At 46.1% G+C, this 72089-nt stretch overlaps 1 protein-coding gene across 1 annotated transcript; it reads left to right on the top strand.

Moving 5' to 3' along the window:
• Positions 1-11983: 11983 nt before the first annotated feature.
• Positions 11984-65204, top strand: LOC144769899 (uncharacterized). Its single transcript, XM_078654092.1, has 5 exons — positions 11984-12848; positions 33832-33915; positions 40748-40929; positions 54203-54306; positions 64894-65204. Exons 1-5 carry the CDS (start codon positions 11984-11986, stop codon positions 65003-65005), a joined length of 1347 nt encoding a protein of 448 aa, XP_078510218.1. The 3' UTR covers positions 65006-65204.
• Positions 65205-72089: the final 6885 nt, after the last annotated feature.

The following is a 72089-nucleotide window of genomic DNA, read 5'->3' as shown; positions in this document are numbered from 1 at the left end:
CCGGCGGTAGCGTGAATATCGCTGAGAATACAGCGATATTCACGCATTAGTGACTAAATGCTCTTAGCCATGTTATCCACCTCCCATTGGATAACATGGCTAAGAACTGGTCTGAGCAGGTGTTAGTTTTTAGCGATATTCGCGCTTAGCGCAAATATTGCCATCGCTAAGCCTGACTTGCTAATAGGCGTTAGCGACTGCTTTCAGTCGCTAACGGGTTGGGAACGCCCACTTTGCATGTCATTAGCGATAATTATCGCTAACATGCAAAGCGTTCCCCAAACCGCTCGCTATCGCCTCAAAGCTGTCGCTAACATTAGTTAGCGACAGCTTGCTAATTGGGCAATAGTATTATCGCCGCTTAGCGGCCGAAAACGGCCGCTAAAGCGGCGAAAATATTATATCGCCAGCATTGATAATATGCCCCCCAGTTTCTTGGAAGTTGGCGCGGTTGCAAGGTGATTTTGATACGCCACGTTGCACAATTATGTTTTAATGTCCTGTTTAAGCGGCTCAGCTCTCACGTTCCGACCCAAGAGTCAGGCCACCAAGTGAAACCTCACTCCCTTATAGCCAGCCGAGACCTGACAACACTGGAACAATTTCTACGGTTTTGATTTTACAGGGAACAAGTGGAAGGTGCCATGGTGGATATGGGTCATTACTGGAGGGTGTGGGGGCTGGGCCGCTGACACTCACTGCCAGGTCACACCTACCCTATTACCCCAGCCCTCGCAACTCATTGTAAATATCGGGCCTTATTTAGCAGCTTCCCTTTCTTCTGAAGCCTAAACGGATTCATGCTCATATAGCGCAAACTCAACCCGCTTTACAAGAGCACTAGTTGCTTTACCGACGAACACATTCATTTTTTAGGCACGGGGAAGTTAAGTGATTTGCCCAGAATCACAGAATGCTTGCACCTCCCGCCAGACCCCAGCCTGGTTCCTCTGCTTCAAAGTCGGCCGCTCTAGCCGTTAAGCCACATCCTCTTGCAATGCACAGCTGGAACCCACAAGCAGGAAACCTTCTCACGCAACAATTTGTGGATGAGAGGCAACATAAAGAAGACAAATCAAATGTACATATTTAAGTCGACGAGATAGTTCTTGTGTTGATAGTTTTCTTTTATTTGCCAGATGTGTTCAGTATGCACAGGATCAACAAAAGCCAACGCGTTTCGGCCATAGAACAGGCTTCTTCAGGGCTGTAATAGCATACAATTGCAAATATACTTCAGTATGTATCACAATAAGGAAATATTAAAAAGATATTAAAAGAAGATAGCAGTAGATGGGAGACGGCAGTGAGAGAAGAAAGTGTGCAAAATTAATGAAGGAGCGGGGGTGCATGATCACACGTGACGGCCCTAAGATGTTGTGGACGGGCACGTGGGTGGACAGGGAAGTCAGAGAGTGATACGGAGCATGAGTGGGGTCCCAAAGAAAAAAATGAGAAAAGTTAGAGACAACTGTGCTCTGTCTTGTTTAGGTGAACAATACCTAAACTGAGTCATGCGAGTAGACTACACACAATTTGAAAGATTGTGCTCGTGGATGCCATAAAAGGAAATAGCGACACAAAAGTGTCAGTGTCTTAGAGTGCTGCGTAACCCATGCCGTTTGGTAAGCATCCCATCTGGCGAGTGCTAACGTAGCTTACCAGTAATGGTAGATGAGAAGGCATTTATAGGAAAAATGTCAAGGATGCGCGTTGAAAATGCAATCTGAAAAATATATTAATAAGGAAAGCTGTCAAGCAAACTGGTATTTCAGAAAGATGTCTCATATGACCCAAATAAAATGTAACATACCTGGTCCCGAGTTGAGAGTGTCCTGTGTAAGGGAAACATCTCTTAGAGGAAAACACAAGGATCTAGAATAGAGTAGAAGAAGTGATGTGTGATTACCTATTACCAAGTCAATAACATCTAAAGTAAAAGAGGATGCAAATTAACTAGATTCTTGACATGTGGCTGAAAATGGAGCAAGAGAGAAGTGACTGGCGCAACTCAAAATGTGATATCTCAGCGTGATGACAAGTAGAAGATTCGGCTGAGGACTTTCAATGCAGTAAGACGGACCACCCTAAGAGCGGTCCTCTGTTCAACGTGTAATAGTTAAAGTGACCGGCCGCGGTCCCTGTAGATGAAGTTGAAACCGCATTTAAGTGTGCGTCTATAGTCGAAACAATTTGTGAAGTTAGAATACATGAGCGAGTACTCATTATGAGGCATCAACACTTACTCATGGCTCGCAGCAGTACTCATAAAGGTTGGGCTTAAAAGTAAAAGCAAGCTTAGACAGGACGATTACTCATCGTAAGGTGTTGATACTATCCCGTGGCTCACAGCAGTACTCACGAAGGTTAGGTTCAAACGTAAAAGGTAAGCGTGCTATAAATTTAAAACTGACGCGGTGCTCATAGAGGTTGGACTAAAATGTAAAGTGAATGACCTGCGACTTTAAAGAAGGACGCGCAAAGGTTAATCAAACCGCCTCAAAGAGTCGCGAGTATGGTGACATCACAAAGCGGCGTCTAATAAAGCACGCCAGTTTCAAGAACGACATCCAAGTGAGGCCGTTTGAAAGGCACACCAGTAAATACCTGCACATTGCTCGGTCCGAGTCGGAGCGTGGTAGCCGTGTCCGGTGTACGCCAAGTTGCCAGAGTTGCTGGTACGAAGTACGGCCGGGTGCTTGGAAACATGGTTGAAATACCGGCTGAGACCCGGAAGTCAAGCGTTTAGCTTCAGGTTGGCCAGCAAAACACACTGAGTATGGTCACACTCACTTCCGGGTAAAGTATAGAAAAAACAGCTAGCACGCATCTCCACTACTTGAGACCGAAGCGTAGGGAATACGCTCAATGCAGCAAGGTCTTATATTGCCAGACCTGCTAAGAGGCGCATCAGATGAATGGCTAGATGCCCCGGCTTATGCGAAAGTCGTGAATTAGACATCTCTTGTTAGAGATATATGACATGACTAACAAAAATGTTTTTGTCTCCCCATTCTATGCAATGTTATCTCTGTGTTGCAAAATGTATCAAAATGTATTTAACATACAACTGGCTCTGTAAACTTGTGTCTTTCATGTACACCTATATTTTGAATAATGCTTGACACAACAGCTAATCAACAGTGTGGTCTTAGACTGCCCTACATTTGTACATATGTCTGTTGAAAATACTGCGCTATATATTTTTACTAAACACAAAAAAGGTCCCAGGGGTATGTTTTCAGACCCTAACTGCTAAACCCCCTGATTAGAATTGACACCAACCTTAATTAACAGTGAGTCCACACAAATAATGTACCCGAATATAGAACAAAACAACAGGGAAAGGTTTAACAAAAACGAGTTCCCATCAGTCCACCATCGAGACCGCCCTTCATCATCTGGGATCTCTTGTATATATGTATATCTCACAATCAGGGGTAAAAAACCTGTCTTGGCAGATGATATGCCATGCGCAGGAGTAATCCACAACAATTGTACAGATGTGAAGAAGTGGCGTGCCTAGTGGGGAATTGAATAGCAGTGCATGGAAAGATGTGTATTGTGAAAAAAGAAAAGAGAAGAAGGCTCTATAATTAGGTCGTGATCGGGAAAAAACCAATTTTAATATACACCCTCACACTCCTAAATCAGTAAAAACAGTGCAAATTAGTAGTATAACAAATGACCACTAAAAAAAGATGTAAGGTCGACATGTTTCTGCAGTCAGGTGGAGTCTCGAGATCTCCTGCTGCTTCTTCAGGACCATTAATGCTACTGCTCAATTAAAAATAAATATAAACCATATCACCTGAGTAGTGTATGTGTAATCGTCTTCCCGTCCTGAACACAAGAAGAAAATGATATATATAAGGGTACATTATATAAAGTAAAATATCAATAACATGCACGTTGTGCCTCCATTATAATGTTATTTCGTTTGTATTGGTCATAAACAGATATTGACCAACATTAAGACCATCATAGTCTATCACAAATCACCAATTCGTGAATTAGCAAATTTTTGAATTCACTCACCCACTTGATGGGAAGGAAAAGCCCCACCTCACCTGGCACGAGCTCAGGTAGTGGATGCACCGCACTACAAAGGAAAAGATGTATGTATACACATAAATATATTCCTAATCCAACTAGTCTCAACATGCGCCAATACCGGCGCCACATATGCCTGTCAATGTCAAAAGACACCGCCTGATTACATTCACTACTTATGTGAATGTGTTGTTACAAAATGTTATTGGTCCTGTGATTCAAAAACCAATAAACTAGCTGCACCAAAAGATCGAGACCGGAGGTACACACATGGTCTAAACTCCTTAGTAGTTGTAAGTAAAACTTACCTCTCCGTCGGTACACCGGTCGTCCCTCTAAGCTCTATCATGGGGAGGAACCGACTCGGTGCACCGGAGGGAGATAAATGCTTGTCCCACTTCCGCATTGCGCGATGGGCGTGTACCAACGTGCCCGGCGTATGATTACGTCTCATCGCGCTATTGCTGTCGGGAGGTGTAGTTCTGAAGGACATTACGTCCAAATTGGCGGTTCGAATCCCCACTCAGAAGCCTAAATACTCGAAGGGGATAAATTATCTCCTATTTTTCGTAATTGACATTATTCGAAACCCGCAATATTAATGCTTCAAAATTATATCTCTCAGACTCCTGTCTAATCTTTAAAAAGACATTATTCACATAAGCAGTGAATGTAATCAGGCGGTGTCTTTTGACATTGACAGGCATATGTGGCGCCGGTATTGGCGCATGTTGAGACTAGTTGGATTAGGAATATATTTATGTGTATACATACATCTTTTCCTGTCGTTTTCTTTGTAGTGCGGTGCATCCACTACCTGAGCTCGTGCCAGGTGAGGTGGGGCTTTTCCTTCCCATCAAGTGGGTGAGTGAATTCAAAAATTTGCTAATTCACGAATTGGTGATTTGTGATAGACTATGATGGTCTTAATGTTGGTCAATATCTGTTTATGACCAATACAAACGAAATAACATTATAATGGAGGCACAACGTGCATGTTATTGATATTTTACTTTATATAATGTACCCTTATATATATCATTTTCTTCTTGTGTTCAGGACGGGAAGACGATTACACATACACTACTCAGGTGATATGGTTTATATTTATTTTTAATTGAGCAGTAGCATTAATGGTCCTGAAGAAGCAGCAGGAGATCTCGAGACTCCACCTGACTGCAGAAACATGTCGACCTTACATCTTTTTTTAGTGGTCATTTGTTATACTACTAATTTGCACTGTTTTTACTGATTTAGGAGTGTGAGGGTGTATATTAAAAAAAAAATTTTCCCGATCACGACCTAATTTTAGAGCCTTCTTCTCTTTTCTTTTTTCACAATACACATCTTTCCATGCACTGCTATTCAGTTCCCCACTAGGCACGCCACTTCTTCACATCTGTACAATTGTTGTGGATTACTCCTGCGCATGGCATATCATCTGCCAGGACAGGTTTTTTACCCCTGATTGTGAGATATACATATATACAAGAGATCCCAGATGATGAAGGGTGGTCTCGATGGTGGACTGATGGGAACTCGTTTTTGTTAAACCTTTCCCTGTTGTTTTGTTCTATATTCGGGTACATTATTTGTGTGGACTCACTATATATTTTTACACCAATTTTTTTGAGAATATGTCTCCGCCTTTGTTATACATAGTCTGAATTCTTGCCCCAAAAAATGTATATTGCAAAGCAAAACATCAAAAGGTCTGATATCCTAATGTAATATGTTAGGGCACTCGTATGGCAACCCCTTTTCGAATATGTGTTCAATTGAAAATGAACAGATTTCAATTTCAACTCAACCATCCCACGTAAGGTCAGTTGTCGGCATGTAAATCAACAAGTGCTGTCAAAGTACCACAAGACACGCCCCTCCCTTTGCCATTGGATGGTAGTGGGGCGAGCCCCCAGGAACCATCGAACGGCTGCACCTCGCGGTGCATGCACACCGTAGTTTTTGCTTATTTTTACTTATTTTTATTTATTTTAAAAGTTTTATATAGCGCTGGCTGGACCCAGAGGTATCAGAGCACTTTACATGATCAGGATAGAATAAGGCAATTATGGTAAAAAAAACATAATAACAAAGTAAAAAACAACATAATTACAAAATCAAGGAGGGATGAAACAGGAGTTGAATCAATATAATACAGGTAATATAGGTAGAGTGGATTACAGGAAGAGGGCCATATATTACAGAGACAAATATGGTATAATGAAAAGAGATCAGGAGTCAGGCACAGATTATGATCCCCAGTAGTAGATAAGGAGGTGGGTTTTGAGGTCTTTTTTGAAGCTGGCGTACAAGGGGTTACAGCACAGGTTTTTCGGGAGGGTATTCCAGATAGTAGGGGCATTGCTAGAGAAGGAGCGAGATTTTGTGGTTTTCTTTTTATGCAGAGGTGGGATTAGGAGAAGGGCATTGGTGCTTCTCAGAGGACGAGTGATACCTGTAATAAAGAGTTTCTTGGATAGGTACTGCGGAGTGTTTTGGTGGAGTGCTTTATGAGTAATGCAGGCCGTTTTGTAAGTTGATCTCCCTTCGATAGAGAGCCATTTAAGCGATTTGAGAGCTGGAGAGATATGATCGAAGCGTTTGCAGTCTGTGATGAGCCTGGCTGCAAGGTTGAGCACAGCTTTAATAGCAGCAAGGTGGACCTTGGGGATTCCGTTGAGGATGGCATTGCCATAGTCAATACGTGAAAGAACCAGTGATTGAACTGCAAGTTTAAAATCATTGATGGGTCAGAATGGTTTGAATTTCTTGAGGTGACGTAGAGTGAAGAGGGCTCCTTTGGCAGATTTTTTTGATGTGAACGTTTAGGGTGAGGGCGTTGTCGATAGTAATGCCAAGCGATTTGACGGAGTTGGACAGTGTGAGTGGGCAGTTGAGTGCATTAAGGTCTGAGATCCACGATTGAATGGGGAGACGGTTCTTTTTAGGGGCGACGAGGATGATTTCAGTTTTATTTGGGTTTAGTTTGAGATGATTTGACTGGAACCAGGATTGAATCTTGTGAAGGGAGTTGTTAAGGTGTAAGATGTCAGCGTGAGTTTTAATCTTGTAATAGATTTGGGTGTCATCAGCGTATAGGTGGTAGTTGATGCCTGCTTGTTTAAGAATGAGAGTGCGGCGTTCCATAAAGAGGTTAAAGAGGGAAGGGGAGAGGATAGAACCATGGGGGACTCCAAGGGAGACAGGAGCGGGGTTAGAGAGACAATTTTGAATTTTTATTTGCTGAGTTCGGTGTTGAAGGTATGAGGTGAACCATTTCAGGGCGGTGTTGTTAAGGCCCAAACGGGTCATAAGAACATTGAGTAAGACTGAATGGTTGACTGTATCGAACGCTGCGGAGAGATCAAGGAGGATAAGAAGGCAGGACTCGCCATTATCAAGTGATTGATGGATGTCATCATTGACATTGAGAATTGCCGTTTCGGTGCTGCAGCCTTTCCTGAAGCCAGACTGAAGGAGGGCGAGTAGGTTAAAGTTTTCGATGTTTTTGTCAAGTTGTATTAGGACACATTTTTCAAGGACCTTTGAGAGAAGGGGGAGGTTGGTGATAGGGCTGAGATTGTTTAGGTCATTTGGGTCAGTATTTGGATTTTTAATTATGGGCGAGATTTGACCAAGTTGACGGGAGGTGGGGACACAGCCTGTGGAGAGAGAGGTGTTGATAATTTTTGTCCAGAATGGGGCGATGATGTGTTTAAGGGTGGGGACAAGATTGGAGGGTACAGGGTCTTTTGTGTGGGAGGACGGTTTAAGATTGCCAATTATTTTGAGGACTTCGAGCTCTGTGATGGGGAGGAAGTTGAGCAAGGATGCATTGTTCTTTAGTTGTGAGTTAGGGGAATTGGTAGCCGGGGATGTGGTAGGAGGGAGGCCAGTGGAGTGGTTAGGGGGGTGTAGAGAAGAGGGAGGGTGAGAGGGGTCGTAAGGGAGCAGGCAGGAGGGTGGTTTTGTGGGGGGGAAGGATTGATCAATTTTGGCAATTTTTTCCTAAAAGAAATGGGCAATTTCGTCGCATCTGGCTGAGAAAGGTGTCATATTAGGAGGTGCTGGAGAAGTTTGATTACAAATTATATTGAAGAGTTCCCTGGGTCTGTTTTTGGCATGATCTAATTGAGTGCGGAGGAAGGATGCCTTTTGCTTGAAGATGTGTTTTTTGTACGTGGATCTAGCACGTCTAAGTTGAGCCAGATGGGAGGGAGAGGGCTGGTGTCTCCAGGTTCTTTCCGCTAGTCTGAGTGCCCGTCTTTCATTATTTAATTCAGTATTTAACCAAGAGTTTGATGGGGTGTTTCTTTGGTTTTTGAGTTTAGGCGGGGCCAGTTTGTCAAGAATACCAGTGACAGTATTATTGAAGAGCTCAGTGAGCTCATTTGCATTTTGTGAGTCAGGAATGAGAAGGAGTTGAGCTTGGAGTTTAGATTGGAGAGCGTCTAGGGGATACCTTTTAGGTTCCTTGTTAATTTCTTAGGTCTGTTAACTTTAGAGGCGGGGAGGCTTGCCAAGGTATCTATGGTGAACAGTATAAGGTGGTGGTCAGACCCGTCAATGGGGATGATATTTGTCATGGATGTCAGATCGTCATTAGACAGAATGACGTCAAGTATGGAACCTTTGGAGTGTGTTGGGGATAAGCAAAGCTGTTTGAGTTCACTCATCGCAAGGAGAGTAGTGAGGAGGGAGATAGTGGGGTCATTGGTATCGTTTCAATGGAGGTTAAGATCCCCAAAAAAGATATTTTTTCGGTTGGATAATGCAGATTTCGTCAGGAGCTCAGATAAGTCCTCAATGAAGGGCAGTTGTGGACCCGGGGGCGATAGATGTTGTGTAGGCGAATTGGGAGGGAGTTTTGAGTTAATAGTTCCAGTTATTCGCTGGAGGGGTAGCCTGGGTTAGTAACAAGGGACAACTGGAAATCATTTTTTAAGATAATGGCAAGACCACCCCCCACTCTGATTGGTCTGTCTTTTTTAAGAATAGAGTAACCAGGAGGGGAGTGTCGGTCGAGAATGCTCACCGAGTGGTCATTTAGCCAGTTTTCTGTGAGGAAGGCGATATCAATTAATTCACTCAGGATTGTTTCCGAAATTTCCGAGGCGTGTAAAACAGCGGATCGGCAGTTGACGAGCATGCACTTCAGTGGTGTGGGTTTGTATATGGAGGGTGGGCACGAGGGGATCAACGTGAAGTTGGGGTTGGGGGTCTGGAGGATGAGGGGGAGGAAGGGTTTCTATTAGTACCTATAATAACAGGGATGGGGGCGTGGGGGAGTGGAGGGTTTGTGGTTGGTACATTAGGAAGGTAGGAGTTGTATAGGTCGGCAATGTCAGACGGGGAGAGATGGTTAGAGGTGCAGCGAGGTCTGTGTGTATTGCGGTGGAGAGGGAGTGATCTCCAACTGTTGTGTGTGCTGTGAGGGATTTTTGAGGGAGGGTGGGAGGGGGTTTTATGGTGGGGGAGGGTTTTGGTGCTGAGGAGGATGAAATCCTTCCTGAGTCGGGTCAGTTCAATAGTTACGTTAAAAAGGTCGCGTTCAATGTTTTGTAGGCTATGGGCAATTAAGGAGAGGTGAGATGTCGAGAAGGCGCGGACTGAGTTATTTGCGGAGGGTAGATTAGTGTGTGAGGGGGGAGATGGGGTAGAAGACGTGTGGTGGAAGGTGATGGGGCTGGGAGTTTTGAGGGGTTCGATAGTCAAATTAAATCGGTCAAGTTTGGTGTTATGTATGTTCGGAGGCCTGTGGTTCCGGGGAGGGATAGAGGGGGCGTAGGAGAAAAAAGGAATATGGCCTGGGGAAAGGATGTGGTCTTGAATAGTTGCAGAAGGTGGCATGTTGAGTGGGTGGTGAGATTGGGTGATAGATGAGGGGGGAGGGGTGACGGAGCTGTTAAGTGTCATTGGAGGGGTTGGGTTGTTTGGGGGGCATAGAGGTTCCGGTGAAGCGGGTGATTGAGGAGAGAGGGGGGTGGAGTACGTGAGTGGTTGGGCCATGGGGAGGGCATTTGGCGGGTCGAGGGGAGGTGGGGTCTTGGGAGGGGAGTGGTAAGTGGGTGCTTGGGAGTGGGTAGGTGAGGAGTGAGGGGTGACAGAGCTGTTAAGTGTCAGTGGAGGGGTTAGGTTGTTTGGGGGGCATAGAGTTTCCGGTGAAGCGTGTGATTGAGGGAAGGGGCGGAGGAGTACATGAGTGGTTGGGCCAGGGGAAGGGCATTTGGTGGGTCAAGGGGAGGTGGGGTCGTGGGAGGGGAGTGGTAGGAGGGTGATTGGAAGTGGGGGCTATCATTACTCAATGAGGAGTCCGAAGAGAGGGAGTTCATGGGGGTAGGGGAGAGAGGGAGATAAGTGGGGGATGTGGGGTATATGATTGGGTATGGGGGATGTTATTATCAGTAGAGAGGTCCCAGGAGGGAGATAGTGAAGTCCATTGTTGGGTGACGGTGTTTTCACCACTAACTGCCTAGCGCTCTATTGACAACACCCGGAATCGGTGCACATTAGAGCAGGAGACTTCTAATACAGCTGAGACTTGTGTAATACCACTCTGACTCTCCATGTAAAGAAATTCTTTATGATTTTCACCACTAACTGCCCGGCGTTTTTCTGACTATTCTTCGCTATGTTTTCACCCTGACAAAGCCCATTTCCCTCCTTCCTTCAGACCCTGATTTGGATTAATTCCATCAGGAGATTGATTACCCCATTTGCAATAATAAGTAAGTGTACTACCCCTCCGCCTTTCCCTTTGATTGGGAAACCTTATGCCCCGACATGCATACTAAACCAGCATGTCTCTTTTCTAGACTATCGGGAGCCCTCTGAGAGCCCATTAAGGATTGCACATTGCCTGTCCTTCCTTACCAAAGTAGGTACAAATTGCCTTACCTACCTGACATGTTCACCACTTCTTATTTATCTTTGCACTGAACCTATATTAATTACTCTTAGGTGCTCACCCCATGAATTTGTCCTGATGAAGACCCCGTCGTGAGGACATCACTCACCCTCCACCCTGCTGGGGTCGAAACGTAGACCGTCCTATCGGAATACCCACGTGCACATAGAATAAAATTAATCAATTGCAAATATACCTATGGGCAATGTGTATGTAGGAACTAACTGACCTGACCTTTAACCCCTCCCTTGCTGGTGATGAAACCGCTCCGTCACCAGCCTCGGTCGCGCTGTGCTGGTGACGGAGCGTTTCCGTCACGGCCCGCTCCTGCGCGGCGCAGATTCCGCCCCTGCGCTGGACGTTCCATTGAGCGGGCGGGGCCGTGACGGAACTGCTCCGTCACAAGCACAGCGCGCCCAGAGGCTCGGAGCGGTTCCGTCACGAGCATGGGAGCGCCGCGTGGCCCCCCCTCTTCCCTAGCACTGCGGCGGAATTGCCGCCGCAGCGAAGGGGTTAATAGGCTGGAAAGGTCAATCTGTATGTATTGTGTATTGTATTTTGTCACAAACTCCTTTACCCTGTCCCTCACTCGTCAATCCGCTACCACTGCCCCATTCTCTTTTTTTTCCTACACAAAGAGCACTGTGAATAGTCTAAATACTACCAATGTTTTGGAACGAATGCATTGCAACCCATTAATGCTTTGACTGACAATCGCATTTAATGCTGGTGTTACATATGGAAATTACATTTGTTTCTGGACTTGCCTTTTTATCTATAGTGGTAAATTGTTTTGTTTGGTTGTGGATTTGTTAGAGAAAAAAGATAACTACCTCGACCAATCATTTAAGGCGGCCTTTTACTCTCACTGACCTTGTTACTACCTCATTTCACTCGATAGTTCATAGCCACGCCCCTTCTAGCACCGCCCTCCCCCAGGTGCCTTGCGCTGGAAAATTATTTCTCCTGTAAACTGTAGTTGCTGGCTGCACTGGGAGCTGGCGGACCCCTAGAAATATAATGGGACCCCTAAGCACTGCGAGGGAAGGGGCGAGGGGAGTCCGTTTTTCCAAAGTGCAAGAGACGGGAGATGGAGTGGACAGAGAGCGCTTCCGCGAGCTGAAGCGTGAGCTGGACAGACAGCAATGGTTCGTGTCCTTTAACATGCTGGCGCTGGCGCTGCTGGACGTGAAGAATGCTTTCCGGGACAGCGCCCACCTGCCTAACAAGAAGGCGCTATGGAGCGAGGTGTTTCAGTGCGTGCGGAAGAAGCTGCCCTTCAGGGCCCCCGCGGCGGAGGAGGAGAGCGAGATACTGGCGAGGCTCGGGGGGCAGACGGGGCCCCTGAAGGGCGAGCTCCGCGCACTGTCCGCGGCCCTGAGAGAGCAGCGCGCCAGGGACCCCCCTCGTTCTGCCGTCCGGCGTCCGTTGTTCCGAAGGCTTCGTCGGTGGTTCAAGCTGCCCCCCGAGCCAGAAGGCGAGCCGCCCCTGCGGGCCGGGGCCGCCCAGAAGGAGCTGCAGCAGTGCCTCGAGCTGAGCGAGGCGCTATCTCGCCTGCAGAGGAAAGTGTCAAAGAGGCTGCGGGACGCGGACCCCAGAGACCTCCGCGACCTGGAGGAAGAGCTGGGGGTGCTGAGACAGCGCTGCGAAAACCAGACCAACGAGGTGCTGAGCTGGATCGACGGAGCGTTGAAGAACAGCGCCCAGGAGCAGGGGGTCAGGGAGACAAGGGGTGCCACCACTGAAGCACCCGAGCAGACCCCAAAAACCGGCGACGAGCCCACCGGACACATCTCAGTGACGATTGATCCCGAGTCCGCCGCTGAGGCCAGGTGTGAGCTGCTGCTGCCTCTGGACCCGCACGGGGCTCCTTCTTGCTTCCAAGGTCGGTAACCCGAGGACCATTGTATTCTTGATGAATAACACATATTGCTTACAGCGCATAGAAGCGGCAGAGGCATTTAAAGAAGCGCTATATGAAAACATTATTAAAATAATACGCATGAAATTATCAGAATGTCTCTAAGGGACGCCTATTAACCTGGGATGCATGATATCGTGAGTGGGGTTGGAGAGCACGAGGCCTAGATTCATCAATAAAACCGAGATAGAGATTTGCTAAGCCAGGCTTGGCCACCCTGCGAGGCTCTGAATGGCTTGATAAATCTAGAGTAGCGCAGCGCAAGGGGAAGGTATTCGGAATCCACGGGTGTAGCGCTGCGTGGGTACGGATCAGAGTTGGTGCTTGGAGGCGCTATGATCAGTGCCAGAATGTGTGAACGAAAGTTCGCACCACAAACATTTGTATAGTGTAACTTTGACTCTGTATAGGTACTTTCCATCAACATGGCGCTTATCTCACCGTTCATGTTTTTGAGTCTCTCGCAGAGATTGCTCAATGCGACCCCATCTCCGCCCATTGCTATGCCCACCTGGCCACCTTCCCCTCTCCAATCGGAGGGCAGTGACGGGGTGGTGTGATTGTGGAGAGGGGATCGGTGCCGCCCACTCCACAGTTTTGGCCGCCGTCCCAGGCAGTGAAAGAAACACGTTTACTCCGCCCCTCCCGCACGACTGAGGCGAGCCGGTCCTTACCCTGGGTGTCATGTGCGAGGGAGGGGATGGCGGGGGGAGGCGGAAGGCCGTGCACCCACTCTAGTCAAGTTATAAATCACTTATATTAAAATTCAGTCTGTTGGTGACAAGTTAAGGACAATAGAATGGTTCCACTATCGCAGTTTCTTTATGGGCAATTAATTAATGCATACAAACTGGCAAACTTTCTCTAACTTTGCTTCTCACGACTTCTCTCTCTTTCTGGAGGGCACCATGAAACAAAGGCCCTGTATTCATCTGTATTATATAAGTATTTAAGAAAAATGTGTCTGGTGAGACAGTTAAAGCTGTCTCAAAGGCCAGACTTAAAGTGATAGCGGGGGTCTAATTAGCACACGCAAAACTCTATGCAGTCAGGTGGAGCGAGTGACATCACAGGAAGGGAAGTCACATTCCTAGCAAACGCCTCTATTCAAAGGGAATGGCCATATTTTACTGTCAAAGGTGAAAAATGTTCATTATGAAAAGTGGATGTCAAAGGTTTACAGTATATTAATTTCTGATCACCCACTTGTCTAGTGGACAGCAGGGAATGCATTCATGAACGTCCGCGGCTGGACGGATGGCTCAATGAGCCAAATGCTGGCTAATGACAAAAGGTGGTGTTTGGGAATCCATACATTTGAATCCCGGCAAGGCAGACTCAGCCTTCCATTCTTCCCAGGTCGGTAAATCGAGTATTATGCACTGAATAACAGTAACATCTACAGTCAGTGCGTAGAAGTAGAAGAGCTGTGTTATGCACCACACTGTAATAAATTCATTATTTAAACAACAATATATGCATTCATAAACATTTATGCACCTAGAAACGTACAATCTACACAGCTCCAATCAACCCCAATCAACTCCACTCCAGTCTAATGCACTCCACTCTGCCCCAATATATCCCACTTCTTTCTACCCTGAACTACTCCAATCCAACCTACCCACACCAGTCTACTCAACTTCACCCTAATCTACTGCAATTTAATCTACCCTACTCCCCCACTCCAATCTACTCCACTCCCATCTACTCCACCCCAATCTACCCCACTCTATCTCAATTTACACCACTGCACTCCAATCTACTCCAATATATTGCATTCCACTCAACCCCAGTCTACCCGGATCTATCCTCTCTACCCCACTCCACTCTACCCTGCTCCAATCTACCTCCAATCCACACCACTCCCTTCTATCACACTTTACCCCCACTCCACTCTACACCAAAATACCCCACTCATCTCAATCTACACCAATCCACTGTACCCCAATCTACTACACTCCAATCCACCCCACTCCAATCTACCCAATCCACCACAATACATTCTAGCCCAGTCTAACTCCACTCTACTCTACACCAATCTACCCCACTCCACTCTATTCCAGTCTACACCAATCCACTCTACCCCAATCTACCCTTCTCTAATCTACGCCAATCCACTTCACCCCAACCTAGCCCACTCCACCCCACTGAATTCTATCCCACTGTACTGCCCACTGCACGCTATTTCCATCCACCCCAATTCACTGTACCCCAATCTACCCCACTCTCATCTACCCCACTCCACACCACTAACTTTTTAGCCATGCTGAACAGCAGGCACACCGATGTATAACTTGGCTAAAACACTTTCCCCAAGCCAATACCTCTCGCATAGGCAAGACCTATTGTCTTTGTCAATGCTTGTTACCATGCAAGGTAATTTGTGGAATTGAAATGGTCATGTTACCTCCTGCGACAGGAGTTCCAGAGACCTCTCCCTGCGGAGGGTTTAACTCAGACATGCTTGTTATCTGATGATTGTGATTTGGCGAACTTGGTGAGTGTTGAGGTCTGGACAAGTGGTGGAGCAGTAGTTTCTGTATACCACGGAGGAGTGCTAGCTCCATCTGGTGCCGGTATTCTAAGGAGTTTGTCTATGAAGGCTTCCTCCACTTCACTCTTTTTCCGCCTCATTCTTCAGCTTCTTTTTCTCTATGGGCTTTTCCTTCTCTGCCTTTATTCTCTATCAACGGGTGAGCTCCTATCATCTCAATAATTTCCTCTCTCTCAACTTCTTCTGCCTCTCATCACCCTGTGTGCTTATCTGCTAATAAGCCTTCTAATGGACCTTTAATGCAAACATCTTTCTTTTCGTTTGAAACCCGCCCTCAACGATTTAGGGCCTCAAATTGTGTTGCTCTTGGCAGGGGTCTCAAATGGTACAATCTACTTCTTAAATTTTCTTTTCACATTATGGAAAGTATCACTTAGTGGGAATCACAATTCCCGATCTTTGGCTATATTTGTGCCATTGGCTAAGACACATGCATGTGTGTAACTCCTCTTCACTGCCATTTCACTAGCTGGTGTGCTTTAATGAGAGAATTTCTCTGCCTTATGTACATCTTTCTGCTTTTTAGGTCTCGCCTACGCAGGCCGCAAGCGCTGCTTTGGAGACCTCTTGGAATCGCTCCGGTCTTTATTGTAAACTCATGCATGTTCTGCACTGTTTCCAATGGGCTCTCGAACATGTGAGGCGTTTGCCTTGCGGGAGTGAGCAGCGGGGCCATCTGTTAGCAATTATCGCACCTTTCTGCTCGTTCCCGCAAGGTAAAGGCTGTCCATGGACTTTTTCTGACCCGCCGCGCTCCACTCAAATTCCTTTCAGGCCGCAATTAATAAACAGTGAAGCTCGCACGCTGCTGTCTCGGCAGGACCAGTGACTTTCATGATCTGCGCGATATATGTGCAATTGTTGTATTCCTTTATGATTTTTATTAAGAATCTGTATATTACAGTGTTTAAAGTTACAATATTGAATTTTAAACAATGCTAATTTTTTTCTGTGCACTCGACCCATGAACTTGTGCGTTTTTTTTAAACATCCTCAAACATATGATCCCAAAAAACTGCGGGACACCATAATATTATGAAACGTCAAAAGTGAACTTGTCACTGAAGTGCTTCCTTTCTACTGCTCTGGTATTCATTTCTAGGTGTGCTGTAAAATGAGAGGCAACGAGATTCCCACCCAGTGGCTGAAATGCGCAGCTGAAACCAGCAAACCTGGGATCAGTCTCAGCTTTCCTCGTTGACCACACTGCATGATCCAAGCCAATTACTTAATTTCACAGTGCTTGTTTTTCCTTTATCGTCACACTAGAGAGCACCTTGAAATGCATAATTTCAGGATATTGGCTCTACAAAAACCTTAGTTGTGCACATACTTTCATAGACTGCATTATAACTTACTTGTTTCTCAGTTCACTAGTGGCATTGTTGGCAGGGAGGCAGACGACACCACCAAGATCATGAACACCGTCCACTCCGGTTCCCCAGAAGACCCCTGCCCACACCACATCTACAACAAAGCCAGCAGCACCATCGCACACAACCTCTGGAAAACGATCAACATCTCCTTCGAGACAGTGACCTTCCCGGAGAGCTGGAAGCACACAGAGATCAACGCCTTACTAAAGAAACCCAAGGCGACCCCAAGGACCTCAAGAACTTCTGACCCATCTCCCTGCTCCCGTTCCCGGCGAAGGTCATGGAAAAGGCCGTCAACAAACAACTGACCAGCTTCCTTGAAGAGAACAACATCCTGGACCAATCCCAGTCAGGGTTCCGCAGCAACCACAGCACCGAAACTGCCCTCATCGCCGCCACCGACGACATCAGGAACATGCTTGACAACGGAGAAACCGCGACCCTCATCCTCCTGGACCTGTCAGCCGCTTTCGACACAGTCTGCCACTGCACACCAAGACCACACCTCCATGACACAGGAATCCAAGAGAAGGCCCTGGACTGGACCACCTTCTTCATCTCCAGGAGAACTCAGAGCATCCGCCTCCCCCCCCCCTTCTGCTCCGAAGCCACCGAGATCATCTGCAGCGTACCCCAAGGCTCATCTCTCAGCCCAATGTTGTTCAATGTCTACATGGCACCACTCACCCACATCGCCCGACAGCACGATCTAAACATCATCTTCTATGCCGATGACACCCAGCTGATCCTCTCGCTCACCAAGGACCCCCACACCGCCAAAACCAACCTCCACGAAGGAATGAAGGCCATTGCCGACTGGATGAGGAACAGCCGACTGAAGCTGAATTCGGACAAGACAGAGGTCCTCATCCTCGGCTCCACCCCCTCGGCCTGGGAGGACTCCTGGTGGCCGACGGTACTATGAGCACCCCCTACACCCACCAACCACGTACGAAACCTAGGGGTCATCCTCGACTCAACACTCCTGCTTCAACACCCTCCGCATGCTTCGCAGGATCTTCAAGTGGATCCCCACCAAAACTAGAAGGAGGGTCACCCAGGCCCTTGTCAGCAGCAGACTGGACTACGGCAACGCACTCTACGCAGGAGACCCAGCCAAACTCCTGAAACGACTCCAACACATCCAGAACGCCTCCGCACGCCTGATCCTTGACATTCCCCACCACAGCCACATCACACCCCACCTGAAAGACCTGCACCGGCTCCCCATCAACAAGAGGATAACCTTCAAGCTGCTCACCCACGCACACGAAGCACTCCACGACACTGGATCAGCGTGCCTCAACAGATGACTCTGCCTCTACACCCCCACCCGCCAGCTCCGCTCTGCAGACCACGCCCTCACCACCGTCACCCACATCCGAAGAGTGACCGCTGGTGGCAGATCATTCTCCCACCTCGCCGCCAAAACGTGGAGCACCCTCCCCATCCGTCTGTGGCAGACCAAAGACCTTCTAACCTTCAGGAGACTCCTCAAGACCACCTGGTTCTTTTGAACAGTAGCAGCACCTCCCCAGCACCTTGAGACCCTCACGGGTATGTAGTGCCCTTTACAAATGCTATGATGGATGGATTGATTGATTGAGTGTGGCCTGAATGTACCTAAGTTAATGTTTTAAAACTATCACTTGTAACAAGTGCCACAAAATGTAGGGATGCAATCTCATGCCCACCCTTGGCTCGGCTGTCCTCAGTGTGGTACCACTTGGCTGGGGCTGCTGCCCTCTGAGCAGCCTTGTGGTGGGCTTTGGTTCGGAGAGGAGGAGGCCGGCGGTTATCTTCTTGGCAGATGATTATCTGGTGACTGGTCCAGTGTTTGTGTGAGTGGACGGACTAAAGCAGTGCAGGTGTTAACGCTTTTTGTGAGTCCTTACTAAGACCAAAAAGGGTGGCTTTATTTTTCAGTCCTTTCCTATTGGGTGCTGGGTAACAATGATAGTAATAAAAAAAGGTCGTCCTGGTAGGTCATGAATCTATTTATCGCTATGTGTTGTGGTACTTCAGAGAGATTATGTAGTCCAGTGGCCAAACAGTCGAATCCCACATTCATTGTGTGACTGAAACTGGTGACCATTAAGGTACCGACAAGCATCACTCTCCATGTAGGTTTGCGTCATACAAATACATACTACGGCAGTGATGGTTCCAAGTCTGATCTACAGTCGTACCAGTGTTTTGAGAATTGATGCATTGCGATGTTTGGTACAAAAGTATATTGAATTGAATTTGCTGGTAATAAAGCATGTGTGACTTTGGATTCCAAAAAGCAGTGCACAAGTGACATTTCATTCAAACAAATATTCAAATTTCATAAGTGGAGCCGGCAAAAAAATGAGACTTGTACACTGCTTATACCGTTACAATCCTTCCTGTATTTCAACTGCTGCTTTTTGCGTTTACTTCTTTCGGCCATATCATTCCAGAACTGAGAGCCCCCTACAATGTAATCCACAGAGGCGAGGATGTATTTTCAGCACATTGTTCTTGAATCCCTGAACTTATGCAGTAGATATGATCTCTGGATGGGAAACTAAATTTAGTGCAAAATTTCCTTATAGATGTTCAGTGCTAGGTAGGAAAATCATTGAAAAAAGGAGAACTTATATTTTAAAATGCATATATCATCACCTTTTTTGACAGGGTCTTGCCTCAATACTTTTAAAGACATTTACCATATATTATTTGCTGTTTTGTATGTTGCTAATTAGAAAGACCATCGCATGGTACGAAAATGTATCACATTGTAAAAATAAGTAGGAAAAATCAGCAATGGAAACCATTCTTTTGCCTCCACTCTCTCTCTCCCATCTCTATAATATAGCCCGCCGTAGCGGGCTATACGCCTATTGAAGGCCAGCTGCAGCGTTAAAGGCCAGAGCCAAAGGCGAGGGACTTTAACAAAGCAGCGGGGCTTTACTATAGCCTTATAGCCCGTCGTATGTTTATGTTTATGTTTTGGCAATTTGTATAGCGCGCAAATACCCTGGGGTGTCTCGGCGCTTTGGATTTGAACCCAGACAGAGAAAAGACACGACAGCAGGTGGTTATTGGTTGAAAAGCCAGGTTTTTAATTGTTTCCTGAAGGTGATGAGTGTGGGACTGGTTTTGATGAGGAGAGGGAGGGAATTCCAAAGTCTGGCTGTGGAGACTAGGAAGCGCCGGTCTCCCAAAGAAGCTTTCTTGGTCCGTTGGACAGGTAGTAGATGAGCTGTGGAGGAGCGTAGTGGTCTGTTGGGTGTGTATAGAGAAAAGGGCTGTTTTAGAAACTGTGGTCCGGAATTAGTTATCGATTTGTACGCGATACATAGAGCTTTGAATTTGATCCGGCTTCTGATAGGCAGCCAATGGCGAATGGCGGGTGAAATGTGTCTGAATTTGGGGATGCTGAGTAGAATTCTGGCTGCTGAATTTTGAACCAACTGAAGCTTGCTGAGGACTTTTTCTTTGGCATTGAGCAGGAGTGCATTGCAGTAGTCAGTTTTGGAAAAGATTAGTGTGGTAATAAGTGTTTTTCCGGCTGGGAGGGGAAGATAAGGTGGTAGTTTCTTAATTTTCCTGAGGATATAGAAGGAGGAAGAGACAATAGCATTTGCATGGTGGGTGAAGGAGAGCTTGTCGTCGAACAGGACCCCCAGATTCTGAACTTGGTGACGGGTTTTGGAGGTGGACCCAGCTCATGGGGCCACCAGATGGGCGACCTTCCTGGGGTGAGGTTGCCAAAGGTAATTACCTCTGTCTTATCAGAGTTTAGTTTTAAGCAGTTGCTCGTCATCCAGGAGCTGATGGCTAGCATTCCCTCCTGGAATCTGGCCGCAACTGCTTCCCCATCATTATGGACTGCTAGCACCAGCTGAGTGTCGTCAGCATAGGAAGTTAGACTCATCCTGTGTGTTTTGATTACCCTCGCTAAGTCTGAAACATAGATGTTAAATAAGGTTGGACTTAGCGAGGATCCTTGGGGCACACCGCAGGGGAGGGTAAAGACTGGTGAAAACTGGTGAATAGAATGAGCCTAGCTTAACTGATTGGGTGCGGTTGGTAAGGATTGAGGCTAGCAGGGCTCTGGCTGAGTGGTTGATGCCTAGGGAGGAGACACGGTCGATGAGGGTGGCGTGATCAACCGTGTCAAAGGCGGCGGACAAGTCCAAAAGTATCAGGACTGCCGGACGCTTTGATCTAAAATCACCTTAATCTCGTCGGATGCCTTTATAAGGGGCGTTTCAGTTTCATGGCCCTTTCTGAATCCGAATTGAGTCTCATCCAGGAGGTGATTCAGATCAATAAACTCGGATAATCGTCTGTTCATGAGTTTTTCAAAGATTTTAAATGGGAATGGAAGACAAGCAATGGGTCGGAAGTTCGAAGAGGCTGAGGGGTCAAGGGTGGGTTTTTTCAAGAGAAGTTTGATAACTGCCTCTTTCCAAATAGAAGGGTAGGAACCTGTGAGGAACATCAAATTACAGATGTTGGTGAGGGAGTGAGTTATGACATCAAGAATAAGTTTGAGGATGGAAGGTGGGCAGGGGTCAAGAGGGGACCCTGATCTTTTGGAGGAGATTAAGTCTCTGATCTGTTCTGGTGAGACCTGCTGGAAGTTGGAAAGGGTGGAGGAGCTCGTGCTGATGGGGGCGATCGGGTTAGTGGAGTTAAGGATAGTATGAGCAGTGAAAGCAGAGTATATGGTAGTAACCTTGTTTGAAAAAAAGTTGGCAAGGGAGTTACAGAGGTCTTGAGAGGTGTCTGTGTTTGGACAAGTGGGAGGATTAGAGAGTATGTTTACAACCTGGAACAGTTGTTTGGAGGAGTTTTGGGCAGATTCGATTTGTATTTGATAGAAGTTGCTTTTCTCAGTGATAATAAGGCGTTTGTATATTGAAAGTGCGTCTTTATATGATTGTTTATCGTGGGAGTTGTAATGTTTGCGCCAGTGTCTTTCTAAGGTTCTGCAATGTTGTCTTTGGAGTCTGAGCTCCTCAGTAAACCTAGGGGCGGAGGGTGTGGTTCGATTGGGGAGGAATGTCTTGGATGGTGCCAGAGTACTAAAGGTGCCATCGTAGAGGGCTATACCAGATTTCAAAGGCCCGCTGCAGCGTTAAAGGCCCGAGCCTATGATAATTTTATTTAATTTTTAATGATTTTTATTTTTGTTTTAACTGTTTGAGTGTGAATAGTAATTGTTGTCTCTTCGCTATCCAACACTTTCCCTATTGTTGCAGTCACTGGAGTGGGAATAGTAATTTTTAACTCTCTGCTATCCAGCATTTTCCCTACCGTTGCACTCACTGGAGAGGGACTAGTAATTTTTACCCCTCCGCTATCCACCACTTTCCCTACTGTTGCACTCACTGGAGTAGGAATAGTAAATTTAATTCCTCCGCTATCCAACACTTACCTTACTTTTGCATTCTCTGGAGTGGGAATAGTTATTTTTACCCCTGTGCTATCCAGCACTTTCCCTATTGTTGCACTGATTGTATTGTAAAATTTAAGTTTAAATATTTTTGAATTCATTATAGACTTTTGTTTTTGTTATATTTTAAATCATTAATACATATTATTTTTATATTATTTTTAACTTTTATTAAATGAAAATAATAGTTTATTAACTGTCTTAAAGTAAATATATATGTATAAATTATTATGTTTGTGTGTTTATTGTTTTTAGTAAGTTTATTTGTTATATTTTATTAAAATGTATATTACATGTATTTTATTTTGCCAAAATTATATTGTATATTTATTTCATATATATATTATTTTATGTTTGTATAAAAGTAGATATTTTATACATCTGTATTTTTTACATCAATATTTTTTAGTCAATATTTTTGTACTTACCTGTTTAAGTATAGGAGTCAATATTTTTGTTGTCTATATTTTTTACTCAATATTTTTTACATCAATATGTTTTACATCGATGTTGTCAATGGCCCATTCAGCATATTGTGTAGAGAACCCCACCACTTTCTTAATGATATTTATCATTCTGAAAATTCTCATTTGGCATGTAATAGGCAAAGCATGCAGAGCTGGTGTTTGTTTGTGACAGATAGTGAGAACAGTCATTTAAAACTGTTTACAGGATTCCCCTCCTAGACAGTTTAAAATCACTTTTCTCACGATCTGTTACAATCAAACACCAGCTCCGCTGCAGTCAGGCGTCAAAGCACACCTAGGATGAACTCGGCACTAGGCACCCTAGGTGGGAACCCGATAATGAAGCATGCCACCAAATAGGTTGGTGGGTGAGGGTTCTTTTAAAACCTATTTGGGTTGCTCCCACACATGGTTGTGATTGCAGAAAACCTTTTGTGAGTCCGTTATTTTTGGTTGGTTGTATTAATTAGGGGAAAGGTACGAGCTATTTTCATTTCCTCGCTCTTCCTTTGTTTAACGATATATAGGCAGCGATCAACTGTGAGAGCGAGCAATAACTATCAGATTTACTTCCTTTAAGTCACACCCTAACCATGGCATAGAATCAAGGGTAAACTTTTACAGAGGAGGATGTTCTTCAAATCCTCTCAGGCCCCCCAATATTCTCAGACTTTAATTTATCACAAACCATCTCACAAACAACAGATTGGGATCACTTTCCTGAACAAAAAAGGAACTGAATCAGGACAATTTCATTCGAAATGGGGTTATTTTGACTCAATACCTAAGAAACAACACTGCCCCTAGAGGCCTGATTTTTACCAACGCACCCCAGATTTTTCTGGAGGATGCTTCCTTTAGAAGAGACTGGGCACAGCTTGCATAACATTGCACATGGTATTGTATTGTCCTAATTATAGAGACCGTAAAACGACTGTTGGATGCCATGTTAGTCGAAATTCAAGCCACAGAAACTCATTTTAAGACCACAATTATTTCCTTTAAATAAAAACTTTATGAGTTAAATAAAGCTTTGGCAGAATACAAAGAATATTTAACACAGCCAAAAATAAAAAAATTCCCAAAAGGCCTGAGGAAATTTTCATACACAGTACCATAGCCCTACACAGACCTCCTCCCCATGGGTAAATAAGATGCTCATTCTGATCCCTCAGAAGAGGATTCCTCAATAAGTTGTGGATCAAGTGTCGGGAGCGCAAAAGGAAAACAGTGCAGTAGAAACAGATTCCAATAATGGCCGCAACAGTGGCAACAATTTCCTCTCCCTGGCCCAATGAGTTTCCCTGTCTACTTTCAACCACATCAAATGTTCGGATGTAACCCCTCTTTCCAAAAAGCCAGCTACCCTTCTATTCTCATAATCAAAGATTCCCTTTTCAGGGAGGGGAGGAGGGGAAGTGTGCAAAACCAGGTGCACTGGGAGGAGGAAGATAGAACCATAGGAGCCAATACAAGGAGCAAATCCAAAGATTCCCAACCCGGTCCCAGCATCCACTGAGCCTAGTAACCAACTTATCCTTATATAGTTTAACACCTACTATGAAGGATTGGGTTTTGTACCAATGGCACTTGTAGACAAATTCCACTTTCACTGTGAGTTATCTGAATTTTTCAGGAACATTAAATTAAAAGCTTTCTTTGAGAACCATGATACTAGTAAGGATTTCAGGAACAAAGGGGACACTGGTTTTAGACTAAAATCTACCTTCTGTCCACCCACAAATTCGATACCAGTTGAGGTAATTTCATTTGAACAAGTAGTGTTCAATGAAATAGAGAAAACGGAAGAAAAAGAGACCTTTCACAACTTAAATAAAGAGGAATGGACAGCACTAAACACACTACAATCTTGTGACACTATCGTCATAAACTTGCAGACAGGGGGAGGAGTGGTTCTACAGTATAAGATGATTACGGAGCAGAATGTGGGCGATTGTTGAATGATGAAATGGACTATAAAATCATTCAAAATGACCCTTCGAGGAAATTAAAAGCAACAATCACAATATTGATCGAAGAAGCAGAGATGCAAGGTTTTGTTTCAAAACAAGAGGCAGAGTTTTTATGCTAAAAAAATCCAAAGACTCCGTATTTTTACACACTTCCTGAAATTCATAAAAATAGGACCCTGCCTCCTGGTCTTCCTATTGTATCCCTCCTTGAACCCCTGTCCCACTTCTGTGATTTTTTTCTAAAACCTATAGTGCAGAACACCACCACCTACATCTGCTTAAACTACTAAAAGAGATAAGGTTTGATCCACAAACCAGTGTCTTTGTCAGTCTAGACATAGAAAGACATAGAAAGCCTTTATACCGGCCTCTTCCAAGACGATACTATCAAGGACATTGAGAATGCCCTGGATGGAATCCCATGGGATGTTAAAATTCCCAAAGCTTTTGTAGTGGAATGGACAGAGCTAGCCCTGAAAAAAAACTTTTGGGAGTTTGAAGGAGATCTGTATCTCCAAACTTAAGGGACTTCCATGCCCCAAGTGTAGCTGGACTGTAGGTGTAAAAATTGGAAAAGACACCTATTTTTAACATCAACAATACTTTCAAGGAACAGTTAAAATTTTGGAAAAGATATATAAACAACATCTGGATGATCAGGCAAGGGCAAGAAGAGACCCATTCTCCTTTCCTAGAGTGGCTGAATAATTGTGACAACAACTTGAGCTTCACAGACTTTGTGGATAAGAGGACAATCACTTTTTTGGACATTACTATCAAAGGTGATGAGGGAAGATTAACAAGAAAGACCTACTATAAGCCAACATCAATTAATACCTTATTGAAATGTTATAGTTTCCATCCCAGGGCACTAAATAAAAATGTACCATACGGATAATTTCTCGCCTGAGAAGAAACTGCAGCCAAGCGGAAGACTATCATGCCCAATCAACGGACCTATCCAAAAAACAAAGACGAGATTACCCAGAACAAAATAATCAAATTCTCTCAAAAAAGAACACGCAACCAAAACAGACATGCCTCACTAGATGATACACTGCAGACAGATACAGCCAAACTTGCGTTACTACATATAATACCACTTTCTAACAAAAGGATAAAAATGATCAACAATCTTTGGGGTATACTACAAACAGGAAAACGTAAGTGGAAGTAATCCCTTTTTTCTTTCAGAAAGGCAAGAAGCCTGAAGGATCACTTAGTGTTCACATATCCCCTCTCCCCCCCCCCCCCCAAAAAAAACCTGAACGTTCGGGAAACACAGTGCTCAATGCCTGGGGCCTACCAAATGTAACAGGACATTATTCTTGCATTAACTGCAGTCTGTGCAACCTGACTGCCAGTACCAAGACTCTAAAGTTAGAACCAGGCAAAATCTGGTATCTGAGACGACACACCAATTGTAACTCGGCCAATGTTATATATTTGACCAAGTGCCCCTGTGGTCTACAATATATTGGCACGACCAGCAGAAGGATCAAGGGGAGAATGCTATCAATGACCTGAAATGGGTCGTCGTCGAGCAAATAGAGCACACCCAAGAGAACCTACAGAACCTGTTCCTCAAGAAGGAACAACAATGGATTTGCAGATTATCCACACTTAAAAAAGGATTAAATGATAAAATCCCATGGAACGCTATTAATATTGGCTGATCCCTTATTTATAAAACTGCTACACCTTAATGTCAAATGATAACATTACTAGTAGCTGATCTCTACCTTATAATAATCCCTATCGAAAAAGAATAGTTGTATTAGCAGATCATAATCTTTTATAAAAATAGGGATATTCATAAGGCTTCTTATTGGGTTTTTTGGTAATTTTTCCATATGTTCAAGAGACAACAATAAGTGTACACCCAGACATTTCAAATTTCATTTATAAGAATTTTTCACCCTCAACACGTTTCTACATTTTTGAATATACAATAACATCTAACGGGTATAACGCGGGTTGCATAACTTTAAATCAACTAATGGTAACAAGAAGTTCCTCACATGAACATAATCATATCACACATATCCCACAAAGTATTAAATGTAAAGGAGCCGATCTAACAAACCCAATAGGGAGCGGGGTTTCAATACGTCATCACGCGAACATATGCACGTGTCGTCTTTGCCGCCCTGGTTCAGAACCATTACAACGGCGGAAGATGCCGATTCGCAGACTTCCTCTTGGTCTTGTGCCAGGGCTGGAATAGGTGTCCAGTACGGGCAGTGGACCTTGACGAAGTAACCGGGAACAGGTGGAGCTACAGAACACTTCTGATATTTAAAAACTGGAAGCCGGTTTGCACTGCCAAAACTGTCCTTTAACAATTTTTTGTCGAGTGTCGCCCAAACCTAGAGCGACATAACTAAGGCTTGGGCTAATTTTGTTTTATTCCTTCTCAAATCATACTGGATTAAGCCGAATAATTAAAAAAAATAAACTGGGCATTATTCTATAGCTGTACCATTAATATAACCCACTCTCTGCCATGGTATGGTTATCGTGACAAGCAAAGTTAATGATCATATTTACATTTTAAAAATATTACAGGTCTAAACTATAATAACTTTGCTTGCGGTGTTTGGTTCATAATTCTGACATTAAACACGCTTTCCTGATTTCATGTCATACGTGAATTTTCAGAATGGTAAATATCTAATGAATGTTAAGAAAGTCATGGCATTCTCTACACAATCTGCTGAATGCAAAACTAAAATATGTTACATGCAAGGGGGATTATTCATTATGCATGCCACTACCTATGATAGATGACACTGCACTGTATTGTATACTGCATTAAAATCGATTGTATTGTTGGAATTATGGATTATTTTGACATTCTTATTTTACAGGTACATGGAGTTAAGTGTAAGCCGTAAGTCATAGTTTCATCCAGGAAAATAGGGAGAAATTCCACCTTAGTTAATTACTTAATTACACCTTAGTGTGTGTGCTCTCACTACAGTTAAGGCCTAACAAATTGTTGTCTTTTACATTTATGGTCTTGAAGTAAGCCTTGTATTTACCACCTCTGTTTGGCTGAAACATGTACACCAATTTTTAGGATCCAGGAGATAAATTATTTCTCCCAGATAGCCGCACCTATTTTTTGATCCTGCCACAGGACCCCATCATTAAAACACTCCTGGTTAGGGGAGCAATCCTGTAGACAGTTTTAACTCACTGTTCTTATGATCTGTCACAATCAAACACCAGCTCCACTGTAATCAGGCACCAAAGCACACCTAGGCTGCACTCCGCACCCTAGATGGGAATGCGATGATGAAGCATGCCACCCACTAGGATGGTGGGTGAGGGTTCCTTTATACCCCTTTTGGGTTGCCCACAAACATGGTTTTGATTACAGAAAACCTTTTGTGAGCCCATTCTTTTTGGTTGGTTGTATTAATTAGGGGAAAGGGGTGAGCTCTTTTCATTTCCTCGCTCCTTCTTTGTTTAATGACTCTGAGCTGTATCTACATGCCCCTCTGCAGGAGCCTTGATTGCCCAGCCGCAACTACCACCGAGAGTCAAGTGCAAAAGGGGTTCCTGGTCCAGTTGAGAGGGATCCATAGTAGGTAAAGTCCCAGAACATCAAGAGTAAAAGGCCTCAACCACCATGATTGGGCCCAGTAACCCCTTAAAGGCGTGCTGAAAGGAGTGCTGACAGGGAGGGTTAAGGAGTCTCCACCACCACCAGAAGACCATCACCCACGCACTCAAAACCAGCAGACTGGACTACTGAAACGCCCTCCACACCGGGATCAAGAAGTCTCTGCCACACAAACTCTAGACCACACAGAACACCACAGCCAGACTTGTCCTTGGCATCCCTCGACACAAACACATCACCCAACACCAATGTTCCTCTAATTTTTTCCCTCTGTGTGCGGCAATGTGAGGTCTCTGTGCGCACCAGCCACAGCAATGTGCGCCAAGAACTCAACCGGGTGTGTGGGTGCAGCGACAGGGGTTCTGACACTGGAGTTCCTGCTTGATTGTGCAGATAAATGACCAAGGTATTGGAAAGGAGGAGGCCTGTTTGACGGGGCAGGCAGGGAATCCAAAGTAGCGCTGGCAATTTTGCCGCACTGGCTCCCACCCACCCGAGGTGGAGGGGAGGGGGCCAAGTATCAAGCACTACTGCTTAAACCCGGTTCCCAGCACTGGGGCCCATATTGCAGCATCACTGCAAAACTGCCCCCAGTAACACAACTCGCCCCCACTACTCCAAAACTGACACCCAGACTTCCCGGCAAACGCCTGATGCCTGCTAAGGCCAGTCCAGCCAGGTGGGTGGCCTTTGTATTGGTGACTGGCGTACAATTGGAGAAGCGTGGCTCAGTGGTTAGAGGCGGCATACCCAGAAGCTGAGATCGACCGTGGACCAGGGTTCGATTCCCCGCCTCGGCGGGTCTCTGGCTCAAAAATTCCACGGACTCGACAATTCTCGCTCCTGTGCCTACTCGACTCACGGGGTCACACTCTGCGACTCTGGGCAATAGCTTGCTTAATCTCCACTACGACCCCTCGCGGCGGGATGCCTGGCTTTCACCTTGTGGACGCCCTGCCGGGGTTTCTCACAGGGGAATACCAGGACGGGTTCCCTAAGCGCTTAGATACCGTGTCGGTGATTTGCGCTATATAAATACATGTACATTTACATTTACAATGGTTGTGTCATGTTTGAAATGAGAAAGTGCAGTGCATAGCATCTGCAACGACGACAAAGCTACACTAATACATATATTAGGAACACGGGCCAGTGAACCTCTTCTTTCCTAACTAACTACACAGTGGCAGCTCAGGGACATCTTAAGGACTTTGAGCGCCCTCGGCCAAACGTATTTTGCAGGCCTCTGTTCGGATCAGCTTTGAATTTATGATCCAGTTTCAGCTTTCTCGTGTCCTTTTGGCCAAATCACAAACAGTGCACAGGCACACTGGTTCAAATTCCAAATGTGTCTCTAGTTAATATTCAGGGATAGTGATGTATTTTTCCAATATTGTAACTCAGTAGAAACCCACTAATACTACTACAAATAATCACTGTGACATCCTACCATTTCTCATAGCTGAGATCCTGTTTGGATCTAAAATAAACATTTTGTATGGATGTTGCATGAAACAAAAACACATTTGTCAGAAAATGTCAATAGTACAATCTCACACATTACCCAGATTAAAAATAAATGAAAGGAGATTGCTATTTGCAATAATCTGTTTAAGAATTATTCAAGGTCATCAGGGCAAGACTCAGCAGAACAGAGCTGGCTCTACCAAGGCTGGGGCTACTCCCCTCTTTAAAACTGATAATCATGAGTTCACGAATCCGCTCTGAAGATGGTTTTTTGGATACGCCGGGGGAGGGGTGGAGTGTACATAGAAGTCCACCGTGCGAGCATTCAAAGTCACTAATATATTTTAGTGATTCAGAAAGCACGTGTGGTGCTTTTAGGCATGCTCAGGACTTTAAGTGGGATAAAAAAACTGGGGGTCTCTCAAAGGGACGTGCCTGATGTAATTAAGGGCGTGGCGTAAAAACACGTAAGCTAAAAATCTTTGCTTAGTATAGTGTGCCGCCCTATCGTTATTGTGCTGCCTCTGTCATTGCATCCAGATATATAATACAATAAGAAACATTATATCTACAACAACCCAGGACTATTGACTTTGTCAATGATTGTTAGTTGCATAGGAGAAATAAGCATCAGCAACAGCTTTGTTGAATATATTGAAAATCCCTCAGTTCTGAAATGATCAGACTGTGAAAAAACTATAGAAAGTCCTCTGAAGTTACACCAAAGGCTTTCAGCAGTTGAGATGTTTTTTACCCTAAGGGTGAGTGCAAAAATGAAGAGCCTGATTGGGACCTGTCTCAGCACCGGCTTAAAAACTCAGCATCAGCAGGACCCAGTCCACTTAACGCCCTGGGCTTGCTGCATGCTTTTTTGTTAATAGAGCGTTGCTGCGGGCGGATTGTGTGGATTTTTGAAAGTATACATGTTAATTGCAGCAATTAACATGAATACTTTAAAAAAATTTACACAATTGTCCTGCAGCCATGCTCTATTAACAAAAACATGCAACAAGTCCAGAGCAGGACGTGTGCTTTCAGAATCACTAACATATATTAGTTATTGTAAAAGCACACATTATGATTTTTGGCTTGCTGCATGCCTTTTGTTAATAGAGGGCGGCAGATTACGTGCCTTTTGGAAAGTTTTCATGTTAATTGCAGAGCCCGACATACTAATGCACTGGGTTGCATTTAACATGAAAACATTTAAAAAGGCACACAATCTTCTGTGCTCTATTAACGAAAGGTGTGCAGCAAGCCTTAAAGCACCATGTGTGCTTTACATGTCGTTCTTTTGTGCTAGTTGCATGTCTTCTCTTAATAGAGCACGCCTGAGAGCTGATTGAGGATCATTGTGAAAATATTCCTGTTAATTGCAGCGCATGACGGTGCTACAATTAACAGGAATATTTTCACAATGGTCCACAAACTGCCCCCAGCTGCACTCCTTTAAGAAGGAAAAACAACAGTAAATGCAGAAGCCACCGCAAGCCATAAATTAACATTTTTCGCTCCCCTGCGGTTCTAAAAGCAGCGGCACGAATGCTCTTCTGAGCTGTGCTGTGGATGCGTGCTCAGGGATCAGACGTGCGTGCGCACGCGGGCGCACACTTTCCTGGTAACACTGCCCAACACCTCCATAACCTTCACTGGCTCCGCGTAGAGAAGAGTTACTTTCAAGATACATACCAATGCCTACAAATGCCCCCACAACACCGGACCCCAATACCTCAACAAAAGAATCTCCTTCCACATACCCTAGAGAAACCTCAGATCATTCGCCAAAATCCAGCGCATCCGCAGAGCCAGAACAGGTGAAGAGCCTTTGCCAACATAATGCTACAATAGCCAAGACCTGAAACGAGCTCCCGATCGACATCAGATGTGCCCCCTTCCTGAACATCTTCAGGAAGACACTCAAGACCTGGCTCTTCGACTGAGCGGAGCTTCCTACCCCATGCCTGCATGCCTTGAGACCCTCACGGGTGAGTAGTGCGCTTACAATTCCCCAGATTAATTGGTTGATTGATTGAACACTGGGCCAGGAATAAATGTGACATCAACAGTGCAATTCTCAGATAACTTCTGGATGCGTGGAAGCTCAGAAGAGGACAGAACCTGTTCTCTGAGACCCGAGAAGAGGACTGAAAAACTGGACCTGCTCACATTCTTACACCCAGGATAAAAAAGTGGACTATAAGGATCGATATGGTTGGCCTTGTGTTCAAGCTACAATAGACCTTTCCTGCAACTACCCAGCTCACCAGTTCCAACTGGACCTACCTGTCTTGACTATGCTTCTAGCCTCTGCTGTAGAGAGTCTTGACCCTCAAGGGCTGTTCCCAAGGTCCAGGTACCCTTGATTTTTCCAAAGAGTATTCCTGAAACAATGGACTTGGAAATATTTGGCCTCCAAAGACCTCCACAGGACCAGGACCAGGACCAACCTACCCAGTTGATCTGCCATAGTTTCTTTGCCACTTGGCTAAAGACCCAGGTTTCTTGGGCTCAGAGCTTTTCCACACCTGCAAGCCTGATTCTGCAGGACCTTCTGGTGAAGGTATCTGGCCTTGCAGATCCCCTTTAGGCCACAGCTTGCAGCCTTGCCCTGCTGGAAGAATCCGAGCTCCAAAAAAAGGAGACTGTAGAAATCTTCAAAGGGCAAAGGTGCCAATTTTATCCTTCCAGCGAGGGAAATTTGCAGGGCACTAAATTAAAATATATCCAGCTCTGAGCTTTCCTGCCAAAAGTCAATGGCTTTACCACGACCTCATCCAATGACTGTCAGACATGGAGCCCTCCCCGGCCACTGTTTGTTGCCTTACGCCTCTGCCTATTTCAGAGAGTCAGTCCATGAGAAAAGCTTCCAAACTGGTTAAACCATGTTTTTGTTAACAACCGAAACTTTTATCAAATTGCACCTAGATCCTGGTCTATCCCAACCAGTTTTCTGTGGTTGGCACTTAACGATTGTTTGCTTTATTTTGAACCTTAATATTTAAAATTGTATATCTATGTTTATACTCATTAGAATTTTGTTATTTTGATGTAATTTTGTTTATAAAAATATTCTCCTATTTTTCTAAATTGGTTTGGAATTTTATCTTGTGTTTTGTTTTTACTTTATTTCTGTTTGAGTATTGCATAAAAACTTTAAACAATACCGCAAAGCCTGGCTGTTTTTTTTGCCATGCCACCAATGGCTTAAGCCCATTAGTGGTTTACCCTGACCAGTTTAGTGTTTAAAATTTGAGGTGGGATCTCACCCTTCACAACTAAGGGTCAGATTATGATGCGGTTAGGAAATCTTCCTGACCGAATCGGTTTGGATATGGTTTCTGACCCACTTGGATCAGGAGAGTCCGACCGACCGAGTACGATGTATCCAGATACGATTTGATTGGACTCCCATTGACTTCAATGGGAGTATTTGTTCCTAACCGCATCATAATTGGGCCATTGGTTGGGAAGACACATTCCCAATCCGATTTGGAAGGATAAAATGCTGTTTGCAGGCTTTCCTAACCGCATCGTAACCGGGCCCATGTGCTCGAATTGCTTACATTCACTTTCTGGTGAGAGGGACAAGATTTTTCCATCACACTCTAAGGCTGTGCATTCTTAGGCGCTACACAAACCTTAAATTAATCTAAATCTATAGTAAATATTGAAAGACCATAAGATTGGCAAGATATGTTCGATTCCATCAATAGGCACGATGATAAAACGAACGCCAAAGATGCCTAAATAAATCACAGTGCGTGTTTAGGTCTGTTTGTCTGGCCTGCCTCTGTGCATTACACCTGTGGTATTAATGCTGTTAACAGTCTCTGACCTGACAGCCATTGATCTAGATTCCAGTCTGGCGTTCATCTTTTTTGATTTGATATCTTGAGAAAAGCAGGAGCAATTGGATTTATAAATGGAGGAGAATGTGTAATTTATCTTCAGTGTTTCTGTTTGAGATTATAACCAAATGAAGAAAATACAAATAGCAGCCCTGCCAATCCTCCTTGCCTAACCTGGTGTAATTTCTCCTTTTCAGGATTCTGGGACAGCGTCCTCTTCTGGAGATTGACAGCATTCCTTTTCTTTACTCTTTCTCTCATCGAGCCTGTTTTCCTGCTCCGTAAGTGTCCGAGAACAGCATCTGCCTGCTTGTGTAGTTTCCTAGAGGTGTGATTTAGAGGCTTACGGTTTACAGCAAAGAGGCATTTTATACATAACATGCAAAACTTAGCGGCATATGTACAAGCCCCTATCGCCACGGGAACGTCACTTTTTACGACGTTCCTGTGGCGATAGGGGCTTTGTCCTATTTACCAGGCAGCGTTAAGCCACCTAACACTGCCTTGTAAATAAGGCCCCTTTTCATGCTATAATGAGCGTTAAAGGGGAGGGCAATGGGTGTTGCGATGGGCGCTCCTCCGCAAAACCCATTGATTCTGACACTGCTTCCTATTTACACGGGTGGCGTAATTATGTTGCAGCGCCAAATTAAGACCAGGGCAAACCTTGTCTTACCCTGGCGCAATGAGGAGAAATGTTTCATTTCTCCTCGTTTCTGCTGTTTTCATGTGTGCTGCGTTGTGCAGCATACATGAAAACAGCAAAAGGCCATTGATTTTTTATGTACAGGAAAGTCCCCCTAAATCCAGGGTACAACAGTGTCAGGGCCACTGTTAGCGATTCCCAATGGGGTCGCAAAATACGAGGCTCATCTATATTCATGAGCCACTCTCAATTTGCACCCCCATTGGGAATGGCCAGCCTCACAGGGATGGTGGCCTGCTGGGGTCAGCAGACCATTATGTCTGTGACTTCTTTCCAGTAAAGCAGTTTTTTTTAATGCAGCCTGTTTTTCTTAATGGAAAACGGGATGCATTAAAAAAAAAAAACACGTTTTCCTTTCATTTTTTAAGGGCAGCTAGTGGTCCCTGGGACCACTGCCTGCCCTTAAAAAAATTTCCCCTTCATTCCCAAAGGGAAGGGTGGTAACCTGCGACTGCTTAGCAACCGCAATTGCGGTCGCAAAAGAGTCAGACATACCTGGAGGGCTCGCTATTAGGAAGGGACACCCTTTGAGTGCCCCTTCCTAATAGCAACTCACTATTCCTATTTTGGGAGTCGCAAATTATTTGCGACTCGCAGCTGGGAATAGTAAATGGCTAACTCATGTTTTGCGGTTGCAAAAGGGTCTGAAACACCTCTGCGACTGCAAATAACGGTTGTACATCTGCCCATTATGGGCAACTGGTATGAGCACAGGGGACTTAAGGCAACGAACTCCCAACTTTGTTAAAGTTGCACACTGCAACTTGTTACATTACTTTTGACTCAACTACCACATTGGGCTTAAATGTTATGAGTTGCTTCATGCCTTGAAAAACCCACTTTGGTTGCACTGTTCCAGAGTTAGTACAGCTGAGGGGTCAGCGCGTAAATCAGTACTCACCAATTGGGCAAACACAACATTTACAGAAAAATGACAGCTTCAGAACACATACAATTATTATTCTGTCCATGAGTTATGTTGCACCCTGTCTTATGACTGGATAGGCCTGCCTTAGGGTTGGCTTACACATATACCAGCGGGAAGTTTGGCTTTGCCATTACTTTAAATGTCAAAGATGAGGTAACAGTTTAAACTGATCCTCTAGCCTGCAAATCATAGGCTAGCAGTCTCATTTTACTCATTTCATGCACAAAGTGATTTAACTAGGCCTGGGCGGAGCTCGCGGAGTTTCACTCACCAGAAATCTGCTAAGTTACTGGGAAACACTGCCAAATTCTGCGGAGTTCCTCCGGACAGCAACAAAACAACACCCCCAAGTTGTGCTCCACAACTTACATGCACTAGCGACCACAACTCCTCTCAGTCCCTAACCATCACAGCAGCAACACAACAGCACAGGGATTCGCTCACAGTTATGTTATGTTATGTTATGTATAAGTCTCTTTTATAGCGCACGGCTACCCCGAGGGGTGTCCCGGCGCTTTGGCAAAGAGAACTGCGGGGAGAACACGACACAGCTGCTCACGGAGGCCGAAAGAAAATCATACAGAGAAGAGCCAGGTTTTCAGCTCCTTTCTAAAGGAAAGGAGACTGTTTGACTTCCTTAAGGAGACAGGAAGCTCATTCCAGCTACGCGGGGCCAAGTATCGGAAGGAACGCCCTCCGATCCGGGTGAGTTTGACAGGGGGAACAACGACTTTGGCCAACAAGGCTGACCGTAGAGTCCTCCTCGGCACATAAAAGGCCAAGCGCCTCCCAATATATTTAGGGCCAATCGAATGGAGGGCCTTGAAAGCCAGGGTCAAAACCTTGAAGGTGATTCTTTTTGCAATAGGCAACCAATGCAGTCTCTTTAGCAATTCCGAGGCCTTTGCCCTGCGTGGAAGACCAAAAATGGCTCTTGCAGCCGAATTCTGCACAATCTGCAGGCGGGCCAACAAATATTTAGGCAGCCCGAGATACAGGGCATTCGCGTAATCCAGTCGCGAGCCAATTAGAGACTGCACAATGATTTTTTTGTGTTGCAGAGACAGCAGCGGAAGAAACTTCCGTAGCATTTTCAAAATGCCAATGCATTTCCCAGACAGTCCGATGATTTGGGGTCTGAAAGAGAGGCCGTCATCACACTGCACACCAAGGTTTTTAGCTTTCACAGAGGCCACATCAGGCGGAAACATGTCCTGGGGCCACCAAGTCTTCCCGCTGGGATCCGGCGGACATCCGAAAAAAAGCAGCTCCGACTTATCGGAGTTGCATTTCAGACTGTGCCGCCGAAACCAGGCAGAGACCGCACCCAGGCATTCCCAGATCAGACCACCATCAAAAGCCTCTCCCTTCTTAAACGTAAAAAGGAGCTGGGTGTTATCAGCGTAGGATATGATCTGGGCACCGAAGGACTCCGCAACCGCCGCCAGAGGGGCCATATAGATATTGAAAAGGGTGGGGCTCAGGATAGACCCCTGAGGGACCCCCACCTCTAGCGGCGGCATTTCAGCGGAGAACAGAGGTGCCCAGACCACTTGTCGACGGCCGGTCAAAAAAGATTTAAACCAGTTCCACACCGTCCCACGGAAGCCGATCTCCCAGAGTCTAAAAAGGAGACCGACGTGGGGGACGGTGTCAAACGCCGCCGACAAATCCAGCATAACCAGAATAGCCTTCCCCCAAGATCAAGCATCTCTCTGATGGCATCGGTGATCTCGAGCAGAGCTGTCTCCATGCTAAAATTAGCACGGAAGCCCGATTGAGAATCATGTAAGATGTTATTGCTCTCTATAAAGTTGGAAATAGAGAGCTGTACATGTTTCTCAATCACCTTTGCCAGAGCAGGGAGAAGGGAGATCGGCCTATAGTTAGCGTGGACAAGGGGATCCAAAGTGGGCTTTTTGAGTAGTGGCAGGATCAGAGCATGTTTCCAGGCCAAAGGAACTTCGCCCGTAGTCAGGGAGAGATTGAGCAGCGGATTAAGCAAGCTGTTAATTGCAGGCGCTATTTTTTCCAGACATTTCGCTGGGCAAGGATCCAGTGGCGAGCCAGATTGAAGCCGGGATAGCAGGTCAAGGGAGGGAGTGGCAGATAGGGAAGGGAAGTCCGAAAGGACTGGGCTCTTCTCATCTGATGGCGAGAGGAGGGTGGTCCGTTGACTAACAGTTGAACATAGGCCGGCATCAGGGAAAGCGTCCTGAATGGACTTAATTTTATTTATGAAGAAATCCCCAAGCTGGCTAATCCAGACTTCGAAATGAGAATGGGAGGGCGAGCTCGAGGAGGGGGAGATGAACTCCTTTACTATCCTGCAGAGTTCTTTACTCCTATTTTCCGCCTCATCAATTCTGCGCTCCAGATAAACTTTTTTTCCCTCAGAGGTGTGCTCGTGATAAAACCTAATCGCATCCCAATATTTAGATTTGTCATCCGGATCATACTTGCGCTGCCATATTCTTTCTGCTTTCTTGCAATCTTGACGCATTTTCCCGAGAGAAGGAGTGAACCAAGGGGCCGAGACATGTCTGGCCACAGATTTAACTGGCTTCCCCGGGGCTAGCTCATCAAATCTGGCTACCAGCCACTTCTGGACTGAGTCTAAATTTTCCTCCAGATTACCCGAAGGCCGACAGGGATGACAACGGAGAGCATCGTACAACATTTCCACCGTGACTTGATGAAAAGGCCACCCCAGCCGATTCGCATCTTTCAGCATTCTGGAACCAGTCATAACAGAAGAAAAAATACAAAAATCGATAAAAAAATGGTCTGACCATAAAACAGGACCTTGCAAGGACACCTCAATCATCCTGGTTGAGAGAATCTGATCAATAGTATGGCCTTTAATATGAGTGGGGCTGGTAATATAAGAAATCAGCCCTAAAGGAGCGACAATATCCTGCAATCTAATAGTGTCAGGATCCGCTGCAATGTCCATATGAAGATTCAGATCTCCCAGCAAAATGCAGTGCTCCGATCTAAGGCATGGCACCGAGAGTGCCGCCTGCAGATCATCAAAAAAAGAGCCAAGGGTCCCAGGGGCTCTGTAGATAAGGATCCCAGTGCACGTTTGACAGGGAGAGAGCCCGAGGATAAAACCTAAGGCTTCACAACCCGTGATATTATCAACGGCAAAGATAGAACATGGGACACTCTTATCCACAATCAATGCCACACCCCCACCTCTACCTCCCACTCTATCCTTCCTAAAGATATTATAATTTGAAGGAATGGCAGTCGCCAGATCAGGGCCGGAGCACTCTCCGAGCCAAGTCTCCGTTAGGAACAGGCAAGATGTTTTTTAGCCGGACAGCAGATTCCAGATATCAACGGAATGTCTGCTAAGTGATCTAGTGTTAAGGAGAGAGCATTGATGGCGCGTAGGAAGGGGCTCAGTGGCAGAATCCTTCTGAACAGAGACCCGCCAGCCACATGTCGAACAGCCCTTCCTGAGGGAGCGACCGCACGGGAAGACATGGTGGCAGTTAGAGGACTGTCTGCGCAGAGCAATAAGCTCCGAAAATTTATACGAAAACATGCAGACAGAGCAAACACACTACCCCGAGATTGCTACAAAAGGCAAATAGTGCCCACGGTCCTACCTCGTCCGCCTCCGAGACGCTGACGAGCGCAGACGGGCAGGACTCTGGCACGACTCAGGTGCAGGGAAGGCGCTCCCGATGCGCGTCACCGCTGCGCGCCAAGAGGCGAGCTTTAAATATCCTGCTCTCAGCGTCCACGAGCGCAGGGACGCTCCAAGATGGCGTGTGCAGCTCCCTTCCCACTCCAAGATGGCGCTCCCCGTCCACAACCTCCCCAGGAACCGGACCCGCTAAACAGCGATGGGTCTTCCAGGCAAAATTATGGTGCAGGTGAGGGGCAGGACAGGGACTGTAAAACCAGGGGATAACTGAAAGCAAGATTAAAATAAATGCCAAAACGGGCGATTAAAAATTATGCAAAATAGCAGAATAGCGCACTAGGCGCGCGCGACCAGCAGCGAGGCGCCAAAGCCCACTCTCTCCAGCTTGCCCCGCGGCTCTGCCTCCTGTCGCCCTTCAGGGGAGAGTTACTGCATTCTGCAGGCTTGGTTTGCCTGAAAGGCTGCTTCTGATAAGCAGTGAGGGTTCAGATTGGCAGACAGGAGACAGCCTGCTGACTTTCATTGGCAGTTTATGAGAAGCAGTGTGGGTTCTTATTTGCTAACTCCCATTAAAAAAAACACCCTGCTGGCTACCATTGGTTGCTGTTGCTAAGCAGTATGGGTTTGGATTGGCTGTCATCGTGCTGACTGCCATTGGCTGCTTATAAAGCAGTATTCGTTCGGACTGGCAGCTCTCATGAAATGTCATGTGATTAGTGCTCCACTTGATCTATGCTTCCCAGTTAAGAAGCATAAGCCCTGTGGTAACTACCGCTCTGACATTCAAGCACCATTTTCTTGAACTTTAAGGTGTAGTAAAAGGCCGGGTATGAGTCAGGGGTGGGTGGTCCCCGTCAAAACTCCACTATGCTGCAGAGGGGGAGTTATTTTCTCAACTCAGTCCTCCAAGCAGAGTGGAAAAACTCTGCAAACTCTGCTGACGAAGCGGAGCCTACCGCCCACCCCTAGATACAACCAGTGCTGCACTCCCTGGGATGAACATCTAACTTACATGCCCTGGGTATCATTTACCAGGGACTAACAGGTAACTTAGCTTAGCCAATTGGATAAAAGACAATTCTTCATACCTGTTTAAGGGTAAGGGCTCTGAGAGGGAGTCAAAAAAGCCATTAGCATTAGTCCTAAAACTTGATGGCGACCATACAAAAAAGAGCCTTTTCTTTACACACGCCATGAACTGTCCACTCCTGTTGTCACAATGTGGACCCGATTCCCTACCATACCTGTCTTTAACTTACATTTGTGTGATATATCTGCAAATACGAGCCCAGACACCAATTTTAGGGTTGCCTTCATTTCGGATTGATTACTGTTGACATTCTTCCCAAACAATATGCCCCTACTTTCCAAGAATTCCTTACATTCACTCAGAACTTATTTTAACCTCAAGGTGTTTATTGCTCTTGGAAGACCTAAACATCTAGGCACATGAAGCTTCTAATGCTTGTGCCCATGCAATCGCTTTAAATAATGACCATCTGACCGCTCATTCAAGAGAAAATTAACCCCACTCTGGGGGTCACAGAGTTGGAACCCACCCTTTGTACGGTACCTCAAATTCTAATTGGTGATTGAATGAAACATATCAAATCTTCCTGGTACGCTAGTCTAACCCAATGAAAACCACCATTAATCCTCATCTGCTCCAATATATAAAAAAAATAGTCTTATATGAAGTTATTCATCTGGTTTTGTATTTGAATGTTTTATCAATGCCAAATAGATATTTTAACCATTCTCCAAAAATGAATAATTTGTACTTTGATCTAATGATTACATCTCTCTCAGTATTTGCAGCTTCGCACAATCCACCCTCTAAGCCTTCAAGTCGGATTCAAACTTCTCATGGTCGCGATGACTGGATGCCTTCTATGAACAAATACTTTTGGAACCAAGTGGAAACGTCTTGGGACATGTCTTCACGGTTGTGTGTGGAGAATGGCGGTCGCCTTGCAGTGCTCCATGATGAGTTGAAAATGGTGAGCCTGAACAGCGCAGTCACACTGTGTGCATTAACTTCATGTGGATGTGACATTTACATTGAAGTGTGGCTGGTCTCTCCAGTGAGTTGTTGGGTTTGGGACTCATAAAACTGACCTTCTTTTCCCTTATTGTCCGCAACCCAACAGATTGATGAAGTAGATTTTGGATCCTTGGAGATTGAATAATCCCTTAAACTTTTTCAAGATATCTCTTTTGATGCATTCCTGTGACTTGAGATTGAAACATCCCGGAAGGGTCCCTCACATGCTATCCTACAAATTCACTAATGTTCTTTTACTTTAAAGCAGTTTATCCCAGGCCCCTCACACTTTAGATAGTGTTTTCTAAGAGAGGTCTAAGAGAGGTCACCTAAACCTCCCTAAAGGTGAGGTGAATAAATATGTTACTTATCTTTGAACCATGGTCTATTCATGTCTATTCTCTTACCTAACATCCTTTTTAACATTATTCTTTAAGGCAGAGGTCTTCAATCTGTGGTGCGCGACCCCCATGGGAGCCGTAGAGTCCCGTTAAGGAGATCGTGCATTCCCCAGCCTCACTTGTGCCTGGAATCCAAAACGTTTGCTTTTGTTTTGAAAAAAAACAGCCGTCCCGGAACAGCTGATTTCGATTGTTAAAATGCTTCAGCTGAAGTTTCCTTAATTGAGTCTCCTGTGCTGTGAAAAGCCTTCCTTTGTGAGGACGAAGATTTGGGTTTTAAGTGGTAGTGCACAGAGTTAACAACTTGATTGTGAAGTGCATTCTTTTAATCATAATTGTATTTACACACCACTTAGTACTCCTAAAGAGGTGTTGATGGGACAGTTATGTAAAAAAGAAATTGCATTACACACGCTCTGGTATTACTAAAATCTACATTTTGGTAGCACCATTTGATCATAAAACTATTGCATATGGAGGAGGAGCCTAGCACGGGGCCAAGATGGCCGCGTGATCGTGTAGCTCCGTAAGACCCGTTCCTCCGTTCGTCTATCCTGTCCTATATCCTGTGACCCGAGGACCGCGTTCGATGGGGGAATAGTATTGCTGCGCCCTGGTGAAATTGCAGCTCGAAAGGCGCAATTCTACCCCCCCAAATTGTCGTCCGAAGTTTCGGGCCTTTCCGTCTCCTGGGCTGCGGTTCTGGTGTCGGATGTGGCTGGGACCTAATGCGACAACAAGTGGTGCCCCCTCCTGGAACCATCCCTAGGGCCCACCTCTAACTGCTGGGCGCTTCTAAGGGGCTTTCCCTGCACGAATCAGCCACTCTTGGTTCGGCTCTTGGAGCGTTGAGGAGGTGTGAAGCGTTGTCGGAGGTGTGAACTTGTGTGACAATAGACTGGTTGCCTGAGTCCTCTTTGGTCGCCCTCCATGGCGGCGAGATCGGAGTCCGAGAGACTCCCCACCAGGGGTGGCAGAGTCCAGAAATCGGTCCAGTCCAATAAACTGGACAGATATACGCTCCCTAAGGGATCTCCGAGCGACCAGAGACAACTTCCCATAACCGGGACTACCTCCCCGAGTTGCGGCTCCGAGCCTTCTTTGCAAGATATAATGGAGGTCGTCACCAGAATTGAGACATCTATGGTGACTAGGATGGATGCGCTTGACACCAAATTAGACTCGGTTAAGATTGATGTTAACCTTCTGCGCACAGACCACGCTAAGACTAGCGAAAAAGTGAAATCCATCGACATCAAAACATCGAGCCTGGTAAATGACACCGCTGAGCTCCAGGAAGAGGTCCGGGCCTTTCAAGCGGCACGGGAGGGAACCCGACGGCTGCTTGATGAGTATGAGGGTCGTAATCGGCGCAACAACGTTCACATTTTGGGTGTACCGGAAAATGCGGAACTGCGCTCGCCTGATCTCTTTGTTGAAGACTTGATCCTTAACCACCTGAAGCCTAAGGGATTTAGCAAGTTTTTTTACGGTGGAAAGGGCACATAGGGTGCCGGGCGGACCGCCCATGATTGCGAGGGTTCTGAATTTCCGGGACCGTGATGCCATTCTACAGACCTCGCGAACGGATGGCCCGCTACGGTATGAGAATGTTCCCGTGTCCTTCTTTCCGGACTTTACGCAAGCTGTACAGAGGATGCGTCAGTGTTTCCTCCAAGTCAAGCGGAGGTTGAGAGACAAAAGGGATTAAGTACTCTATGTTATATCCTGCTAAGCTACGAGTCGAAGCGAATGAGCGGACTTGGTTTTTTGATAATGCGGAGGTGGCATCGGACTGGTTAGACACTATGAGACCTGATGACACTGAAGAACAGCGACAGGACACTGAGGATGGTCTGCAGGGCCCGGAATTAGAGACTCCTGTCTTGAGCGCTTGCTTGGTTTTTGATCACGGGGGGGATATGGCCTTTTATTATTGTGTAACTGTACTGATTTGGACTAAAATGTTTGTTCCTTGGGAATGACTCTTTTGGGGGGATGGGTTCGGGGCTGCACGGCAGGCGCCTCCTCTTCCTACTTTTGGTTACCATTGTTGGGCGGGGCGACAGGCACACTGCGAGTTGGGGTTGGGACGCTGTCCTGATGCAGGGTGCAGGGAGGGGGAAGACTTCTGAGTGAGGGAGGGGGGTTGTTTGCTGTTTCTTGGTTTCGGGTTCGTTTTGAATTGCATTGGGTGTTGACAGATGTGAATGTGCGTGGGGGAGTGGGGTGAATGTCTTGCTCCAATCAGGGATTTGGGTGCTGAGTTGGAACGTGAATGGTCTGGGAGACAAAATTAAAAGCGGCATGGTCAGTCAGTTTATCAGGCGTCATTCGCCAGATGTAGTGCTTCTGCTGGAGACTCATCTTGTGGGCAACCGCTGTATGGCCCTTCATAGAGGGGGTTATAAATTAATCGCACATGCAGGGTTTATAACAGGCTCTAGGGGAGTTGGGATCTTGGTGAAGAAGGCTTTTCCGTTTGAGGTGCAGGCTACATGATCGGACCAGCGGGGCAGATATGTGGGAGTGTCCGGGAGGATCGGGGGTAAAGCTGTTACTTTTCTTTCTGTTTATGTTCCCCCAGCCCTCTAATCTGACACTTTTAAGGATCTTGCTAATGTTTTCCTCTCGCTTCCACTTGGTCTCCTGGTCCTGGGTGGTGACTTTAATACTGTTTTGGATGGCAGCTTAGACCGTGTCCCGCCGAGATCGCTTCCTCCGGCGCGTCAGTGGCTCTCTGAGTTCTTGGACTCTTTGGGTCTGGTTGATGTTTGGTGCTTTTTGAATCCTGGACTGAGGAGTTATACACATCTTTCGGCGGCACATGGCTCCATGTCGCGGCTCTATTACATCCTGCTGCCCGCTGCTATGGCTGACACTATTAGGGAGGCGTGTCATCTGGGTAGGGGTATCTCTGATCATTCCCCAGTTTGGGTTCGAGTGGAGATGGGACAGCCTCAGCCTATGGTAGGTAGAATTGCACCCATCAACACCTGGCATCTTAGAGACCCAGTTATTAAGAAAGAATTGTGTGGGGCTTCCGAACACTATTTTCAGCATAATCAGGGAACTGTGGATTCGGCAAAGACGTTGTGGGAGGCCTATAAAGTGGTCTTGCGAGGAGAGGCGTTGTCTCTCATCGTGGGTAAGAAAAGGAGACGCTTGGCGGAAATCAATGCGGCTGAGGCTGAGATTGTCCGCTTGGAAGAACGAGTCGCCTGTGATGCGACTGCTGAGAATCAGCATCAGCTACGCCTCAAACAAGATGAATATCATGGGCTGTCTAGGGAGTCGGCTGTGACGCAACATAATGAGGTCCTGAGTAGGATCTATGAACATGGTGATAGGGCGGGTAAGCTTATAGCGTGGCTGGAGCGAGGAGATCGTGCTTCTCGGTTAGTCCCTGAGCTTGACAGTGGTGGTCCAGAGGCTCTAACAGATCCTCAGTTGATTGCGGACTCCTTTGGCTGTTACTATAAGGATGTCTATGCTTCATCGGATACACATAACGGCTCTGAACATGCTGAGATGATTAGAGATATTATTATGCCTAAGTTGTCCGATGATGACCGGAAATATATGGATTCCGTTATTACGGATGACGAAATTGGGGGAGCTATTAGGAGTATCAACTCAGGGAAGGCGACAGGCCCCAATGGTATTCCTATTGAGCTCTATAAATTGAATGCTCATAAAATTGCGCCGCATCTTAGAGCCATGTTTGTTAAAAGTAAAGAGGTTGGCATCCTCCCCTATGAACAGCGTATTGCTAATATTGTTGTGATTCACAAGCCTGGTGAGCCCCGAACTTCCCCCTCTTCCTATAGACCTATCTCTTTGCTCAATGCGGAACCCAAGATTTTGGCCAAAATACTGGCGATTAGGTTGGTCAAGGTGATTTCCGCCTTGGTGCACCCGGATCAATCGGGCTTTATGCCACGCCGTAACACTGCACTTAATCTTCGACGTTTTTACAACCCGCCGTGTTGGTGTCCCTTGATGCCACCATGGCCTTTGACCGGATTGAATGGTCGTATCTATTCGCTGTGTTGGAGAAGCTGGGCTTCGGGCCCGAGTTTATCGGATGGGTGCGTTTGCTTTATACTGCCCCTTTGGCTCGCGTAGTTGTGAATAATTGTCAATACGGTGATTTTGAATTGGAGAGAGGGACGCGACAGGGATGTCCACTGTCGCCCCTTCTGTTTGCTTTGGCCCTGGAGCCTTTGGCGGCTTGGATTAGATGGGACAGGACGGTGTGTGGATTACGGTGGTCCCCTGATTGGGAAGATAAGATCTCTCTCTATGCTGATGATGTGCTTCTCTATCTCACCTCACCTAGGTCCTCGCTAAATGTTTTCCTTGATATTCTCAGAGTGTTTGGTGAGTTCTCAGGCTTTGCTATTAATTGGGCTAAGTCCGTATTGTTGGTACTGTCGGGAGATCCGCCGGTCATCCCGCAGAACTGCCCTCTCCAAATTGCTACTAAAGGTTTTGTATATCTGGGAATCTACATTGCTTTGGACGCCAAGACAAGATATGCTGAGAACTTGCTGCCCCCGTTGGTTAGACTGTGTGCTGATGTTGAGCATTGGAGGGCGTTGCCTTTGTCACTTCTGGGCAGAGCGGTACTCTTTAAAATGTTGGCTCTTCCGCGATTCTTATACGTTCTCCAAAATGCTATGGACCCTGTACCTGCCAAATACTTCGGGGAGGTTGAGGCGCTTCAGAGACTGCTTCTCTGGGATGGTAGACCCCGCATTGCCTACACTAAACTCACCTTGGCCTGGTATGATGGGGGTTTGGGCTTCCCAATCTGAGGAAATATTATTGGGTCTCCCAGTTGGCAGCTGTTAATCAGATAGTCTACGGCCTGCGGGGAGACCCTGGATAGGCTATGGATCGTAGTCAGTCCCCCGGGGGAGATTTACTTCGGGCCCTGTATAATCGGCTTGGGCGGTTTTCTCTGGCGGGTCCCACCTCTCATGCAGTAAGGGTTTGGCATGCAGCTAATAGGAATCTGGGATGGGAAGGGAGATTGACTCTTGCGACCCCTCTCTTTAGCTCCGCCAAATTGGGCAATCTGTGGACCACCAAAGACTTTGACAAGTGGGAGTTGATGTGAATCGGTCAGATAAAGGATGTCTGGGGGCGGGGGGAAGTACTGACCTTCGAGGCGCTTCAGCACTTTCGCTACCTGCAGGTGAGACATGCCCTTCTCTCTCATGTGTTACCGGGAGACACGCTCCCCGAGGCCTCCCCCCTTGAAGATCGTGTATTGGATGGGCATCTACCGGAGAAGACCATCTCATTGATTTACCGAAAGTTGATCAATCACATAGAAGACCTGCTGAGGTCTATCAGGGAGGCATGGGTAGCCGATGGATTAGAGTTGGATGATGAGGACTGTCTTGAGGCTGTGTCTTCCCCCAAGGTTGTGGCAATACAGATGAGGTTGCGTCTGGTGCAATTGAAGATTCTACATAGGTCTTATGTTACTGGTCCGGGTCTGGTGAGGATGGGATGGAGTACAAATGGGGAATGCAAGAGAGGCTGTGGAGAGATTGCGACTTTTCTACACATACTGTGGCAATGCGATAGAGTTCAGACTTATTGGCGCACCACACATGAGACTCTGCGAGATGTCCTGGGCTGTGAGGTGAGATTGGAGGCACGCAGATGTCTTTTAAATGTTTGGGAACCCACGGATCTTAATCATTATCTAAAGCAATGTGTTACGCTGGCCTGTATGATTGCCAAGCGCAATATTGCACAACTTTGGGGAGCTACTCAATCGCCGCATCTCGCCAAGTGGGCCCAAGACTTGGACTGGTGTATGTTCAGAGAACGTGCTGTGTATGTTGCGAGAGGCTTCCCTGAAAAGTGGATAAAGATTTGGGGGCCGTGGAATGTGTACCGGGGAGATATTTGTGTTCCCCCAGCCAGGCGAACTGATTTAGACACTCTGGATTCCCCTTGATCTAAGCTTTTACTATTCTGTTTTATATCCTGTTTGCGAGATGTCCTCTGCTCCGAGCACTGCAGTGATTATGCCGATGTATTCCCAATGCAATTGTTATGTTTGTTTTTATTGTTTAATGGTTAATAAAAAGAAAACTATTGCATATTTTGTAGTCTATCTTACACTTTGTGATGTAAGTATAAAATAATGACTTGCATATTCACAGTGCTTCCTGCCACAGCCTGTGACCTTGTAGCACTAAAAATACACAAGTCACTATTCTCTACTAGACCAACCAAGATTTAATTCTGTGGCTCTCTGGTTACACACAGACGTCTGCAGTGCAATAAATAATAGCGGTCTCATAATATACTACGGTGCGTTCCCCACTGAGTAACAACTTATATTATATATTTTTCATTTACGCTTCCCATTATTTTATAGGTAGGTACCTGATGGTGAAAGACCTAAAATATGTACAAAATATTTTGGGGCTTATTTAGGAGAGGCTTGCTCCTGCCAGAGCATCACTTCTTTTGGCGCTCCGGTGACGAATGCGTCTCAATCATACCTATGAGGTGGCGCAAAGTCACCCTGCATGGCTTCGCATGACCTCATAGCATTCTGCAGCTCACATAGAAAGAGGAAAACGCCTCTCAGGATTGTTTTTGTAATGGAAGGTGGCCCTTCCTGCGCAAAAACAATCCTGCCTATGTTCGTGCTGGGCAGCAATTTGTCGCCAACGCAAGGGGAAAGGACATGAATGCACCAAATTTAATAAATACGGTGCATTCCTGCCCTTTCACATTGGCGTAAGGCAGCTCAGCAAGAAGACTTGCAGCGCTGCCCCAGCCAATTCCTCCTAAATGAGGCCCTTTATTTTTAGCTGCACCTTTGAACGTGTCCCCACACTCACTGACCTCGGGTTTGCTAAGCAATGTTTAATACTATTTCCCCATTAGGCAATCAATTCCCGATATCAGGGGCTGCGCAACTGTTTTTTTGTAAAGCCTCCAGGTAGCCAAAACCCGCCCTTTAATTGTGCTATTGACAACTTTACAGGTAGCAGTGCTTCTTTGCCGTATCATCCTTGCCAAACTCAATATACTCGTGAGCCGTGCAATATGGGAGAGCATCCCACTTCAGTGAGGGAGTCAGTCCAGATCAGCCAGCTCCAGCCCCCCCTTATTACTTCTGAAAGTCTAGTGTGGAACCCAATTGTTAAGTGATCATCTGAATTCTTTACCTGCGGCCCCCACAAGCCCTAGGAAATAGGAGTAGAAATGGCAATGAGGACCTCCTCAATTTATTGAAAATTTTCTGCCTCTTACTTGTTGCCCCAATGTGGCAGCAATGGCCAACGTCCCCCCTCGCATCCCCAGTACAACTGAAACCCCTGCTCAGCCAAAGAACAAAGTCCTACATTGGCTTCAAGTTTATAGTTTCCAATTGCTAAAGCTGAGGTGGCAGCATTCAGCGGCATCTACTAGTTACAATGTTGACACCAGATTCAAGTGCACACCGGAAGTGAATACAAGTCAGAGGGAGGTGCTGTCACTGCTCCTCTACAGTATCGAAACGTGTCCATTTCACACCACGCTGAAACGTCTTTCTGTTCCAAAACTCCACGAGCCCGGCAATGCAGCAATTATGAAGCATAAGTGAGTTGCGTGCTGTTGCACATCTGGTTTAAAACAGAGAAAATGTACACCCACTGATAAGACTTTTATACCTTAGGTCCTTTGAAAAAACTCTTCACAGATAAAGCACCATGTCAGCCCACTGCTGGGATATTTGGACTAATCCTCTCGGTAGGAGAAATGTAATGCATGGAACCATACATATTAACCACATTTGGCGTTGCTGCACGTTCCAAATTTACAAATTTCTATCAAGTCACATGGGAGACCCACGAACACTGGTGTAGCTGCTTCTCGAGCTCCCGGAAGTTGCCCGGCCATGTTGACAACTAAGTCGCATGCTTTAGTGCCAATATCGGCCCAGACCCCATCCCGCTCACAGCAACTTCCCGAAATAACAGACAAAACACAATGTTTTTGTTGGAGAAAGTTGTTGCAGCTCTATTTGCATAAACATTATGCCAACATGTTGGGTTATCTTACGGGCGATCCTGGGTCAGGCCGCCCCTCGCGACCTGCCCACCTGATGAGCCATCAACCCCCCTGTGGTGTTAGCCGCGGGGGTGTTTGTCAATATTGGGGGGGAAGGTCTAACCCCCTCCCCCCGGCGGACCTCCAGTCCACCCCTTACTTACGCCCCTCCCCCTACGGGGGGGGAGCGTTGCAGGCAACCCCCGGCTGCTCAGGTCCACAACCGCCCGAAGGACTAACGGGGCGCCGTCACTCCTCCAGGATCCCACCGAGGATCTCCCTGGGGATAATTTGCTCTCGCAATCATACTGTGCTCCTGTAGAGGGTACCCTTCTGTACCTTCCTGCGTTGGATCACCCTGTAACTCCGCCTGCAAAACAAAGAAAATTGGTATTAGGTAACTACCCCCCCCCACCCCTCGCTCGCTGCCCGATAGCCGGGTTAGCGGTAGGGAGGGAAAACAGCGACCGGGCAGCAACACTCGTCCGGGAGCAGGGCGGTGGGGGGGGGAAAGAGGATCCGTCCATGCACCGATCTGGGGTCAAAGAGGGCGCCAGGCCCGCGACCCCGGGTCATATACCCTCGGCCTCTGACCCCTCCCCGACCGGAAGTCACATCACTGGGGGGGATCCTCCTAGTCCCCGACACTAGACCGCTCTTTGGGTCTGTGCCATCCTGTGGCACTAAGGGTGGCCGCCCTCTTAGGTGGCCCCCTTCAGAGGCCCGGAGCAGCCTGGCAAATGAGCAACTTTCATTCATAGCAACAGAAAAAGAAGGGAAGTTCAGCGGATCAGAGTTTATTTTTTCACCACAGCTCTCATTTCCGGGCTTTGCAGGCTTCAAGACAACAACATTGTCCCTTCATACACAAACCTCTTCACCCTCCCCTCCCCCCCCCCCATCAGGAGCTGCCAACCCAGTGCTCCAGTGCCATCAGAAACGCACACTCACCCAACGAAAATACCCCTAGCATCTGAAACAAGAACAAACTCCTTTCTTGTTTAACGTTGATTCTGGTCTCCCTGGCTTCCCTAAGCACAAAAAGCACATGCAATTTCACAGCATCCCTTCAAAACCCAGCCTCACGTGCCTTCCAGTTGCAAAGGGGCAATGTTAACAGTAGAAATAAAGGCTTGGTTTTATGGATAAAATAAATACGTAAACACAAGGGCACTCACCTGAGGAAAAAAAAGTATGTAGATCTTGATTCTGTGGGAGCACTAAAAAAATGAAACATTTAAAGCATATGGCTTTCTAAGTCTCACACAAAAAAGAAGTAAAAAAAAAAGTACACTGAGAGATATACTGCTGCTTTTAGACTACAAAGGCAGAAGCAGTGGCCTGCAAGACTATGAGAAAAGCAGAGCCTGCGAGGGGGTTTAAGACGAGGCCTAGCGGGGCTCTGCCACCCGAGGAAGGGGCCGGGAGCAGTGCACGGTGCGGGAAACCCTCTCTCTTTACAGGGCTCTCCCTCAGCTCTAAACATGGCTGCTGCTGGCTTATTACAGCTCTCTTCCTGTGGCTGTCGCAGCACAGGGGCGGCTGCTACTGTTGTGTGCAGGCCCTCTGTTGTGGCACAGAGGCCTCGCATTCACACACACTGTCTCAGGGAAGGATTTTTTTTTTTAAAGCATTTGCAATGCAATAGGTCTGTACGCGAGACTTGTTGCATTGCAAATGGCTGCCATCATGGACAACGGGAGGGTGGGCGGGTGGAGGGGAGATGGCACGGACAACAGGAGGTGAGGGATGGTGGGGGGGACATGGCACGGACAACGGGAGGGAGGAGGGGCAGGCGGGAAGGGCGTATGAAGAAGGCACAGACATAGGGAGATAAGGCGGGTGGTGGGGAGAAGGCACGGACAACGGGAGGGCGGGTGGGGGAGGAAGACAGCACCAAAGCTTGTCTTACCTGCAGTAGGAGAAGCTCATTACTAAAGAAAATAGTGCTCGCAGTCTAAATAACAGGTACCGTGTAACAACCGACGTAAGGGGGGCAGTCGCCATGGGAGGTGACAAATAAAGAGGAGGCGGTACTAATGAGGGACTAACAAGCTTTTTACGAATCAGAAGCCAGCATTTAGGACAGACAATGACACAAGCCAATGGCAAATATGGGGGGAGAGTGGTCGTGGCTTCTATTTGCTAGTCCGCTACAACAAGTCTTGCAGGGCAGCGCATGCGCGCTGGCTCAGACTTGACCTAAAAAGGCACCCCTTGGGATGAATGCGGGTTGGATTTGTGGATATCAGTGAGTGCTTGGGTGTTAGGATAATTTGCACCCACCTGCACTGCAGGTATCAGTTGAGAAACACTGGCCAAGATGTACAAAGTTTTTGCATTGGTTTTACAGTACTTTTTAAACACAGACCTGGTGCATTCTCCAACACATACATGGAAGCAATAGAACTAACGGAGAGTTTTTGTGCAGGAAGGGACCGCTTCCTGCACAAAAACTTTGCAGACATCCTTTAACTATGGCACTAGGGTGCCCACGTTGGTGCATGCACGCACCAAGTACCTCAGCGCATGGAGAGACCAGATCTGCACCAGCTCTTTGTAGATATGGTGCAGTTCTGTTCTCTCCATTTCATGCCATGCAGAGCAGAAACTTTCTTTGCTACCCTACATTAGGTGAACTCCTAGTAAATCTATGCCTCTTGGTATTGGTTTGGTCTTTAGCTGCCGCTGATGGTCTGATTCAAAGAGAGGCTACATGTGCTTCTGAGACGAACAGTAATGTTACAGAGTTGTGATATATATACAGGTACGCCCAATTCACTGTCCTCCAGGACCTAGGAATGTTCAAACCTGCAGGCACCGATGAGAAAATGCAAACCCTAGATCTACGCAGAGGCCACCACAACCAAGCACTTCTCATGGTCTTCGTCACACGTCTGGTTACCAGTTCTTTGGGCAGGCTGGCAAGAACAACGTCTGGATTTCATTACGAGAATACATTGGTGCAACACTCTTACCACAGAAATTGAAAAAGACAGCCTGATATTTCTTGATACAATGTGCCCAAGAAACAATTGGCACAATGTATGGATATCTGATTGCACACCGCTGTGTGCAGGCGTACAGTGTTCGATGTGTCCTATCTACAGAGAGGTCGCAACACAGATTGCCCATTCACAGATGGTCGCAAAACAACCTGCCTAATTATTTTTAATGAAGGGGTAGCTACTTCTCCTTTTGGATGGCTGTAAATGCAGAGATGACATGCAAGGACAGCGGACCACTTGTCCGTCGTCTATATTCACAAATTTATTCATGTGGTATGTGTGTAGGGTCAACCTGTGGGGAGAGCCAATAGAGGTCCATCTGGAGGGGGTGTAATAGTTGTATTTTTTTCTGGCCCTGGGCGAGGCATCCTTGCGCAGGTAGGAATCCTCTTATGGGATACGAGTGTGGAGTCTACGAGGCCATGGAGCGGGGAGTGACCACCATCCAGTTGTGCGAGTACGAGGGCTTGAGCTGCACATCTGAAGCTGCTCCTTGGAAGAACTGCTTTGTCTTTCTTTTAAATAAAGGGCGGGTATTAGGTTTATTGAGGGTAATATTGATGTCCAATATATATTCAGGTGACTTGGCATTTAGTTAAAGTTGGATTGAGGCCGTCAGTGAACCAGGATTGTGCTCTTTCTCTCTTGTTGTTCATGGTAAAGAGCAGGGATTCTGTGTTTGCATAGAGCTTCAGGTAGGTGCTGGGCATCCAGGTCTGCATTAGAGGGAGGCAGTGTCTGAGGTGTTGAATATCTGGAGCAGAGGAGACTTTCAAGTAGGCTTGTGATAAACCGCTTTTTTAAACCAATCTGTGTCCCTTGAAGGGTCAGGTGTTGATTTAAAAAATAAAGTTACTATTTGGCAATTGAACAGCAGGAGAATACATGGTTCCCAGGGTGACTCTTAGCTTGCACTGAGGACCCCTCGGATGATTCAGGAAGCGGAAATCACCACAACTGCTTCCCCCTTGTGAATCTGATGCCACCCCAACTTGAGTGTTGATGTTTGATCAACAGTTTGCAACCATGTTTGGTGCTTCACATAAATGTCATTATGACTTACAGTTAAGAAGGGATGCCACTTCCAAGCCTGCCCTCCTAATTGCGATACGTAGTTAGTCAAAGTGTCCCTTTTTGAGTCAGAAAGACTTTTGAAACTCACAAAAGGAGTTTGAAACATCACAAAACCTTTCATTTTGCAATTTTCAGGGGGTGCAACTGCAAAAGTGTTTTGTACATCGTGCTCTTTGCATATATATTTCTGTGCATACGCGCTGGTAACAAACAGCCTTAAGTCACTCATAACTGTTCCTGCAAGATCATTTATGAATGAAGTAGGAGTTTCACAAACAAAGCGCTCTGACATAGCCAGTAGGTCAGGCTTTAATAAGATGACATCTGCAAGCAAAGGCATGCGCACATTTGCAGATTTGTGCCATGTCTCTGTACAGCCTGCCTTTTTTTGCTCCTCCTCTCTCTCTGCCATCTTATTTATTCCACAAGCTTGTGGTGCTGCATTCATCCAGCACCACAAGCTTACAAATAATGGGGAAGAGAAAGAGGCACTAAATGTTTAAGGGCATCTTCCCCCATTTTGCTCTCTGTGACTTTTGTGAAGTCCACAGCAACTGCACATCACCGTGTGAATGTCCAATCGTTCCCTCCTTTAAATGTATCAGTTGAAATGTCATTTCCTGGTGAATGACCTATGAAGCAAAGGATCGTTAAAAATGTTTCTGTTTTGCAGAATGAGATATTTAAAGAATATGGCAGGCGCTATCCTTGGATTGGTCTAAACAAATCAGACGAAGATTTTCAGTGGATTGATGGCTTCCCTTTTAATGCAAATATGTAAGTTCCCATGTCCTTGTTTCACTATGATAAACCTTTGGTAACAAATGTTGAATATACATTGTTAGACCTGTCCGCTTTGTGGGTGGTCTCCCCTAATTTTTGTCCCTTTTTGCCTCCCATTATTTTTTTTCCACCAATCCTTTTTGAGTGGTATTAGGTCTCCGGGTGCCCCACCACTGCTAACCAGTGCTGAGGTACAGGTGCGCCTTCCTAAAATGGTGGGTAGAGTGAGTTGCTAAGATGGATGCCTGCTAGAGTTACCTCAGAGCTCTGGGCCATAGGATAACATTAGAAGGTTCCAGAACCTTCCAGTCCACTCTAGTGACCTGGGCCTAGGCTATATAAGGGAGGACACTGGGCGGCCATTTTGTCATATCTGGGCTGGCTGGAGTGCAGACTACAGAGTAGGGGGATTGTGACTCAGGCTGATCTGATTGCTCTCAGGGGCTACAAGTTAGTTGGGTGCTGCTCTCCTGCCTGCTGATCTGGTCCTCCCTGCGAGAAGAATACAAGTAAACCATTCCAGTATGGCCATCTAACAAAAAGGACTAAACTACGCCACAGCTGGTGAGAGTGACTTGGCCCCAGCCCTAGAAACCTTGGAGGGTGGTGCTGTGGGTTGATTTGACAACGTGGAACAAGGAACTCTGTCCACTACCCCTGAAGTGAAGCGGGGTCTTGAATCTCGCCCTGGCTGGATGTTCTGCCCTATTGTGGGGGGTTGTACTGGCCGGTGTTGTAGGCTGCCTGGTCTTTCCCCAGCTGTGTCCGGCGGAACCCTTCTTTTTTTTCCCCCTTCTCTATGCCTCTCTGAGCCTCTGTGGTGCCGAGGTTGCGTGGCCGAGCGGTTCGCGCGCAAGGCGTGGGGCGAAGCAGTGCGGCGCTGGCTCGGGGAGAGACGCTGGGCGGGGCCGCTTGGCAACCGGACTCCCGCCTAGCGCATTACCACACCCCGTTGAGCCGGAGTTCTTCGCCGGAAAGGAAGCTGCCGCGGTCTGACAGAGAGGATGAGTTGACCTGCGGCTGGCTCCCTGGCAGGTCGAGAGAGTGCAGAGGGAGGCCTGTATGCAGCAAGGCCTCGGGGAAGTTCGCAACACGGCCCAGTTACGGTCCCTGCCCCGCCTCAGGTGAAGTGCAAAGACCTGAGCGGGAGGTAGGGGAAAGCTCAGGCCACAGGTTTGATCCCCGGTTGATGTAAAAAAGGGCGCCTGTCGGGCGCAGAGGTAACTGGGGACACCACAGTTGGGATCAAGGAGTGAAGCTGTACAAAGGAGGGAGGGGAAACAGGTCAATCAGGGGCCGGGGGTGCGCCAAGGACCAGGTCCCAAGGGAATTCACTCGACAATAGTAACGTGACTAACCTAATTTGAAAGAATGGATTCCGGACCTCAGCCCCCTCGGAAGAAGAGCCTCCCAAAGCATTTCACTTGCATAGGAGTGATAAAGAGCCCACGCGCTCTGTTACAGAAGTTGATGTGACTCCAGAGAAAATGCCTCCTTTGGCTTGATTCAAATTAATGATGAAAAAGATCTGCTGAAACCGAATTTCATTCACTCAGGTGCTTGTTGCGAACAGTACTCCTACGTGTTATATTAATAGTTAATGTACTTACCTGACCCGTTACAATTGATCCAAGTGTAGTATACTTACCTGCTGTAGGTCAATCTGATTGTATTTAAAATTCTGGTGCTTTATCTACTGTAAGAAATACGATGCACTGTCTAGTTAATGCAATTATTCTTTAAAAGGAAATGTCCAAGTACTAATCTATTGAAAAATTGGAACCCCCACTTGTCCTTTTTCAATTTAAAGAGATAAAGCTACTCAATTACTTATTTAAAAGACGGTGTGGTGTCATTTTCGGTGGGTTTGCATTGGGGTGTTGTAGTGTGTGTAATGCAATCACGTCACAATTGCCTTCTATGTTTAGCCTACCAGCTAGAGTCATGCTACCTTAAGTGGGCCGGCAGCCCCGGTTCCAACATACAGATCATGTGAAGTGTGTGAAGACCTGTGTTAGAAATGGGATTTCTGATTGGCTAAGGATTGCACCAAAGCCAGGCAGAAACCACCACTCTAGTCAGGATAAGGAAGTTACACTCCTAAAATAACCCCTGCTTCCCCCCTTGGTAGCTTGGCATGAGCAGTCAGGCTTATCTCAGAGGCAGTGTGTGAAGCATTTGCACATAACCAACAGTAATACAGTGTCAGCACTACAAAAGGACACCACATAAGTTTAGAAAAGTATCCAATATTTTTATATACTTAAAACAAGACCAAATACGATAAAAATCCACAATACAGTAGTTTAAAAATAGTTGATTCGCAAGATGTCTTTAAATTGCAAAAATATGTTGAAACACAGTTCGTACGAGTCGGTAGCTCGGTCCGAGTCTATCGCGATGCTGAAAACAACAGAGTCTCGCACTCCCAGCTGACCACGTCGGTACGAGCCAGCAGCAGCGTGAACAGACTCGTTAATAGAACCTTTCTTAGTTCAGCTCACACGGAGGTGCGAGTTGGTCTTGGCATCCGTCGCGGTTGCGATGCAAAGTGGAAGCGGTGCACGGTGTGGTGCCTCTCGACACGGTGCGAGCAGCGGCTCGGTGATGATCATCCGGATGGCGTCGGTGAGACCAAGACTTGCGGTGCAGGGCGAGACGGTGCTCGCTGCGGTGCTGGCAGGTTGCGTTGAAGGTGACAGAGCCGGTCGTTGGCGTCCGTCGCGGTTACGGTGCTAAGTGGAAGCCATGCAGGGTGCGGTGTCCTCTCGATGCGGTGCAGGCAGCGGCTCGGTGACAATCATGCAGACGGCGTCGGTGAGACCAAGGCGTGGGGTGCTGGGCGAGACGGTGCTGGCAGGTTGCGATGCAAGCGACAGAGCCGGTTGGCGGGAATTGATGCTGGCCGAGTCGGACAGCTGTGCTTGACGAGGCGTTCAAGGGTGTGAGCCAGCTGCGACCGTGTCAGTGAGTCCAGGCCAGCAAAGTGAAGTGAGGGGGTGCGGGCTGCGGTGCCTCTCAATGCGGTGCAGGCAGGGACTCAGTGATGATCGTGCAGACGGCGTCGGTGAGACTAAGGCGTGCGGTGCAGGGTGAGACAGTGCGGCCAGCGGTGCCTTCGGGACACAAGGCCAGCAACGGAGTCGGTTGCGGTTCCCTCTTCTCTGTGGCAACTGAAACATAGGTTCCATGAGGGGTACCCAGAGGTTGGTGAAGCCTTTGCAGTCCCTGAGACTTTTTAACAGGAGGCCAGCTGGGTTTCAGGCCCTTGGAGATACTCAGCACAAGTAGAGAACGTTCAGTCCAGTCCTTTCACTGCCCAAGGCAGAAGCAGCAGCTGCAGGCCAACCCAACAAAGCAACAACACAGCAAAGGGTCAGTACTCCTCCTGGCAGCTCTTCCAGCTCTTCTTCTTGGCAGGTTCCTTGATTCCAGCAAGTTCTAAAGTCTTGGGGTCTGGTCCCCAATATTTATACCAGCAATTCCATTGTACTCTGAAGGCAGAGGCGCCTGGACCTAGTTCAATCCAGTTTGGGGTGCATTCTGCCATTGTGCACCTTGGACCAGGGTCCTCAGGCGCACCACAGGAGGTGGACCAGCATTGTGGAAGGCAAGCCCAGCCCTATTCAGACCCAGGTGCTACTCCTCCCACCCATCTATGTGTAGATGTGTCTATTCAGCCCTGTCTCCTGGAGTCTCTCCCAGCCCCTGACACTCACAAACCAGACAAACAATACACAAGCTAGCAGAGGCAGGCTGGATGGTTAGGTCAGAAAATAACTACTTTCTAAAAGTGGTATTTTCAAACACAGAATGTTAAAACCAGCTTCACTAAAATATTGGAAGGCACCCAATTACTTGGGTGCCTTCCAAGAACATTCATTGCAGGAGACTGGTTTGATGTGCATTCTAGGCCTAACTGCCAGAATGTTTGAGGGCCACATAAGTCCAATTCTGCTGATGGACAGTTGTCTGAAGTGTCCATCGGATCTAAATGTACCTGCAATGTAAGACATTTATATTGTAGAATTAGTTCTAGGCTGCTTCTTTCCTTTGCAACTCCGATCGGCATTCCAAGCCTGACTCAGTGACCATTGTCAGTGTACACTCAAGTATAATTGCAGTGATCAGTGTTTAAACTTCTGCTACTTGACTCAAGTTGTTGTGGGACTCGACCCAGTTGCTTTTCCACTAACCAGACAAGATTTGCGTGGATAATAGTGACTCACCCTGCTCAAAAGACGTGAAAGTACCTGTCCTAGATTTAGCGCCGATAACCAGGACTTTTCTGAGATGTGGTTTTCAGACAACTTTACTGTGACTAGGTCGGTATTGCCTTCCGCAAGACCTAGGGTTGGCATGCTGTATGACAGGATAAACCAAAAAGCATTTTCTACCCATTTTTACTCTCCTTTGGACTACATTATTGGCAAGAAAGTGGTGGATTTGTAACACTAGATCCCAAGCTGGGATTCTCTTTCGTTGTGCCCCTGGGGCTTTGTCTCTTAGGGTGTACCACTTTCTGGGATCACCAGCCCAACTCTTCTCCGTCCTGAGACACACTTGTGTTCGCCCCTCTGTTCCATCAAACCATGTGGCCATCGTTTCTGTTCTCACGTGGCCTATCCGAGGCTGGAGCTCTTAACCCTTCTTGTCTACCAGGACCTAATTCGTGGCATTACAGCATTATTAGTGTTACCTGTGGCCTGCCAATAGATTCCCTGTTGTCCATGCTGCTCTTTAATGTATCTAACCACTCCTTAATCAATTTAATACCATTCATGGGGTTCAAGTACCATTACTAGGCTACGAATGTGGTTTGATATGACAAACCAGCTGCAACTGCATGTCAGAAAATACAGTATTCTTGGGGTTATACCCTAAAAAGCTGTGTATCAGAAAGGCTTTTCCGCTATTATAGGAAGCCAGTTCCCTCCAAGAATGCAGGGAGGAATTTGGGCTTCCAATAAGTGAAATTTATTTACCAAGTTGCCATTTACATAATGTTACAGACTAACATCCTAAGCTACAGAAAGGAAATCTGTCCAGTGCATTTTAGTGCAGAATCTAAGCTAGGCCAGGCTTTGACCTCAAGATAACCTCTGATCTTTTACCTAAAAGTATGTGGGAGAGGTGTGGCGCCGCGGCCAGGGCGACTGACGCTGGAATCTGGGGACCACGGTTCGATCCCCGGCTCCGGCGGCAGGTTAGCCCAGCACCATGTGACTCTGGGCAATAGCTCGCTTAATCTTCCCGACGGCCCCCAGCGCCTAGAGACCCTTACGGGTGATTGTGCGCTTTACAAATGTGGACTTTACTTTACTTTTTATCTAATCATTGAATTTGAAACCTTTCATAATATCCAATTCTCCAAGGTGGTAGTATACACCAAACCTTTATTGAACATGGATGACACAATGCCTGTTTCATTGGTAAAAATGTTTTAAAATAACCTCAGTTCACTCTAGTTAATTATCATAAATGCCTACATTGAGCAGGGGATTATACCCAGCTCATTAGCCAGTGGATCTGCTAAGGCACTACCTAAAAAGGAAACCATGATCTGCAAATAAAAGCAGCAAAATACCCATTATCAGAGTTCAATTCCTAGTTAAAACCCTCACACTATGTGCCTAATCAACTGAAAAAAGCCTGACAGACGGTAAACTAATAGGCGACTTCTATCTGGTATAAGTCGCAGTATGTAAACAACTCCTCTTTGAGAAGTGGATAACAACCCCTCCACATCTCTAACTATGGTGTATCCTTTCTCTTTGAACTTATGGTATAGATCCTTTTGAATGCATTCACTCCTATGCATGCCTTACGACGCATGGCATGCACTGCAACGCATGGCCTTACCATGCAGATATGTTTTTAATACATTTACAACACTTAGGGAAATTACCACAGTGGTAAGTACATGTCGTATATGGTGCACAGACATAATATCGACTCCAAAATATCGTTTGGACAGAATATCTAGTTTGACATATCGTTTGGACAAAATATCGACAGGACAGAATATAGACAGCCAAAATATCGTTTTTAAGGTAAGTGAAGTAATATCGACTGTAAATAATATAGAAAGTGAAAATATCCAAGTATATAATCTAGATAGTAAAAAATATCGTTTTTTAAATAATATTTAATAATTTATAGTGTTTTTTATGTTATAATATGTGTGAAAAGTGTCATTTTAAGTTATAATTATTTATAATTAATGATTTTTTTTAATTATTGTGTAATTTTATTCTGTAGTGGGTTGTGGGTTTATAGGGGAATAGGGTGGGAAGTAATTTAATTATAATTAATTAAATATGTAAATTTATTAATTGGTAGTAATAATTAATTAATTGTTAATTAAATAATATTTGTTAATTATTTAAAATTTAATTGGTAATTAATTTAATTGATTAATTGCTAATTATGTAAATTAAAATAATGTAATTCCTGTAGCGGGTTGTGGGTTTATAGGGGAATAGGGTGGGAAGTAATTTAATTATAATTAATTAAATATGTAAATGTATTAATTGGTAGTAATATTTAATTAATTGGTAATTAAATAATTTTTGTTAATTAAATAAAAATATAATTGGTAATTAATTTAATGTAATTGATTAATTGCTAATTATGTTAAATTAAAGGGGTATTTTTAGGGTTCAGGGTCAGTTTTTAGTTTTTGGGTAAAGGGGTATTTTTAGGGTTCAGGGTCAGTTTTCAGTTTTTGGGTAAAGGGGTATTTTTAGGGTTCAGGGTCAGTTTTCTGTTTTTGGGTAAAGGGGTATTTTTAGGGTTCAGGGTCAGTTTTCAGTTTTTGGGTAAAGGGGTATTTTTAGGGTTCAGGGTCAGTTTACTGTTTTTGGGTAAAGGGGTATTTTTAGGGTTCAGGGTCAGTTTTCAGTTTTTGGGTAAAGCGTTAATTTTTAGGGTTCTGGGTCAGTTTTCAGTTTTTGGGTAAAGGGGTATTTTTAGGGTTCTGGGTCAGTTTTTAGTTTTTGGGTAAAGGGGTATTTTTAGGGTTCAGGGTCAGTTTTTAGTTTTTGGGTAAAGGGGTATTTTTAGGGTTCAGGGTCAGTTTTCAGTTTTTGGGTAAAGCGTTAATTTTTAGGGTTCTGGGTCAGTTTTCAGTTTTTGGGTAAAGGGGTATTTTTAGGGTTCTGGGTCAGTTTTTAGTTTTTGGGTAAAGGGGTATTTTTAGGGTTCAGGGTCAGTTTTTAGTTTTTGGGTAAAGGGGTATTTTTAGGGTTCAGGGTCAGTTTTCAGTTTTTGGGTAAAGGGGTATTTTTAGGGTTCAGGGTCAGTTTTGGGTTTTTGGGTAAAGGGTTTTTTTTTAGGGTTCAGGGTCAGTTTTGGGTTTTTGGGTAAAGGGGTATTTTTAGGGTTCAGGGTCAGTTTTTAGTTTTTGTGTAAAGGGGTATTTTTAGGGTTCAGGGTCAGTTTTCAGTTTTTGGGTAAAGGGGTATTTTTAGGGTTCAGGGTCAGTTTTCAGTTTTTGGGTAAAGCGTTAATTTTTAGGGTTCTGGGTCAGTTTTCAGTTTTTGGGTAAAGGGGTATTTTTAGGGTTCTGGGTCAGTTTTTAGTTTTTGGGTAAAGGGGTATTTTTAGGGTTCAGGGTCAGTTTTTAGTTTTTGTGTAAAGGGTTTTTTTTTAGGGTTCAGGGTCAGTTTTGGGTTTTTGGGGTACAGGGGTACAGTGTAAAAATAAAGTAATATTAAATTTACATTAAATTAATTTAATGAAATGAAATTAAATTATATTAAATTAATTTTAAATAATTTAAATTAAAAAAAATATTATAACTTACCAATACTTACGTTGTAATGGAGTGGGAATAGTAATTTTAACCCCTACGCTATCCAACGTTTTCCCTACTGTTGCACCCACTGGAGTGGGAATAGTAATTTTTACTCTTTTGTATTTGTACGTTAATAATATTGGCTATTATTTAATTAAATTTTGTTACTATATACATATATATATATATATATATATATATGTTTTAAGAAATATGATTAAAAAAATATTATTGTTTTACTTTCATTAATTATTTAATTATTAAAAGTTATTTTAAGTATTTTTAAGTATATTTTAGTAATAAATTTTTTATATTAATGTAATTAAACATTGTTTTTATTATAGTCGATATTTTTTACAACTATATTTTTGTAAACGATATTTTTAACTCTATTTTTGTACTTACCTGTTTGTAGATAGAAACTCGATATTTTGTCTCTCGATATTTTGTCAACGATATTTTTGTTGGTCGATATTCTGTCCCTCGATATTATTTCAGTGATCCGTCGTATATCTATATTTATATATGCCTGTAGTTATGGGTTTACACAGATATACACACACCCTTTATTGTGCAGTATGTGTGTAAGCGATACAGGTTTTTTTGTTATGGTTCAAGTTAATTGTTTGCTTGTTAAAGACTGTTCAGTCTTCAGGTTTGGCTGGCATTCTGGGATGGGGTTTTTAGACTTCTGGGGTGGGTAATTTTTAGGGGTTGTAAATTGTAGGTAGGGATCAGGGATGGGTTTTTATTCCAGTGGTAAGGAGTTTTTAGGTTTCAGTGATGGTAGGGTTTCGTGGTAGTGAGGAGATTTTAGGGTCCATGATTTGGCACAATTAAGATTAATAATATATGTTAGGGGTTCAAAATTATTATTATTATTAGAGGAGGAGTTTTTAAGGTTTTTTTAGGCTTGGAAGTAGATAGTAATTTGGGTTAAGTGATTTTTAAGGATCAGGGGTAGGTAGTCATTTGAGGCTTAAGGGGGTTAGAGAAATATATTTAAATCACTTACTGCATAGTATTATTGAGTTGTTTCTTGAGCGGTAGTAACTTTAAAGGATTGGTGGTAGTGACTTGTGTTAATGTTTCTTCCATGGTAATGAACTACATATGTAATTACAGCGTGGTAGACTTACCTTATTGTCATATTTCATAGTACGTTGTGATGCAAGTCGTTACAATGCATTATTTCACAATGCAAGTCGTTACCTAACAAGTATAGTTAAGGTTGTTGGGGTGTGTGGGCTGTTGTAGTGTATTGAGTTAAGGGGTAGAAACAGAATATATCGGGTTCTAGCGGGGTTTTGGGCAGTTGTAGAGGATTAAGTTAAGTGATAAAAATTGAGGTTGGAAGTTTTTTTTATTAAAAAGTAAAGTATATTTATAATGAGCATGTCGAAACATACATTGTCGTAGGTGTAAGTTGCATGTATATGTAAGTACGCATGTTAAAGGCTTCCATGGTAAAAACCACATTGTAAAGTACCACGTGGTAAAATTATGCATGGTACCTTTTGACATTCTCTGCAGAAGAGACTAGTAGTTGAGGAAGCTGTAGTGAAATGGTCCAACACCCATCTCTCTAAGAGAAAATGTAAAGTACATTTTAGTAGCCCCTGTCCTCTTCCCTACTCTACTCCATAACATGTTTCTTTCTGTTTTACAATGGTGCAGTAATTCCTGTTCAATACTATTGTTTAATTGGAAACGTCCCTGGCTGGGTGACATCCTGTTTGTTTTCATTATTTATAAAATTTGTTTAGAAATTGCAAATTTACAAAGTCAAAGAAGTAGGCTCTGTGGACATGTTGTCCTCTTTCATTATTTTATGTGCTCTGACTGCGTATTTGCGATGAGGATGCTGTTATCACTGCTGTGCCTCTAAAGGCTGCACCTCTAGAAATGTGGTCCAGGTGAACGATTCAGAAAACCACTAGATGGTAATGGCCCATGGTTATAGGGGGCTATTCCAGAGAGCTGACAAGAGTATGTCTTCAGGCAAGCAGTTGGAATCACTGGAAAGCTTTTGAAGGACGTGTAATCTGCTGCAATGTAGCACGTTCATTTCTGAAAGATATCCTGGTCCTTCCACTGAGGTGCTACACTTGTCTATGCTGTAACTATCTGGTCTTGGAGAAAACGGCAAGTGAGTACTTAGGAACAAACCGTCCTTAAACATCATACTTTATACTATACGTCTACAGCTAACAGACTTTGGTCCTAATTTCAAAATACATTACTATTGTCCACACGAGCATAGCCAATGGCGGAAGGTTTGTGTGGTAACATTAAAGACAAAGGGAAATCTAAACGTTTCAAACATTCTCCACCTATCCGGGAATCACTGGTTAACCCCTTGCATGCTGGTGACGAACCCCAGCCGTCACGCTCCGCGGTGCTCGTGTGCTAATGACGGCCGGGGTTCGTCACGGCCCCGCCCTGTTCGTTTGTTTACCGCACAGCGGCGGAAACGGGCCAGCAGCGAAGGGGTTAAAAGCAATCCTGACTCTGCTTCGACTTTAGAGGCTATTCACGGTACACAATATAGCTCAAAGCACCTAAAACAATACTGATCTACTTCAAGTTGAGGTGGCAGGGATTCGTAATGACTTTAAAGAGCTATCAATACGTGTGTCTAATGCCGAAACAAGAATAAGTAATGTGGAAGATTACACGAACAAACAAGGACAGTACTTGATAAGACTCCAGGCATGATCCTTTCTGCGGCGCAAGTCTTTATGTATTTATGTACTTTGATGGTTCTGCTCTTCTCCTTACAGGACACCCGTGAGCGGCTTCGGGGAGTGTGCCTATCTGAGGAAGGATGGAATATCCTTGTACGACTGCAGCATGAGGAGGAGTTCCCTTTGTAGGAGAGAACAATATGGCTAAAGACCCCACAATGACGTTTTCCTGGGACACATACAGGGTTTAAGCAACATAACGTCCGCAGAGGGTGGGTAGCGAGAGCTGCAGAGTGGGAAATGAGACACACTGAGAGTGGGTAGCAAGAGAGGCTCTGATAGTGGGTGAGAGGCTCTGATAGTGGGTGAGAGGCTCTGATAGTGGGTGAGAGGCTCTGATAGTGGGTGAGAGGCTCTGATAGTGGGTGAGAGGCTCTGACAGTGGGTGAGAGGCTCTGATAGTGGGTGAGAGGCTCTGATAGTGGGTGAGAGGCTCTGACAGTGGGCGAGAGGCTCTGATAGTGGGTGAGAGGACCACACGACTAAAGACTCACACAGTGAAGTTTCCTTCGGACACATACAGAATGTAAGCACTCAAACTTGATTTGAGGACAGTGGTCTATCTGCAGAAATGTAATTCTGGGGGTAGAGAGGCTCATCAGCTTGGCTTTGTGAGACACAGAGGAAAGCCCCACAGACTGAGAGAGACAGAAGGTGGGTAGTGAGAGCTGCAGAGAGTGGGTTGCAAGAGTCAAACAGAGAGGTGTGAGAGACACAGAGTGGGAAGCGAAAGACGCATTGAGATTGTGTAGCGAGAAATGCATTTAGAGCGTGCAGCGAGAGGTGCACTGAGAGTGTGCAGCGAGAGATGCACTGAGAGTGTGTAGAGAGAGATGCATTGAGGGTGTGCAGCGAGAGGTGCACTGAGAGTGTGCAGCGAGAGATGCACTGAGAGTGGTTAGAGAGAGATGCATTGAGAGTGGTTAGAGAGAGATGCCCTGAGAGTGGTTAGAGAGAGATGCATTGAGAGTGGTTAGAGAGAGATGCCCTGAGAGTGTGCAGCAAGAGATGCACTGAGTGTAGAGAGAGATGCATTGAGGGTGTGCAGCGAGAGGTGCACTGAGAGTGTGCAGCGAGAGATGCACTGAGAATGTGCAGCGAGAGATGCACTGAGAGTGTGTAGCGAGAGATGCATTGGGAGTGTGTAGCGAGAGATGCACTGAGAGTGTGCAGCGAGAGATGCACTGAGAGCGTGTAGCAAGAGATGCACTGAGAGTGCAGCGAGAGATGCACTGAGAGTGTGCAGCGAGAGATGCACTGAGAGTGTGCAGCGAGAGATGCACTGAGAGTGTGTAGCGAGAGATGCATTGACTGTGCAGCGAGAGATGCACTGAGAGTGTGCAGCGAGAGATGCACTGAGAGTGTGCAGGGAGAGATGCCATGAGAGTGTGTAGAGAGAGATGCATTGAGAGTGTGCAGCGAGAGATGCACTGAGAGCGTGTAGCAAGAGATGCACTGAGAGTGTGCAGCGAGAGATGCACTGAGAGTGTGCAGCGAGAGATGCACTGAGAGTGTGCAGCGAGAGATGCACTGAGAGTGTGCAGCGAGAGATGCACTGAGAGTTTTTAGAGAGAGATGCATTGAGAGTGTGCAGCGAGAGATGCAATGAGAGTGTGTTGCGAGAGATGCATTGACTGTGCAGCGAGAGATGCACTGAGAGTGTGCAGCGAGAGATGCACTGAGAGTGTGCAGGGAGAGATGCCATGAGAGTGTGCAGCGAGAGATGCACTGAGAGTGTGCAGCGAGAGATGCACTGAGAGTGTGTTGCGAGAGATGCATTGACTGTGCAGCGAGAGATGCACTGAGAGTGTGCAGCGAGAGATGCACTGAGAGTGTGCAGGGAGAGATGCACTGAGAGTGTGCAGCGAGAGATGCACTGAGAGTGTGCAGGGAGAGATGCCATGAGAGTGTGCAGCGAGAGATGCACTGAGAGTGTGCAGGGAGAGATGCCATGAGAGTGTGTAGAGAGAGATGCATTGAGAGTGTGCAGCGAGAGATGCACTGAGAGCGTGTAGCAAGAGATGCACTGAGAGTGTGCAGCGAGAGATGCACTGAGAGTGTGCAGCGAGAGATGCACTGAGAGTGTGCAGCGAGAGATGCACTGAGAGTGTGCAGCGAGAGATGCACTGAGAGTTTTTAGAGAGAGATGCATTGAGAGTGTGCAGCGAGAGATGCAATGAGAGTGTGTTGCGAGAGATGCATTGACTGTGCAGCGAGAGATGCACTGAGAGTGTGCAGCGAGAGATGCACTGAGAGTGTGCAGGGAGAGATGCCATGAGAGTGTGCAGCGAGAGATGCACTGAGAGTGTGCAGCGAGAGATGCACTGAGAGTGTGTTGCGAGAGATGCATTGACTGTGCAGCGAGAGATGCACTGAGAGTGTGCAGCGAGAGATGCACTGAGAGTGTGCAGGGAGAGATGCACTGAGAGTGTGCAGCGAGAGATGCACTGAGAGTGTGCAGGGAGAGATGCCATGAGAGTGTGCAGCGAGAGATGCACTGAGAGTGTGCAGGGAGAGATGCCATGAGAGTGTGCAGCGAGAGATGCACTGAGAGTGTGCAGCGAGAGATGCACTGAGAGTGTGCAGCGAGAGATGCATTGAGAGTGTGCAGCGAGATATGCATTGAGAGTTTCCAGCGAGAGATGCACTGAGAGTGTGCAGCGAGAGATGCACTGAGAGTGTGCAGCGAGAGATGCACTGAGAGTGTGTTGCGAGAGATGCATTGACTGTGCAGCGAGAGATGCACTGAGAGTGTGCAGCGAGAGATGCACTGAGAGTGTGCAGGGAGAGATGCACTGAGAGTGTGCAGCGAGAGATGCACTGAGAGTGTGCAGGGAGAGATGCCATGAGAGTGTGCAGCGAGAGATGCACTGAGAGTGTGCAGGGAGAGATGCCATGAGAGTGTGCAGCGAGAGATGCACTGAGAGTGTGCAGCGAGAGATGCACTGAGAGTGTGTTGCGAGAGATGCATTGACTGTGCAGCGAGAGATGCACTGAGAGTGTGCAGCGAGAGATGCACTGAGAGTGTGCAGGGAGAGATGCCATGAGAGTGTGCAGGGAGAGATGCCATGAGAGTGTGCAGGGAGAGATGCCATGAGAGTGTGCAGCGAGAGATGCCATGAGAGTGTGCAGCGAGAGATGCACTGAGAGTGTGCAGCGAGAGATGCACTGAGAGTGTGCAGCGAGAGATGCACTGAGAGTGTAGTGAGAGATGTACTGAGAGTGTGCAGCGAGAGATGCACTGAGAGTGTGCAGCGAGAGATGCACTGAGAGTGTGCAGCGAGAGATGCACTGAGAGTGTGCAGCGAGAGATGCACTGAGAGTGTGCAGCGAGAGATGCACTGAGAGTGTGCAGCGAGAGATGCACTGAGAGTGTGCAGCGAGAGATGCACTGAGAGTGTAGTGAGAGATGTACTGAGAGTGTGCAGCGAGAGATGCACTGAGAGTGTGCAGTGAGAGATGCACTGAGAGTGTGCAGCGAGAGATGCACTGAGAGTGTGTAGCGAGAGATGCATTGACTGTGCAGCGAGAGATGCACTGAGAGTGTGCAGCGAGAGATGCACTGAGAGTGTGCAGGGAGAGATGCCATGAGAGTGTGCAGGGAGAGATGCCATGAGAGTGTGCAGCGAGAGATGCACTGAGAGTGTGCAGCGAGAGATGCACTGAGAGTGTGTTGCGAGAGATGCATTGACTGTGCAGCGAGAGATGCACTGAGAGTGTGCAGCGAGAGATGCACTGAGAGTGTGCAGGGAGAGATGCACTGAGAGTGTGCAGCGAGAGATGCACTGAGAGTGTGCAGGGAGAGATGCCATGAGAGTGTGCAGCGAGAGATGCACTGAGAGTGTGCAGGGAGAGATGCCATGAGAGTGTGCAGCGAGAGATGCACTGAGAGTGTGCAGCGAGAGATGCACTGAGAGTGTGCAGCGAGAGATGCATTGAGAGTGTGCAGCGAGATATGCATTGAGAGTTTCCAGCGAGAGATGCACTGAGAGTGTGCAGCGAGAGATGCACTGAGAGTGTGCAGCGAGAGATGCACTGAGAGTGTGTTGCGAGAGATGCATTGACTGTGCAGCGAGAGATGCACTGAGAGTGTGCAGCGAGAGATGCACTGAGAGTGTGCAGGGAGAGATGCACTGAGAGTGTGCAGCGAGAGATGCACTGAGAGTGTGCAGGGAGAGATGCCATGAGAGTGTGCAGCGAGAGATGCACTGAGAGTGTGCAGGGAGAGATGCCATGAGAGTGTGCAGCGAGAGATGCACTGAGAGTGTGCAGCGAGAGATGCACTGAGAGTGTGTTGCGAGAGATGCATTGACTGTGCAGCGAGAGATGCACTGAGAGTGTGCAGCGAGAGATGCACTGAGAGTGTGCAGGGAGAGATGCCATGAGAGTGTGCAGGGAGAGATGCCATGAGAGTGTGCAGCGAGAGATGCACTGAGAGTGTGCAGCGAGAGATGCACTGAGAGTGTGCAGCGAGAGATGCACTGAGAGTGTGCAGCGAGAGATGCACTGAGAGTGTAGTGAGAGATGTACTGAGAGTGTGCAGCGAGAGATGCACTGAGAGTGTGCAGCGAGAGATGCACTGAGAGTGTGCAGCGAGAGATGCACTGAGAGTGTGCAGCGAGAGATGCACTGAGAGTGTGCAGCGAGAGATGCACTGAGAGTGTGCAGCGAGAGATGCACTGAGAGTGTGCAGCGAGAGATGCACTGAGAGTGTAGTGAGAGATGTACTGAGAGTGTGCAGCGAGAGATGCACTGAGAGTGTGCAGTGAGAGATGCACTGAGAGTGTGCAGCGAGAGATGCACTGAGAGTGTGTAGCGAGAGATGCATTGACTGTGCAGCGAGAGATGCACTGAGAGTGTGCAGCGAGAGATGCACTGAGAGTGTGCAGGGAGAGATGCCATGAGAGTGTGTAGAGAGAGATGCATTGAGAGTGTGCAGCGAGATATGCATTGAGAGTTTCCAGCGAGATATGCACTGAGAGTGTATAGAGATGCATTGAGTGTGCAGCGAGAGATGCACTGAGAGTGTGTAGAGAGAGATGCACTGAGAGTGTGCAGCGACAGATGCACTGAGAGTGTGCAGCGAGAGATGCACTGATAGTGTGTAGAGAGAGATGCACTGAGAGTGTGTAGCGAGAGATGCATTGCAAGTGTGTAGCGAGAGATGCATTGCGAGTGTGTAGCAAGAGATGCACTGAGAGTGTAGTGAAAGATGCACTGAGAGTGGGTAGAGAGAAAGAGAGATGCACTGAGAGTGTAGTGAGAGATGCACTGAGACTGGATAGCGAGAGAGAGAGATGCACTGAGAGTGGGTAGAGCGAGAGAGATGCACTGAGAGTGGGTAGTGAAAGATGCACTGAGAGTGGGTTACATGAGATGCACTGAGAGCGGGTAACGAGAGAGACACAGAGTGGATAGTGACAGACACACAGGCTGAGGAGAAAGAGTCGCAATGAGAGTGGATGATGAGAGCCATACTGAGAGTGGGTAACAAGAAATGCACTGAGAGTGGGTAACAAGAAATGCACTGAGAGTGGGTGACAAGAGATGGACTGAGAGTGGGTAGAGAGACACACAGAGTGGGTAGAGAGAGACGCACTGAGAGTGGTTAGAGAGACGCACTGAGAGTGGGTTGAGAGAGACATATTGAGAGTGGATAATGAGAGACGCACTGAGAGTGGATAATGAAAGACACACAGAGTGGGTAGCAAGAGTTCGACAGAGTGGATAACGCAAGACACACTATGAGTGGATAATGAGAGATGCACTGAGAGTGATTAATGAGAGACACGCTGAGAGTGAATAATGAGAGACGCATTGAGAGTGATTAATGAGAGACGCATTGAGAGTGAATAATGAAAGACGCACTGAGAGTGATTAATGAGAGACGCACTGAGAGTGAATGAGAGACGCACTGAGAGTGGATAATGAAAGACACACTATGAGTGGATAATGAGAGACGCACTGAGAGTGGGTAACAAGAGATGGACTGAGAGTGGGTAGAGAGACACACAGAGTGGGTCGAGAGAGACGCACTGAGAGTGGGTCGAGAGAGACGCACTGAGAGTGGGTTGAGAGAGACATATTGAGAGTGGATAATGAGAGACGCACTGAGAGTGGATAATGAAAGACACACAGAGTACGTAGCAAGAGTTTGACAGAGTGGATAACGCAAGACACACTATGAGTGGATAATGAGAGACGCACTGAGAGTGATTAATGAGAGACACGCTGAGAGTGAATAATGAGACATACTGAGTGAATAATGAGAGATGCACTGAGAGTGATTGAGAGACACACAGAGTGAATAATGAGACGCACTGAGAGTGGTTAGAGAGAGACGCACTGAGTTGGTTGAGAGAGACATATTGAGAGTGGATAATGAGAGACGCACTGAAAGTGGATAATGAAAGACACACAGAGTGGGTAGCAAGAGTTTGACAGAGTGGATAACGCAAGACACACTATGAGTGGATGATGAGAGACGCACTGAGAGTGATTAATGAGAGACACGCGGAGAGTGAATAATGAGACACGCACTGACAGTGACTAATGAGTGACATTCTGAGAGTGAATAATGAGAGACACACTGAGAGTGAATAATGAGAGATGCACTAAGAGTGATTAATGAGAGACACACAGAGTGAATAATGAGACGCACTGAGAGTGATTAATGAGAGACACACTGAGTGAATAATGAAAGACGCACTGAAAGTGATTAATGAGAGACACACTGAGAGTGAATAATGAGAGACGCACTGAGAGTGGATAATGTAAGACACACTATGAGTGGATAATAAGAGACGCACTGAGAGTGGATAATGCAAGACACACTATGAGTGGATAATGAGAGACGCACTATGAGTGAATAATGAGAGACGCACTGAGAGTGGATAATGCAAGACACACTATGAGTGGATAATGAGAGATGCACTGAGAGTGATTAATGAGAGATGCACTGAGAGTGAATAATGAGAGACGCACTGAGAGTGGATAATGCAAGACACACTATGAGTGTATAATGAGAGACGCACTGAGAGTGGACAATGCAAGACACACTGTGAGTGGACAATGCAAGACACACTGTGAGTGGATAACGAGAGACGCACTAAGAGTGATTAATGAGAGACACGCTGAGAGTGAATAATGAGAGACGCACTGAGAGTGAATAATGAGAGACATGCTGAGAGTGAATAATGAGAGACACACTGAGAGTGAATAATGAGAGATGC

The sequence above is a fragment of the Lissotriton helveticus genome, chromosome 7 (assembly GCF_964261635.1).
Source record: "Lissotriton helveticus chromosome 7, aLisHel1.1, whole genome shotgun sequence".
NCBI classification, from domain to species: Eukaryota; Metazoa; Chordata; class Amphibia; order Caudata; family Salamandridae; genus Lissotriton; species Lissotriton helveticus.
This window is presented reverse-complemented; position numbering and strand designations above follow the sequence as displayed.

Excerpts from the sequence above, each read along its gene's own strand:
- LOC144769899 (XM_078654092.1), top strand. The coding sequence starts at position 11,984 with ATGGGACCCCTAAGCACTGCGAGGGAAGGGGCGAGGGGAGTCCGTTTT. Across the intron at positions 12,849-33,831 it reads GGCTCCTTCTTGCTTCCAAG|GATTCTGGGACAGCGTCCTC; the intron begins GTCGGTAACCCG and ends TCTCCTTTTCAG. Across the intron at positions 54,307-64,893 it reads TTCCCTTTTAATGCAAATAT|GACACCCGTGAGCGGCTTCG; the intron begins GTAAGTTCCCAT and ends TTCTCCTTACAG.